At 44.5% G+C, this 72,089-nt stretch overlaps 1 protein-coding gene across 1 annotated transcript; it reads right to left on the bottom strand.

The window, feature by feature from the left end:
- Nucleotides 1-31,772: 31,772 nt before the first annotated feature.
- LOC124661175 (probable xyloglucan glycosyltransferase 1) lies at nucleotides 31,773-35,852 on the bottom strand. Its single transcript, XM_047199032.1, has 5 exons — nucleotides 35,124-35,852; nucleotides 34,194-34,502; nucleotides 33,806-34,096; nucleotides 33,573-33,686; nucleotides 31,773-32,792 (listed from the first exon to the last, which is right to left on the bottom strand). The coding sequence occupies exons 1-5, from the start codon at nucleotides 35,850-35,852 to the stop codon at nucleotides 32,163-32,165; spliced, it is 2,073 nt and encodes a 690-aa protein (XP_047054988.1). The 3' UTR covers nucleotides 31,773-32,162.
- Nucleotides 35,853-72,089: the final 36,237 nt, after the last annotated feature.

The raw sequence follows: 72,089 nt of genomic DNA, 5'->3' as shown, positions 1-72,089 counted from the left end.
AGGATCAAGAGAGGAGTATGATGCAACATGATCAAGGAGAGTGAAAGCTCTAAGCTTGGGGATGCCCCGGTGGTTCACCCCTGCATATATTAAGAAGACTCAAGCGTCTAAGCTTGGGGATGCCCAAGGCATCCCCTTCTTCATCGACAACACTATCAGGTTCCTCCCCTGAAACTATATTTTTATTCCATCACATCTTATGTGCTTTTTCTTGGAGCGTCGGTTTGTTTTTGTTTTTTGTTTTGTTTGAATAAAATGGATCCTAGCATTCACTTTATGGGAGAGAGACACGCTCCGCTGTAGCATATGGACAAGTATGTCCTTGGTTTCTACTCATAGTATTCATGGCGAAGTTTCTTCTTCGTTAAATTGTTATATGGTTGGAATTGGAAAATGATACATGTAGTAATTGCTATAAATGTCTTGGGTAATGTGATACTTGGCAATTGTTGTGCTCATGTTTAAGCTCTTGCATCATATGCTTTGCACCCATTAATGAAGAAATACATAGAGCATGCTAAAATTTGGTTTGCATATTTGGTTTCTCTAAGGTCTAGATAATTTCTAGTATTGAGTTTGAACAACAAGGAATACGGTGTAGAGTCTTATAATGTTTTCAATATGTCTTTTATGTGAGTTTTGCTGCACCGGTTCATCTTTGTGTTTGTTTCAAATAAGCCTTGCTAGCCTAAACCTTGTATCGAGAGGGAATACTTCTCATGCATCCAAAATACTTGAGCCAACCACTATGCCATTTGTGTCCACCATACCTACCTACTACATGGTATTTTCCGCCATTCCAAAGTAAATTGCTTGAGTGCTACCTTTAAAATTCCATCATTCACCTTTGCAATATATAGCTCATGGGACAAATAGCTTAAAAACTATTGTGGTATTGAATATGTAATTATGCACTTTATCTCTTATTAAGTTGCTTGTTGTGCGATAACCATGTTTACTGGGGACGCCATCAACTTTTCATTGTTGAATTTCATGTGAGTTGCTATGCATGTTCGTCTTGTCTGAAGTAAGGGCGATCTACACCGAGTTGAATGGTTTGAGCATGCAAATTGTTAGAGAAGAACATTGGGCCGCTAACTAAAGCCATGATCCATGGTGGAAGTTTCAGTTTTGGACAAATATCCTCAAATCTCTAATGAGAAAAGAATTAATTGTTGTTGAATGCTTAAGCATTAAAAGAGGAGTCCATTATCCGTTGTCTATGTTGTCCCGGTATGGATGTCTAAGTTGAGAATAATCAAAAGCGAGAAATCCAAATGCGAGCTTTCTCCTTAGACCTTTGTACAGGCGGCATAGAGGTACCCCTTTGTGATACTTGGTTAAAGCATATGTATTGCGGTGATAATCCAGGTAGTCCAAGCTAATTAGGACAAGGTGCGGGCACTATTGGTACACTATGCATGAAGCTTGCAACTTATAAGATATAATTTACATGATGCATATGCTTTATTACTACCGTTGACAAAATTGTTTCAAGTTTTCAAAATCAAAGCTCTAGCACAAATATAGCAATCGATGCTTTTCCTCTATGGAGGACCTTTCTTTTACTTTCAATATTGAGTCAGTTCACCTATTTCTCTCCACCTCAAGAAGCAAACACTTGTGTGAACTGTGCATTGATTCCTACATACTTGCTTATTGCACTTATTATATTACTCTATGTTGACAATATCCATGTGATATACATGTTATAAGTTGAAAGCAACCGCTGAAACTTAATCTTCTTTTGTGTTGCTTCAATGCCTTTACTTTGAATTATTGCTTTATGAGTTAACTCTTATGCAAGACTTATTGATGCTTGTCTTGAAGTGCTATTCATGAAAAGTCTTTGCTATATGATTCACTTGTTTACTCATGTCATATACATTGTTTTGATCGCTGCATTCACTACATATGCTTTACAAATAGTATGATCAAGATTATGATGGCATGTCACTCCAGAAATTATCCGTGTTATCGTTTTACCTCGCTCGGGACGAGCAGAACTAAGCTTGGGGATGCTGATACGTCTCCGACGTATCGATAATTTCTTATGTTCCATGCCACATTATTGATGTTATCTACATGTTTTATGCACACTTTATGTCATATTCGTGCATTTTCTCGGAACTAACCTATTAACAAGATGCCGAAGTGCCGATTCTTTGTTTTCTGCTGTTTTTGGTTTCAGAAATCCTAGTAAGGAAATATTCTCGGAATTGGACGAAATCAATGCCCAGGGGCCTATTTTTCCACGAAGCTTCCAGAAGACCGAAGACGAAACGAAGTGGGGCCACAGGGTGCCCAAACCCTAGGGCGGCGCGGCACCCCCTTGGCCGCGCCGCCCTGTCATCTGGGGCCCCTGTGCCCCCTCTTGACTTGTCCTTCCGCCTACTTAAAGCCTCCGTGACGAAACCCCCAGTACCGAGAGCCACGATACGGAAAACCTTCCAGAGACGCCGCCAACGCCGATCCCATCTCGGGGGATCCAGGAGATCGCCTCCGGCACCCTGCCGGAGAGGGGAATCATCTCTCGGAGGACTCTACGCCGCCATGGTCGCCTCCGGTGTGATGTGTGAGTAGTCTACCCCTGGACTATGGGTCCATAGCAGTAGCTAGATGGTTGTCTTCTCCCCATTGTGCTATCATTGTCGGATCTTGTGAGCTGCCTAACATGATCAAGATCATCTATCCGTAATTCTATATGTTGCGTTTGTTGGGATCCGATGAATAGAGAATACTTGTTATGTTGATTATCAAAGTTATATCTATGTGATGTTTATGATCTTGCATGCTCTCCGTTATTAGTAGATGCTCCGGCCAAGTTGATGCTAGTAACTCCAAGAGGGAGTATTTATGCTCGATAGTGGGTTCATGCCTCCAGTGAATGCGGAGTAGTGACAAGAACCACTAAGGTTATGGATGTGCTGTTGCCACTAGGGATAAAACATTAGTGCTATGTTCAAGGATGTAGTCACTAGTTACATTACGCGCAATACTTAATGCAATTGTCCGTTGTTAGCAACTTAATGCCGGAGGGGTTCGGATGATAACCTGAAGGTGGACTTTTTAGGCATAGATGCAGTTGGATGGCGGTCTATGTACTTTGTCGTAATGCCCAATTAAATCTCACTATACTCATCATGATATGTATGTGCATGGTCATGCTCTCTTTATTTGTCAATTGCCCAACTGTAATTTGTTCACCCAACATGCTGTTTGTCTTATGGGAGAGACACCTCTAGTGAACTGTGGACCCCGGTCCAATTCTCTATACTAAAATACAATCTACTGCAATACTTGTTCTACTGTTTTCTGCAAACAATCATCTTCCACACAATACGGTTAATCCTTTGTTACAGCAAGCCGGTGAGATTGACAACCTCACTGTTTCGTTGGGGCAAAGTACTTTGGTTGTGTTGTGCAGGTTCCACGTTGGCGCCGGAATCCCTGGTATTGCACCACACTACATCCCGCCGCCATCAACCTTCAACATGCTTCTTGACTCCTACTGGTTCGATAAACCTTGGTTTCTTACTGAGGGAAACTTGCTGCTGTACGCATCACACCTTCCACTTGGGGTTCCCATCCCTTTTTTCTTTTTAAATACCCCCTACCCAGGGAAAGAAGAGTAGGACAAAAGATATGGAGTGCAATCCAAAAAAATTGGAATTATTCCTTCCTCTAATACATATTCATACAGAATTCCTTATAAACTAATGCCTAAATCTTTTCATTTATTAATTTAATTACTATAACAAGTGTTTTATTCCAAGATTAAGTTATTACTGAACAAAGAAAAAAATTTCTTATATTATAAAGGATGAGCCGCCGCGCCGCGCCAGTATAGTAGCTATCTGACGGAAAATTAGGTGAAAAGACACAGATACACTTCTTAAATTATAATATGTATAATGAAACTGGATTAACACAATTGGTGTGCTAGTAAATACCCATGGGCTAGTAAATACGGTGGTCCATTTAGAATTATGTGGGCCTGGATTTATTTAAATTTAGTTTCCTGGAAAGAATTAAGAAGTGTCATTGTTTCTGGATGTAAAGGTTCACTAACATCAGACGGACTGATCAGCATGCCTATTAACAGTGAGCTGAAATCATCAATTGTTTCATGGCGCTGCCCACTATTCCCTTTATTTTGTTCACAAGACCAATTCCAAAGGAGATAGTCTTCAGTTTACTATCATCTGTCAACATGCAAATTTGTTGTAGCATTTCACGTACCAAACAACAGTGTGGCGGCTTCGGGCGAACCACTTCCACCAAAAGAGCACACGAACGCGGAGATGGTCTTCAGTTTACTGTTATCTGGCAACGGACAGATTTCCTGTAGCATCTCACTTTCCGAACAACAGTGTGGCAGCTTCGGGCAAACCTCTTCCACCAAAGGAGCACCCGATCGCAGAGATAGTCTTCAGTTTACTGTTATCTGGCAATACACAGATTTTCTGTAGCATCTAACTTTTCGAACAGTGGTGTAGCAGTTATTGGCAAACCTCTTGCAATTTCAGCCTGTAGCATATCAATATATCATACCCTTAGCCATCAGGCATCCATCAAAATGAAGGTACATGTTTCATTTTCTAAAGTTGTAAGATTAAAGATATGAAACTCGACAATGTATATACATTTTGTTTAGTTGCCATTGTGTTTCATGAAGCTAATCTATTACCCTGGATTATGAAACTATCTAGCAACATTTTTTTGCGATGCAACAGTGTTAATCCATCTATTACCCTGGATTAGGAAACTAACTCTTTTGCAGCTCTTACTTCCATTTCACCCATTTATCATTCTAGATTATCCTTTCTTCTTCCATAAATTCAGCGCTTTAAAAGTGAACATGCATATTAGTCACTGAAAACAGAGGTCTACTTTTAGGTTTAAGGAATTCATGGGAAATTAAGCTTAGATATGAAAAACATTATAGTACTACCTTTTACCAATTGGCATATTAGGATGACACTGATTAACTGCGGGGAAAATAAGTTATTACCAACAAAAGTAAATAATAATTAAAGTTCATCCTTTAGCATTAATAGTACTGTAATTAGCGAGGAGAGGGAACGCAAATTTAAAACCTTAGGTGATATACAATCTAAATACGGCAGCATACCGTTTGAAAATAATAATAGCAGCTAATACTTTCAACCGATGTTATGCCAAAAAAAAAAAAACCTAACACAGCAGACCAAGCACGATAGATCTCTCATAAATACACAAGCCAATTGAGCCAAATCATGGAAAAGAACAATTTATGAAATAAGATTACCTGGACTCTTCTAAATACATATGAACCCCTAGGGTAATGATCGAAATGGGGATGAACTTTTTTCCAACACCAAACTTCTTGCATTACCAATGAAAGGAATATTCATGATATATAAGATCCAACCATAAAAATCAGATTTTTAGTATAGCGTATATAGTGTAATATAATCCATCGCATTACTAAGACCATCAAATATCACGGAAGCATAATACCATTGTCTAGACACACAGGATTCTTCTTTTGGCTGCTTGTTAACTTCTAGATCAAGGGGGGACTAATTTAGGAACAATTATATAGTAAAACCTTTTTTTTCAGCACAATTGGGAGATTATTTTAGATAAAGTGAAAGAATATGTATTACTCAGATTTTCATAGAGGTGACATGTGTGTAGTTGGCTGGATGGTTATCTCGTATTTAAATTTAGTTGGAAAATAAAAGCAGAACGGAAAATTAACATACAGGCTGCATAGCTCTAGAAATCCATCACGGTCCTTGTCGGAACTCAGAAGAACATGTTTCTGGATACTGACCTGGCATGGGCGTCCTGGTCATTGCCGGGGCGATAAAACTTTTTAACTGCAAGACTTGCATCTTTAACACTCTATAATCTGCCTTTTAGAGAGAGTAATCAGTGTAAAACAGTTGGTTACACACTAAAGTTCGAAGATCTGATAATGTAACATGCAATGAGATTCGATTTCTTGTAGAAAATGTGGAGATAAATAAATGGAAACATGAAGGCAGGTGAAAGAAAGGAAAGGAATGATGTATAGAACACATATGAGAAGAAATCACCTCATTGATTCAGGTGTCCTCAGAGTTAGCTTGGTGAAAAAGTAAGATAATGACACTTTATATAATAACATGGACATCCCTGGATTAGCAGATATGTCAAGACCATAATCTGCTAATGGGGAGGAAGTGCCACATTTAGCATAAGATTCGACCTAAAATAACGAATTCACCTTTAATATATTTTTCATGATTATGTTGGTACAAAATTGAGGCCTTGGATCAAAATCATCATGCATACACGATAAAACTTTCACAAACTCTTGTACCTTGTTTGAATCAACCTGCACATCAACACATGCTGGACCAAATGCATTTTGCAGGAAAACAACAATTGGTAGCAGTAAAAAAGTAGCAGTAGGAAAATCATAAACAACTCGATACTCTTTGGAGAAGAACTGAAACCACGGGTGTAAATCTGTTTAAGAGAAACAAATTCAGTTAACAGAATGGGAAAAAACACAGCATGAGAAGCAAAATCAAGGAAGAACACTTTCAGTGGCACATTAACACTCAATGTGTCGACACCAAACTCGAGTGAAGTTGCTATATTCTTCGTATAAGATGATGTCCATGTCGTTATAATGGATCAACGGTGGAGAAACTGAACTAATCCAATAGACACCTTAATACGGTTCAGTTAGGTGTGTGGTCGCTCAGATTGTTCAGCTTGAGATAGTTGCTCTGTCTTGGAAGCTAAAATCACTGCCAGTAACTGGGTATTTGCTAGGCCCTTCTACTCGGGTGAAAATGCACACCACACCCAGTGCCTCATATTTTAGCAATATAACCACTATATATAAGTGTACCTCATGGTGTTTACGGCAAATCCAAGCAACCACACTGCCACTTTGACATCAGCGTTGTCATTGCACCATTAAACTGCAACTGAATTAAAAAAAAAAAGCAAGTCGTATGTTACCTTATCTTAAGAGGGAGGTGTACAAAGCACACAATCAGCTAGGAACTGTTACTTATCTACATGAATTTTCTATATGAGATGAATCACCGAACAACACTTCCAGTGAACATGGATATTAAATATGAAAGAAAGATAAGCAACTTCGCATGCAGAAACAAATCCATATGATCCAGTTACCCCTTGGCTAAAGTTCGCATCAGACTAATTCAGTTTGGGTAAAATCAACACATTTCAAGAAACTCTCGTATCGTAAAGACAGAAGTGATCAAGAAAAAAGAAGAGCATGGAGCCCAGCCCATAGATGCGCACCTCCAGTTTATGCTATCAGGTCATGCTGAACAGTAGGAATTAAGAAAAATTACAAAGCCACACCTTTTGCATCTTCTCCATGAAAACGGGCATATAAGTAGATGAACAATGCATGAAAGAACAATAAATTAAGCTAGAACATCAAAAGATAAATATGAAAAAAAATCCATCGTGTTCCATGCTAACCGAATTTTTCCATAGGGAATAAAGGAACACATGATGAACCAAATATGTAAATTCATGTACCCACTGACTTATTCTAGGAGGATCAAAATATATTTTATTTTGTTTTGGTATTTTCCTTCGCAGACAGCAAAGGCCAAATTCATCACCATTCCTTAAGATGTTTCCATTGCTGGATTCCTAATAGACAGGTATTGAGAGGACGCAAAAAAGGATATATATCTGAATCCCCTTATGTTAATAAAAAAGAACACTGTTTTTCCTAGTTCCAGGGCGTACAAGAAAGCAGGAGAAACTACACGCTTCAAAGCACATGAGAATTAAATATCAAATTGCATACACCCCCAGCATGCTTTACCTAGTTCCATTACTAAAAACTGGCAGTACACAACTCTCATGACAGAGAGCATATAGGAGAACAGGGAAACATAAAACTAAATGCTTGCAAGACCATGAGGATCATGTCTCAAATAACATGGCGACTAACAATAAGCTAATAATAAGATTATAATTTCACACCTTGTGAAGAGCCAGCCAGCTAGATCTTTGTACGAATGGGTTGGGTCCCAATCAATTGCTGTTGGTCTATCAACTTTCTTGGCACAAAAAGTTTTGCAGAAGAATTAGACAAATCACACGATTTCTGAAAACCAGAAGATGGAATAAGCTGCAAAATGGTAAGGCGCCTCGGCAGAATCTCTTACGGCCTTAGTGGTAGCGCAGCAAGAGGAAACAAGGTGACTCCGGCAGTGATTCGATTGGTCAGCGCACCGGCCAAGAGTCAGAGAGTCAAGAGGAGATAAGGTACATGGATTCACCTACGTACACGACGTTGTCCCTCACCAATCCTCACACGCCACCATGGGTCATTTCAGAGAGAGTCAAGAGGAGATAAGATAGGCTGGTGTCCCGTATCACTCAGTCGTCGCCATAGCACATCGTAAACTCCCGCCGCCTCTGCTTGAGCCCGCCCGTGCCCTTGAGCCGCCACCGTGTTCATATTTGTAAACCTGAATGTACATAAGCATAAAATGGCAGTGAAGTAACAACTATTTAGAAGTAGGCATCGAATAAATCATATTAGCACTCCTAATGTAAGCATAGACAGACATAACCTAAGAAATTACGATTTACCCACCGATATGAGAAGGCAGGATGCAGATGCTCACATGAATGATTTTTTTTCCAAAATGGGGAAAGCCCAGGCCTCTTCATTTCACATGCATGTACAATGTGGCAAGGGCGCCAGTCCTTCTACTTAGAATGCACTAATCTAGCTAGCCTCTCCACGGTTGATTTTAACCACATGAAAACAACACCCGAGATTCGATGAGAAGTACCAGAGCCATAAGGAGAACTATCCGGGAAAGTAAGAATAGACAGATCTGAATCTGTTAACTCACCATGTGAACACCATTCCAAGTGCCCTTTTTTAACACATCATTGAGCCATTGAAGATACCAGCTAGTCTTGTAGAGAAACCATGGATCTCTACATCGATTTTCCAAAAAAATGGTATGTTACTGTGGCAACAGGGGGGACAAACTAAGTGAGCTAGAGACCCATCAAGAGGCAAATCAATCCCATACCTACATGGAGCGGCATACATATTACACTAAATATCTACTTTGTACAATGGAACACACAAATCTACTAATTCCGCGCAAAATAGATTTAGCCGGGCATTATTTGGACAATTATCAATCTACATAACACAATTTTAAATATGGGTAACACAAATATGCCATTCTGATGTCATAGATGCAGATACCTTGATGTACTTTATGTAAGTGTCAGCTCGAAAATCAAAATACTCAAACTTCAAAGGGAAAGATCATAGTACATATTATTAGGAACGAACAAACATACTATGGATTCTGGGTTGAAATTTTTTTACATATAAATGTCTTATCCTATTAGAAAACCGGAAAACCATCTATCTGGATAATTTTTGAATTAAGTAGAAACTTTCATAGTAACTCACGCACTGTATATAGCCAGCCAAAAGAGACCCCCTGATCAGTGAGGACCATGTCGAGACTAACTACATCATCATTGCTGATTATTATTGCATCCTAAAGGAGGGATACTCTTGCCTATATCTCACACATAGTTTTACATGACATTGCAGTTTTCCCTTCAAATGAAAGAACAAAGATCATTCTGTCAAACTATCAATGAAAATAACTCTAGTTGATCAATGTAAGAAAATCAAGCTCTATTGTCACCGCCATGATTTTTGTTGTTCAAATTTACCTTCTCTTGATAATTTATCGGGCGAGTGGCTGCCTCAATTGGCAACGACATTCAGCCTCAGTCATTTCCATAGAAAACTATCAACTAATTCCATCACCTAATGTCGGCTGATATAGAAAAAAAAAATATGTAAAGCTTTCTATTCACGTTAATGGAAACTGACTGGATGGTGAATCCATGTACAAGGTACTGCTAAAGGAGATGCAAACCACCTAGACTGGCTCCCATCTTCTACCTACAGAACATAATCTTGTCGACACTCGAGAGAAACGCTAAAAGATAGACATGTACCTATTTTTTATGATGAGATCTTACAGATTAAATCCGATTCAGATGGTCATGTGATATGAATCCATTAGGCTGGAGAATAGTGTAGGGATTTCACGCTACAACGTTGATTGCTTGAGGAGGCAGGAGCGAAAGGAGATAAAGGCAGAATAATGAACTTAGAATACACCTGTGAGGCTCCGACTCCAACATGAATCTTCGTTTTCCTGCTTGAAAATAACAACAAAAGCACTTCAGACCAAGCAGTTAGACACTGTTTAGCTGATTTTCCAATGTAGAAGAAACTGATTAATTTGTTCTCTGATACCACTCCTGTATCACACAAATAGAAAACTATATTCCTTATCCCTCCCCGCCTTCATCGCCGGAATCTAGCCAAATTCATGGGCAGCGTAGGGCGGGTCTCGTGGGTGGTGTGGGGCGGCGCAGGGGCGGGCGGCGTGGGGCGGGGCGGCCCGGGGATGGCGGGGCGAGCTCGGGGCGGGTCGGCGCGAGCTGGGGGCGGGGCCGACGGGGGGCAGCATGGGGCGGGGCAGCTCGGGGCGGGTTGGCGCGAGCTCGGGGCTGGGCCGACGCGGGGCGAGGTGGCGCGCACTCGGGGCAGGGCCGACGCGGGGCAGCGTGGGGCGGGGCGGCGCGAGGGCAGCGTGGGGCGAGGCGGCGCAGCTGGGCGCGGCGAGCTCGGGGCGAGCCGATGGCGCGGCGGGAGGGGAGGAGCCGGAGCGCGACGCGGCGGGCGGGCGCGGCGGCGCAGGCGCAGCGGGCGCGGCGGAGCCGGGGCAGGGCGGGGCGAGCTCGGGGCAGAGCTGACGGCGCGGCGGGAGGGGCGGAGCCGGGGCGCGACGCGGTGGGCGGACGTAGAGCCGGGCGCGGCGGGCGTCCGGCCGTCAAGCTCCTCGTGGAAGCCATCGAATGCCTGTAAGTTTTGGGAGAGGAAGAGAACGATGGAAAGGACTCTTCCAGAAAGGCCATGTGGCACACGCAAAGAGATTAAAACTTAGTCAAAGCGGTGCCACCACGTCTAGAAATCCACACCCGGCAGATCGTGATGTCTATGTTCTTCCCAGCTATGGGCACACCAGGGAACCACCCAAACAGTCCACCAAGCAAAAAGGAAACAGATCAAATGGCAAACCAAATTGCTAGGCAGCAGTAAAACTGCACACAGGAAAAAAGGCAGTGGGAATCAACCACAAAGGAGCACACGTGTCCACTCCACGGTGATCCACAAAAAAAGTCAAAAATCTGAGAAAAATCGAAGTTGATCAGCTTTAGTATAGTAGTTATTGGGAAAGTCTCTTTATTAGAGCATCTCCACCGTCACCCCGATGAGGCCCCCAGGACGCATTTTTTCATCCGGATGGATGGAAACAACCTAGTCACGCCCCCGGCTCCTCGTTTTCGTTCGAATTAGGTCTTTCATCCATCAAGAGAGCCCAGGCCATCCCCGGCCCCCCGGGGTGCGCTCGGGGACTCCAGACGAGAGAAAAGCGGGGACGGGCCCACTCTGTCAGCGAGAGAACAGACGAACCCCACCACTTATGTTCACGCAAATCCCTCCACCACTCTTGTTGCTCTGTCGACACCGACAACACCCCTCGCCAATCCGCTGGCCAGTAGCCTTAACTCCGCTGTTCCTCCACCCAGCAGCCTATATTCCACCGCCCGTCGCGCCCTCTGCCTATTTCCCGTCGTCAGGCAGCTCCCTCGTGTCACTCCTCGTCGACACACCCGACATGTGTTCGTCCAATTGCCTTGCCGGAGATGGACTCCGACGAGGAGGAGGAGCAGATGTTCGCTGACCTTCTTGAAGAAGAAACGACAGCCGCCGCCCAAGACGAGGAGCACCTACTTATCCTAGCTTGCCTGTCCGGCTTGTACGCCGAGTCGGTCATTGTTCGCCGTGGTGGGTCAGTGATACGTCGCAAACGTATCTATAATTTTGATGTTCCATGCTTGTTTTACACTAATTACTATATATTTTAAGGGACTAACCTATTAATAGTTGCCAAAGTGCACAAGTTCTTGGTTTCAACTTTGTTGTGCAGGAAATAGGCAAATATGGAAGAAAATAGCTCATTATGGTGAAATCTGAAATTTCCTGGAATCTGTCTCTGCTGAACACTTTTCAAAGATCGCTTTTAAACATCATCAAAAAGACGTCCAATGGAAAAGTCGTAAACTACAAAGTTGTAGAGAATTTCAAACCGAATAATTTGCACATCTTATTCGTGCAGAACGGACAATGGATGCATCCGGGAAAGGAAAATTACTGCGGAGGTTCGTGCAGTCTCGGGACTCCGAAAGTTGGTGGCACACAAACTCTTTCCATACCTGGATATTTCGGCCCAGCCACGAGTTGTGAGGCTCATGAAGGACAGAGGGGGGTCCTAGGAAGGTTCTAGAGGTGCCTGATGACCCACAAGTATAGGGGATCGCAGCAGTCTTCGCGGGTAGTATAACCCAATTTATTGATTCGACACAAGGGGAGACAAAGAATACTTGGAGGCCTTAACAGCGGAGTTGTCAATTCAGCTGCACCTGGAAACAGACTTGCTCGCAAGAGTTTATCAGTAGTAACAGTTTTATAGCAGTAGCAGTAGTGAAATAACAGCAGCAGAGTAACAGAGACAGCAGTAGTGATTATAGTAAACAGCAGGATTAAAATATTGTAGGCACGGGGACGGATAACGGGCGTTGCATGGATGAGAGAAACTCATGTAACAATCATAGCAGGGCATTTGCAGATAATAATAAAACGGTGTCCAAGTACAAAGCAATCAATAGGCATGTGTTCCAATTATAGTCGTACGTGCTCGCAATGAGAAACTTGCACAATATCTTTTGTCCTACCAGCCGGTGGCAGCCGGGCCTCAAGGGAATCTACTGGATATTAAGGTACTCCTTTTAATAGAGTACCGGAGCAAAGCATTAACACTCCGTGAACACATGTGATCCTCACATCACTACCATCCCCTCCGGTTGTCCCGATTCTTGTCACTTCGGGGCCATTGGTTCCGGACAGCGACATGTGTATACAACTTGCAGGTAAGATCATAAAACAATGAATATCATGATGAAACAATAACATGTTCAGATCTGAGATCATGGCACTCGGGCCCTAGTGACAAGCATTAAGCATAGCAAGTTGCAACAATATCATCAAAGTACCAATTACGGACACTAGACACTATGCCCTAACAATCTTATGCTATTACATGACCAATCTCATCCAATCCCTACCATCCCCTTCGGCCTACAGCGGGGGAATTACTCACACATGGATGGGGGAAACATGGCTGGTTGATGGAGAGGCGTCGGTGATGATGATGGCGATGATCTCCTCCAATTCCCCGTCCCGGCGGAGTGCCAGAACGGAGACTTCTGGCTCCCGAGACGGAGTTTCGCGATGTGGCGGCGTTCTGGAGGCTTTCTGGCGACTTCGACTTCTCCCCGTGCGTTTTTAGGTCGAAGGCCATATATAGTCCGAAGGAGGGCGTCGGAGGCCGGCCGAGGGGGGCACACCACAGGGCCGCGCGGGCCCCCCCTGGGCCGCGCCGCCTTATGGTGTGGGGCCCTCGGGCCTCCACCTGACTTGTCCTTCTGGCTCCATCAGTTTTCTGGGAAAATAGGGCCTTCTGCATAAATTCCGAGGATTTTCCTGAAAGTTGGATTTCTGCACAAAAACGAGACACCAGAGCAGTTCTGCTGAAAACAGCGTTAGTCCGTGTTAGTTGCATCCAAAATACACAAATTAGAGGCAAAACAATAGCAAAAGTGTTCGGGAAAGTAGATACGTTTTGGACGTATCAACTCCCCCAAGCTTAGCTTATTGCTTGTCCTCAAGCAATTCAGTTAACAACTGAGCGATAAAAGAACTTTCACGAACACATTTGCTCATATGATGTATATATTCTCATGCTATGGCTAATACTTAAGCAGTTCATAATGAGATACATGCAAATAAGATCATCTAACAGCTATGTCAATCATGGAGAGGTACCAACAATTAATAATAAGCATCATGAATCATGTATATAAGCAGGATTGCAATGTTCATAAGAGAGTATGATAAAGTGGTATCTCGCTTGCCCATATTTGATCAACAAAACATAAATGTCCAGGCACCTCTGAAGTTCATAGAAAGACTAGAAGTAGTGATTGTCAAAGATAAAAGCATCAAAGTTATACCACAATCAATCATATTTTGAGACAAGCATATTATACTAAGAATGACAGTTGTGCTCTCAAGATAGTGCTCAAAGAAAGAATGGAGACACAACATAAAAGTAAAAGATTGACCCTTCGCAGAGGGAAGCATGGATTAACATGCGCTAGAGCTTTTCATTTTTAAAACAGGAGTAAAATTATTTTGAGAGGTGTTTGTTGTTGTCAACGAATGGTAATGGGTACACCAACTACCTCGCCAACCGGACTTCAAAGAGCGGCTCCCATGAATTATTTTTATGTTTATGCGGCACTCCTTCCAACCTTTCTTTCACAAACCATGGCTAACCGAATCCTCGGGTGCCTGCCAACAATCTCATACCATGAAGGAGTGCCTTTTTTATTTTAGTTTTATTATGATGACACTCCCCCCAACCTTTGCTTACACAAGCCATGGCTAACCGAATCCTTCGGGTGCCGTCCAACAATCACATACCATGGAGGAGTGTCTATTTAGATTAATTAATTCGGGACTGGGAATCCCATTGCCAGCTCTTTTTGCAAAATTATTGGATAAGCGGATGTGCCACTAGTCCATAATGAAAGTCCGTCAAAAGTAAATGACAAGGTTGAAAGTTAAACACCACATACTTCCTCATGAGCTATGAAACATAAACACAAATTGAGAAGCATTTTGAAGGTTTTAAAGGTAGCGCATGAGAATTTACTTGGAATGGTTTGAAATGCCATGCATAGGTATTTATGGTGGACACTTTGGAACAACTTAGTTTTCAGGTGTTTGGAAGCACGAGCAGCCTTCCCGCTCAGTACAAGTGAAGGCTAGCAATAGACTGGGGAGCGACAAATCAAGAGAGCAGTAACTGTCATAATCATGCTTGCGGCAAAATAAATTAACGGAGGCATAAAAGTGATACAAGAACTCTGAAGCAATATAAATCATCGAGGCTTAATTGACTTTTATTCAGTCATATGCATGCGTGAGCATGTGCCAAGTCGATATAAATGAATTATTCAGAGGAGGATACCACAATGCCATACATACTTATGAATAAAACAATGCAAGCAAACATCCATGACATGCTACTCATATTAATAAATTGGAGCTAAACATGAGAGATCATGAACTACTAGACTTTCTCAAATGACATATACCTCACATGAACCAACTAAGCATGCTCACATGGATGAGTATATGTACAAAAATGAAAACAAATAGAGTTCATACCAGCCTCTCACCACAATCCAATTGTCGTAGATCGTCATTATTGCCTTTCACTTGCGTAGCTTGGATAATATGAAATGAAAACCATGCTCCAGCCACCGAAGACCATTGAACTCAAGATGAACTTTACAAACCAAAGAAAAACAGCAAATATTTTTGGTGTTTTCGAATTGGAAACAAGAGCAAAGGAAACAAGCGAACAAAGCAAAATCTTTTTGGGTTTTCTTATAGCAAACTAGCAATAGCAAATAAAGCGAAACAAATGCAAGAAACCAAAGCAAACAAATTATGAAGAGAAACAACAGAAATATTTTTGGTCTTTTTGTATTTTGGGAAGGAAACAAAGCAAAAACAGGAAAATGGCAAACTAGAAAACTCACATAAACACAAAGCAGCAGAAATTCGTCAAACTTGACAGCAGTACAGTACCTGATTTTTAATAAATTCTTCCACTGCTCAAATCGAAAAGTGTTCAACTAATGAAAGTTAGATAACAACCTGGGGAACATGCACAAAAATTGGCTTCGCAAAATACTGTTCTGGCTATTTTTGGGAATTTTTTCAGTAACAGTCTAGAATCTGTTTTCAGGCAGCACTTCCCCAAATATCATCTCCCTCTCATTAGAAAACCACTCAAAACAACAAAACAAGTATATACAAGTATCCAGAAATCATAATATGCAAAGAATGAGTGATGCCGGTATACCTCCCCCCAAGCTTAGGCTTTTGGCCTAAGTGGAGTTCAACCCCAACGAGGGTCGCTGTTCCTCGCCGGTGGATAATGCATGGCGTAGTCATAGTAAGGTTCCTGTGCAGAAGAAAAGCGTGGAGGCTCCACATATCCAACATGTTGATGCGAGGAACTTGCTGCATCGGATGATGAGTCGAGGTGTTCCTCGGCCTCCTCCGTGTTGCCTCTTGCATGATGGCCTCCTCCCTCTATGTGTGCATTCAGTGCACCTTCTGTGACTGACCAATCTTCCCTGGAATCAAGGTTAAATAGAACAGGCGCAGGCAATCTTACTAGTTTCTCAGTTTTCTTAGTTATTCTCCAAACTTTCTTATAAAATGTCATCTTGTAGAGCAGGTTACCCAAATTAGATGAAGCAGAAACAAATTCATGTTTAATCATAGAGACTATGTCAAGTTTTTCTATGGAAAGTTGAATATCAAGATGGTGAGGTTCTACATTATGCAAAGCTAGCAAACGAGAGGCGATGAGACCTCCACAAATTCCACCTTTCTCACGGTTAGTAGCAAGTCTATAAGCTATCAATGCCCCCAAATTATAAGTCTTACTACCTTGCAGTGCAGCAGCTAGAAAAGCTAAATCTTGGATAGATAGTTTACCACCACTTTTTCTAGCAAGAACGCATTTAGTAATGAAATAAGCAAAGTAGCGGATAGCTGGGAGTTGAATGCTAGTAATTTTACCACCATCCTCTGAGAAACTCCTTCCATAACAAATCATCTCGAAGAGGCTTAAGAGCTCTCGCGGCGATCCCCGTATCTTCTTGCACGATCCCCATTGCGGTACTCTAATTGCTGTACAAAAATCATTGAATGGCAAGTTGATAGTTTTATTATAAATCTTATACTGAACCGTGGGGTTGGATCGCGACCAATTGAATTTAAAATCCTGCACAACAGACATAGTCAATTTTGCATATTGGCATGGTTCTCCATCAACAAAACCATTTAACCCTGCACGAGAAATTAGACTCTGAACATCTTCCAGTATTCCTGCGCTTCTCATGAAATCTGTGCACGGGTAGTAAGAGGGGTATACTCCCTCTTCGCGGTTCACTCTCATGACTTGTTGCACCTCCAACTCTTGTTGGTTTAGTTGATATCTATTCCACTCCATTTTCTGAATTTTTTCAACAAACAATATAAAATTTGATTTGGTGACATATAATCAAGGGGAACTACTATAGGAACTTGCTAGAGTGCTAATCATGCATCAAAACTAGTTTATACAACTTAGAACAAGCATGCAAGCTCACTAAACATGTTACCTACTGCAGCAAAATATTCAAGATATACTCAACCAAACAAAATTCTACTTGGATAATCGGAGGAGTCACATACCGGAGAGCAAATGTGCCAAATTTCAGACAGAAATCTGGGCTGAGCAAAGAGATCGAAAAATCCTGAGCTCTTGAGCAAAAACGCGAGTGAGAGAAAGCTGGTGCGAGTTTTTTCGGGAGAGAGAAGATTCTGGGAGAAAGAGATGCTAAAGTGGGGCAAGGAGGGGCCCACACCACAGGGTGGCGCGCCTCTCCTTGGCCGCGCCGGCTGGTGGTGTGGCACTCCGGGGTGCCCCACGGGTCATCCTCCGGTGCTCCCGAGTGCCTCTTCGAAAAATAGGACCAACGGTATAATTTTTGTGAATTTTTGAAAACTTTGAAAAATGCACATTTCTGGGTATTAAGTTTATTATTACTGGCCAGGAAAAATTTTGAAATCTCTAATTAACTAAGGAGCTTTGCAAATCAAAAGTGCTACAGCGAGTAAGACAAGTGGAGGGAGAAAGAGATGTTGTTTACCTCCTCTATGCATATAAAAGGTATTCGTTAACAAGGTTGATCAAGTCTTGCCACCGAATAATTTTTACATAGCATAAGAAGAAATAAACCTCAAATCAATCATGTTACCTTGAATTGTATTGATATGGATCCAATCATAAGATTTTGATAACCTTCTTTAGGCTCATATATAGGACAATCAATAGTTCCAACTTTGATAGTTGACTCCACATACTTTATCAATCCTCTTGGGGAAATAGACGGTATGCTCCTTATCATCAACATTGAAAGTAACCTTTCCTTTATTGCAATCAATAACAGCCCCCGCGGTGTTAAGAAAAGGTCTCCCAAGAATAATAGACATATTATCATCTTCAGGCATTTCCAACACAACAAAATCAGTTAATATCAAGCAGTTATTAGTAACTTGAACAGGAACATCTTCACATATACCAACAGGAATAGCAGTAGATTTATCAGCCATTTGCAAAGATATATCAGTAGGTATCAACTTATCTAAGTAAAGCCTCTTATAAAGAGAAAAAGTCATAACACTAACACCGGCTCCAAGTCACATAGAGTAGTTTTAACATAATTATTCTTAATAGAACAAGGAATAGTAGGTATACCTGGGTCGCCCAACTTCTTTGGCACTTTGCCGTTGAAAGAGTAATTAGCAAGCATAGTGGAAATTTCCTCATTGGGGATTTTCCTCTTGTTAGTAACAATATCTTTCATATACTTTGAATAAGGAGGCAATTTAATAGCATCAGTCAAAGGGATTTGCAAGAATAAAGGTTTCATCCAATCACAAAATTTATTATAGTGTTCTTCTTCCTTTGATTTTAGTTTCTTAGCAGGAAAAGGCATTTGCTTTTGCACCCAAGGTTCTCTTTCATTACCATGTTTCTTAGCAATAAAATCTTCTTTAGTATACTTTTTATTTTTATCATGTTTTTCAGGCTCATCTTCAACCTCTTCTTTATCAGAAGCATCATTCTTATCATTATCATTATCATTATCATTATCATGTTCATTACCACTTTCAGTTTCAGCATCGAAAATAGAAATACTATTAGGATCATTAACAGGTTCAGAGGATTCTACAACATTTTTATGTGTCTTCTTCTTTTTCTTCTTAGAAGGAGCACTAGGTTCAATTCGTTGAGAATCTTGTTCAATTCTTTTGGGATGCCCTTCGAGATATAGAGGATCCTGGGTAGAGACACCACCTCTAGTTGTTACTTCATAAGCATGTTTCTCTTTAGAATTATTATTTAGCAAGTCATTTTGCACTTTAGTGAGTTGATCAATTTGAGTTTGAATCATTTGAAAATGTTTAACAAGCATCTTAACATCATTGGAGGTTCTTTCCACAATATCATGCAAATTGCTAATAGCTTGAGAATTTTCCATTAGATGATTCTCTACTCTCATATTAAAATTTTCTTGCTTAACAATATAATTATCAAACTCATCTAAGCATTGCGCAGGAGGTTTTGAATACGGAATATCTTCTCTAGTAAAGCGTTGAAGGGAGTTTACCTCAATCATGGATGAAGGGGGAATTATCTCACATATATCTTCTATGGGAGGTAGATTCTTCACATCTTCGGATTTAATACCTTTCTCCTTGAGAGACTTCTTAGCTTCCCGCATATCTTCATCATTCAATTCAATTGAACCCCTCTTCTTCAATATTGGCGTTGGAGTTGGTTCAGGTGTATTCCAATCATCATGATTCCGGCTTATTCTAGCCAATAATTCTTCGACTTTCGTCCGGAGTTCTTTTCCTGAAAACACAACCAGCACAACTATCCAAATATGCTCTAGATTCAATGGTTAGTCCAATATAAAATATATTAAGTAGATCATTCTTTTCTAAATCATGTCCAGGTCGAGCTCTGATAAGAGAACAAAATCTTGCCCATGCCGCAGGCAATTTCTCTTCATCTCCCTGGTCAAACCTATAAATTCTCTGTAAAGCAGCATGTTGAGCACTAGCAGGAAAGTATTTTCGAAAGAAAACATCACGCAAATCAGCTGGACTTTTAATAGAACCAGGAGGCAAATTATTATACCAAGTTTTAGCATCATCCTTTAATGAGAAAGGAAAATTTTTAATGACAAAGTAAGTACGCATCTTGTCATCATCAGAAAACAAGCTACTCATAGAAGAAAGTTCATTCATGTGTTCTACATCACTTTCTTTTTCAGTACCACAAAAGGGTGCTTTCTCTACAATAGCTATATGAGATGGATCAAGAGAAAAATCATAATCTTTATCCTTAATGCATATAGGAGATGTGGCAAATTCAGGATCAGGAGATAGCTTATGTCTAACAGTATATTGTGTAAGAAACTTTTTAATGTTTCTTGCATCAGCAGTAGCATTGCATCTATTAATTAAATCATCATTAAGCTCCACATAATCTTCATCAGGATCATCACTAGAATAATCAAGTTCAGGTGAACTAACAGGTGTAGTGGCATTTTCATTAGGAGTTTCAGCATTTTCAATTTGTCTAGACCTAGCAATTGTAGCATCTAGAAAGGATCCCAACGAACCACTATCATCAAGCACAGCAGAAACATTATCAATATTATAAGAGTTTTCAGATTCAGCAGAAGTAACACCAAGCGAATCTTGTGGCGGTGAAACAAGTTGACTTATCACAGACGGTGAATCAAGAGTGGCAGAGGTACTCAGAGTTGTACCTTTTCTTGTAGTGGATGGTAATATGGCGACTTTAGGATCGCGAGTTTTACCCATGATGGAGAATTTGCAGCGAACAATATCAATCCAAGTGAACTTCCAAATAAAGCTATGCTCCCCGGCAACGGCGCCGTAAAACAGTCTTGATGACCCACAAGTATAGGGGATCGCAGCTAGTCTTCGCGGGTAGTATAACCCAATTTATTGATTCGACACAAGGGGAGACAAAGAATACATGGAGGCCTTAACGAGCGGAGTTGTCAATTCAGCCGCACTGAAACAGACTTGCTCGCAAGAGTTTATCGATAGTAACAGCTTTATAGCAGTAGCAGTAGTGAAATAACAGCAGCAGAGTAACAGAGACATCAGTAGTGATTATAGTAAACAGCAGGATTAAAATACTGTAGGCACGGGGACGGATAACGGGCGTTGTATGGATGAGAGAAACTCATGTAACAATCATAGCAGGGCATTTGCAGATAATAATAAAACGGTGTCCAAGTACAAAGCAATCAATAGGCATGTGTTCCAATTATAGTCGTACGTGCTCGCAATGAGAAACTTGCACAACATCTTTTGTCCTACCAGCCAGTGGCAGCCGGGCCTCAAGGGAATCTACTGGATATTAAGGTACTCCTTTTAATAGAGTACCGGAGCAAAGCATTAACACTCCGTGAACACATGTGATCCTCACATCACTACCATCCCTCCGGTTGTCCCGATTCTTGTCACTTCGGGGCCATTGATTCCGGACAACGACATGTGTATACAACTTGCAGGTAAGATCATAAAACAATGAATATCATGATGAAACAATAACATGTTCAGATCTGAGATCATGGCACTCGGGCCCTAGTGACAAGCATTAAGCATAGCAAGTTGCAACAATATCATCAAAGTACCAATTACGGACACTAGGCACTATGCCCTAACAATCTTATGCTATTACATGACCAATCTCATCCAATCCCTACCATCCCCTTCGGCCTACAGCGGGGGAATTACTCACACATGGATGGGGGAAACATGGCTGGTTGATGGAGAGGCATCGGTGATGATGATGGCGATGATCTCCTCCAATTCCCCATCCTGGCGGAGTGCCAAAACGGAGACTTCTGGCTCCCGAGATGGAGTTTCGCGATGTGGCGGCGTTCTGGAGGCTTTCTGGCGACTTCGACTTCTCCCCGTGCGTTTTTAGGTCGAAGGCCATATATAGTCCGAAGGAGGGCGTCGGAGGCCGGGCCGAGGGGGCCACACCACGGGGCCGCGCCGCCCTATGGTGTGGGGCCCTCGGGCCTCCACCTCGACTTGTCCTTCCGGCTCCGTCGCTTCTCGGGAAAATAGGGCCTTCTCGCATAAATTCCGAGGATTTTCCTCGAAAGTTGGATTTCTGCACAAAAACGAGACACCGTAGTAGTTCTCACGAAAACAAGCGTTAGTCCGTGTTAGTTGCATCCAAAATACACAAATTAGAGGCAAAACAATAGCAAAAGTGTTCGGGAAAGTAGATACGTTTTGGACGTATCAGTGCCCAAGAGCCCTTGGATCAAAGGGGCATCCATCCCATGGCCTAGATTGCATCTCCAACACTATATATTGATGGGAAACCCTATTTTTGGAGGCCCAAGCATTGTCACAAAAATCCTCCTCCTTGGCAGCAGCCAAGGAGGGGGAACACTCATCTACACCAGCACCAACTCAAGGAAGAAGAAGGCTAAGGGGCGGCGCTCCCCTCTCCGACGTCTTCACCGCCATCTCCATCACCAACTCCTCATTGTATTCAGTGGTCCATCCTCTCACAAACCTCTGTACCGTCCTATGTAAACATGGTGTTTGATGCTATAAGTTATAATCCTATGATCTATGTCATGTTGCCATAGTTTATTTGTTCATTGATTGATTGGTTGTTTCTCTTTGGTTCATTAGAGTTGTATGTTGATATGTTACCGTCCTTGGTGCCCATTATATTTGTGTGCGCATGGATCAAGCATCATAGGGTTGGTAGTACTTGTATACTAGAAGGGGGACGCGAACCGGATAGTTGCATGTATGGGAGTAAGAGGACCATTTACTTAAGGCTATGGTTGGGGAAACCTTAATGATTGCTAGTATTTACGGATGTTTGCTAGCAAGCCAATCATATAGTACTTGTAATCCCGGAGGGAGAGCATGTATATTTAGCCTCTCCTACATAGAAAGCTGCATCGAAGACATTGAACCCAAGATCCTCACTAATTGATCTTGGACAAAGCCACCACTATTACCATCGCCTTTCCACACTCATGGTACTGTTAATTTAGTTTGTTTTATTGCTGCAGCACTAACATTTATTCCGTCTATTTTATTGTTCTGCAAAGTCACCTCTCATACCCGTTATCGCTCTAGTTTTATTTCCTAGATATTGCAAACGCTTAGTGTGCGTAGAGTTGTATCAGTGGTTGATAGAACTTGAGAGAATATTTATCCTACCTTTAGCTCCTCGTTGGGTTCGACACTCTTACTGATCGAAAAGGCTACACGCGATCCCCTATACTTGTGAGTTATCAAGACCTTTTCTGGCGCCGTTGCCGGGAGCCATAGCGTAGGTGAATATTTTCGTGTGCACTTGTTTGCTTTATCTCTAAGTAGTTTTACATTCTGTACCTAGTTTTTCTCTATCTCTTGTATGGATAGGAAATGCAAATTACAAAAAAAATTAGTTGTACTTCTTATATAAAAAAATAAAAAAATGTTTTTAGAAAAGAAAAGTGATTGGAAAGATGAGTAATGGTGAAGTGGGGGTCGACCTTGAACACTTGTGTTCATGCATGCGAAACCAAAACACTTCTTTCCATGGAAGCTTTTCATTAAAAACTTGTAAATATTGTATATAGTGTATATAGTGTACATATCCCGCTGTAAATAGAATGTATAGATAACCCCTAGTTTGTTATGCAAGTTTGTCACTATGCTGCCTAGAAACAGATTTCCTGTGCTCCATTGTAGAAAATTTTAAAAATCACCAGAACTTGATCTTGATCTGAAATTTCTTGAGTGCATAGTAGTGCTTGCTATCTAACTTTCGTTAGTTCTGACTTTTCTGATTTGAGGTACGTAGACAGATCTAATAATTCAATCTTTACGGATTGATTCTGTTGAGACAGATTTCCTGTGCTGTGCTGCAAAAATTTGTGAAAAATCTCAGTAGTAATTTTTATGTTTTAAAACATTCTTTTGTATTTTGTGGTTACACTCTAAGAAGATTGATAACAAATTATCAACAGACATACATGGAACTAATTAAATGGTTGAAGGATGGCATTCTCAGCAAACCATTGGATAATCCATGTTGTAGTATTATGCTATGTGATCCCATGATGTGGTTACAATAAATTGCCATCCCTATATGATCTTTCATATCAATAACAAATAGAGGGACATGGATGTTCGTAATGGCTCACGGGCATGCACGAATAACTTTGAGCAAACCTTTTGTTAATATGTATGTTAATCACATTCCCTCTCGATACTAATGATAACCCAAGGTGAGACTTAGGTATCCCCGTGAATTAACTATTTGATCACTATACTTGTTATCCTCATTCCGGTTTCATTCACTTTACTCGTTCATGTATTATGATGTCCTCGTGATCGCCATCAAGAAGTGTATGCTCACACGATTATGTGGCATCACAATATCGAGAGGACCCAGAGTATATCTCTCCATCGCCAAGAGGATAATATATACTAGTCTTGAACTATCCAAGTATACATACATACTTTTGAATATACCTGAATATCATCCTTATATTTACCCATTCACGGGTTTGATGGCAATCAAAGCATACACTCTGGCGCGAGGACACTTCATATTCTCGTGGTTTGAGGATTCATACTCTTATAAGATAACAACATGATGATAATACTAATAATGTATGATGAAACCATCTCATAGTATATCACATAAGTGGGTCGGTTAGTACCCTTCTTTAGATAACAATGTACTCTTATTGTTTATGGAATCATTGTTACATATGCCCATGATAAAAAAAACATGATCACCATAGAACACATGAGCTAGTATTAGCGGTAGGACTAGGAATAATGTCTTGTTTATCGCTCTACATGTGTTTGTGAGCTTTCCTTTGAATCTCATAAAGAAATAAACCTTAACAATGAACATGGAGTTATGAATAAATAATCACATATTATTGCATCTAGGGCATCAACTCCTTCAAGCATTGGTTCACTGGAGGAGGAACATAAAATGTGATGGTTGGCGTTCCACCCCCCTTGTCGATGAGGATCTGTGGTGCCCATCGGGGCCAGATATTGTACCCGTTGCATCCTAGTGGGGCAAACTTGCGTCTGCGGAGCAGGTGCCAGGATCCAAAGTGGTATGCAAGTTAGTGAGCTCCTGGCGAAGCTCCTACTTGGCGTCTGAAAGAACGAGATGTCGCATAGAGGGGGTGAATAGGCGTTTTAAAAACTCTTGCGGATTTGGCTTGTAAGAATGCGGAATTAAACCAACGTTTATTTTACAAGAACAAACCCTAAATATGCTAGGCTGAACTAAGTGCAACAATAACAACTAGAGCTAAGCAAGATAGGCATAATATATATATGAACAACAAGTGATAGCAAGATATAATAAATACTTCAAGCTCGATGGCTATCACAAGGGAAAGTAAACTCGGATATAGAAATAACCGAGACACACGGAGACGAAGATGTATTCCCGTGTTCCCTTCCTTTGCAAGAAGGTACGTCACGTTTGAAGAGGTGGGGATCCCACGAAGGATTTCCCAACGCCACGAAGGATCACCATCTTCTCCGAGCCTATCCCACGAAGGAATAGCCCCTTTCCTTATGGTTAGCTTTTCCTCCACTCTGGAGTTGGCAAGCTCCACAACCACTTCACAAGCTCCACGAAGGAGAAACCGGAGCCCCTTCACAACCTTCCATGAAGGAGGTCACCGGGACACCAACCAAGCCAACTAGGAGGTCACCCTCCAAGAGTAACAATCTCACGGTCTCTCACTCGAACTAATCGTGGTGGGGAGCTCAACACTATGCAATGATGCAAAGAAAGAACACCAAATGTGTTCAAATCCTTCACACTCAAATCCCACCAAAGCAACAAATGCTAGGATGAGATTAGAGAGGAAGAACAATGAAGGAAATCAACAAATGACTCCAAGATCTAGATCCAAAGGGTTCCCCTCACTTAGAGGAGAAATGGATTGGTGGGGATTGTAGATCTAGATCTCCTCTCTTAGATCCCTCAAGAATGAGCAAAAATCATGGGGGAAATCAAGAGATAGGGCAAGTTCTTCAAAGTCAACAATGGAGGAGAGAGAGTGGAAGAACTTGCCCAGCCTAAGGTGGAAGAAGACATATCTATAGCCTAGGAAAAATAGAGCCGTTGGGGAGAAAATCGGGCATAAAAACAACCCAGCTGGCCAGCCGGTCCACCAGGCCGGCGCACAGGCCGCCAGCGCCGACTGACAGGTCAGACTGGGCAGGCAGGCCGCGCAGCAGCAAAAAGGGCCCAACCAACGGGAGGGGCGGTCCACCGGGCGTTGGGCCGGCCGGTCCGGTGGCCACCGGGCGAGGTGTCGGACATGGGCTGGGACACCCCCTGGAGTGGGAAGGTGTGCACCGGATGGGCCGGTGGCAGGCTCAGCGGGACCGGGCTGTGGACCGGAAACCGCATGACCCCTGAAAGCCCAAAACCTTTTCCTTTTTCTTTTTAAATAGAAAATGCTCCTGAACTCCGATTGACCCAAAACCAATTTTGTTGGAAATATTGATTGGGACTCCTCACAGAATATTTTTAGATGATTTAAGAGAGGGAGCCTCCCACCGTCAAGAAACGATAAAGACGTCCAAACTCGAAAACGCAATAGAAAATGCATGCGGATTCCGTTTTCGATGAACTTGGGCTTGTTGAAAAGCTAGCAACAAGCTCAAGAACCTCACACAGAGAAACACCAAGAAGCAATAGGGATATGCAAATTGTGCAAAGGATTGAGCTCCCTTAGACGATGTGATCAAGTTACCCAACCACCTCTTGATAGTATGGCTATTTATCCTATAACTCGGTCTCCCAACAACCACCTTGAGACCGGTAAAAGGAAAACCTAGCAAGGCCATACCTTTTCCTTGTGCAACCCGCTTGATCTTGATGATAATGCTTCAAGTTCCATCAAGCCGGAGTGCATCACTTGATCATTGTTGTTTCGTGAAGACTCATAATTTTATCCCCATACGCCATTATGGGATAGCCTTATTAAGCACATCTTCACATGTCCAATATCACTAAATGGATGGCAACCTTCAAGCATGAGATCCTCTTGAGATGCTCAACTTGAACTTGCCCAACTCAGCCTTGATGACGATCACCACTTGATGTTATCCTCTCATGGGCTATATGAGATCTCACTTTTGATGCATGACCATGGAAAGATACCTAACCCACATAGACAACACAAGATCACATATATGATGGATTAGTTCATAAAGCATAATTGACAAAGCTTACCATACCACATGACTTCACGTGGCACATTCTGCATGCTTCATGTGTTGACTAAACTTGAATCTATTCTTCACTCTTTGTATTGGTGAACCTCGTATCTGCTCATGCTCTATCATACTATCTTAAGGTGTATAAAGAACTTCTTCATTTGTTTGCATGCTCTAAATCTTAGTCAACCATAGCTCAACTCATGAGACTATCATGACACCGACTTAGAGCCATATCTTGAATTCTTCACTTGTGATCAACAACTCAAGATCATAATCATTCATTGTTTAACACATAAGCTAGAGCATGGCTAATATTGAGTTCCACACAAGAACTACATCTTCATTTCTTCTTCTTCATCATATCACATATATATCTTCAAATCGATGATCTTGATGCCAATACTCAAGGTATATCTTTATCTTCATGGTATCCATACTTGAATCCAACACATGGACTACAAGTAGTACCTATGAAATATTCCTTCATATAAACTCAATGAAAGCATTAGTCCATAGGGGTTGTCATTAATTACCAAAACCACACATAGGGGCAATGTACCCTTACAGTGTCATATGTGGACAACTCCATATCCTTGATGGCGGAGAGCACATATGTCTTAATGGCGTTCTGGCTGGCAAAGATGGGGTGGGATTTGAGATTTGTCATGGAATTGGCCATCTTCTTCTAAATCACCTCGTAGATGGCCTTGCTTTCATTAGTGAGGCTTTTCCATGATCTCACGGTGGCGCTTCCATGGGCGATATGGTGGGGGTGGGTGGAATCCATATCCAATGGCTCTGATCTTAGCTCTAATTTATTTATGGTTTGAATATTTGGCGCTCTCTTGTGAATTCCTGCGAGGAGGGATGAACTTCGGAGGACAGTCGGAGGAAGGAGAGGATTACTATATAGTTCTATTGCCACCATCTACCGTCGTCTATCCTATATATATAGTCGCCTCCAATGTAGTGTGGGTTTGGTGTGTAGGCTCACTCCGTCACTTGGATTGTATCATGTTGGGTCGTAGGCGTAATATTGGTGCTGGGCTTAATAATTGTGCTTATTGGGAGAATGTCTGGCTCCCATGGTGCCATGGGAGACGGTGGAGAAGAAGAGGCCGACGGTTAACTTTTTAAATAAACATAGCTAAATGCAAATACCCATGCCAAGTCAACGAACTTAGAACCCAGCGAGATCATTCCACCGCAAGGAACTTGACAAACTGAGCTCAGTTGGCGATGATTATTGTTTTTTTTTAGAAAGCGATGATTATTGTTGGTTGCTATATTTAGGGCGAATAAGCGGCCGACTCAGCTGGCTAGAATAGTCTAGTTTCATAGTGCTATTTGGCGGACACAATGCACAGTGTGTTCCATGCATGTTGCACGAGATGAATATAAATATGTCCCATAACATGTCTGGTGGCTTGGTTGCATGCCCTCCATCACGTGCTGTGTTTTGCTTACTCAGCGCTTGCCTGAGATCAAGTGGTCGTCGGTGAGAGCGAGCGATCGAGAGTGATGTCTAGCACAGTGTGCATAAACCACGGCCTGCATGATCGTAATCGATGTAGCTAGGCTGCAAGATGTATGCGCGCACGGCCGGCCAGCGGTTAAACCGTCGTTGTCTGGTAGACATGCGTCCGGTCGATACGCCGTACTAACGTGGTTCTCTGGAGAAAGCAAAGGACACCCTGATGTGTGACAAATTAATGGAGGCAGCCTCGATCGACCTGTCGTTGATCATGTGGAACACAAGTGTCTTCCATGTTTCATTATGAGCTATGATGCGTCAAGCACTCTAGCTAGCTAGACCCGGGCTAGACCCGTGAGTATTTCCTGGTCCAATTTTGGATTCATGTAGGAGTAGTATTACTCTGTTTCGAAATATAAATCTTTTTTTTTCTGCTCGGCTAACCACCGCAGTTTCGCGAGAAACAAACACTCCGGGAGGTTCTAGGTCTCTCGTGGCGAGACTATCGCTCCTCTTCCCCCTCCGATCAACGGCCTGGCATCACCAGGGGGAGGGGAGGTCTGGTTCTCATTCGTGTGTTTGTGTTTTTAGTCCTATATTTTCGAGGTTTATCTGTCAGCGACATGGTGGGGCAGATGTTGATGGTGCTTTTAGGAATAATGGTCTTCCAGTGTCTCTGTTCGTCGGAGGTGTTGCTGACGCTAGGGAGAGGCTTGTGGAGTCCAAGTTGTTGGAGTGGTTCCAATCTAGCACCACGTTGTGGCGTGGCAGTAGGGATGGGTTTTTCTTGGAATGCGGCGGTCTTGATTGTTGTGCGTTTGTGGAAAAAGGAGGGGATCCGGCTACCTGAATGGAAGGGTGGCGCTGGCACCGGATCCGGCGTTGAAGAGGCTATGGGGACTCCTCCGGCCGATGTATCTTATCTGGCTAGATCCAATCTTACGAGGTTGGTGGATATCATGGCTCGTTAAGACCTCCTGGTTAATGGTTTCTTCAAGGTCAAAGAGTGGAGACAAACTGCTGGTGCTCTTCTTCTGCGGAGATGGTGGAGGATGTGTATGCTTGGTAGTTAAGGTGATGGTAGTTTCATCCGTTTGTATCCTTCTTGTGTTTTGTTCCTTGTATATGACCAACTATGTATTGGTATGTTTATGAATACATGTAATGTATATCAATATGTTCACATTGTGGGAAGTGAGCCTAGCTCAACTGGTTGGGGGAGTGGATGTACAAACCCAGCACCTGAGTTCAAATCCTCATGGAAGCAAATTTAGGTTCCTATTTATACTTGAGGCCCAGACGAGGTTAGCTTCAATACAATTATCTAAGAGGACTGATGAATTCCGATGGAGCCTCACCAAGAACGGTGTTTTCTCGGTCAATTCTTTCTATAGGGCGCTTACCATTCCTAATCAACCGGTTATCAATAATAAGTACATTTGGAAGATGAAGATATCACTGAAAACGAAAGTTTTTTGCATGGTACCTTCGTCGCGGTGTGATTTTAACCAAAGACAACCTTGTTAAATGCAACTGACACGGTTGTAAGAAATGTGTTTTTTGTCATCAAGATGAGACAATAAAACATCTTTTTTTCAATTGTAGGTTTGCTAGATCTATATGGTCAATCATTCAGATGGGTTCTACCTTATACCTCGTAGCATTGCAAATATTTTTGGCAACTGGCTAAATAGGGTAGATACTAGGTATAAAACGCTTATCAGAGTGGGCGCAATTGCAGTCGTATGGACGCTATGGCTATGTAGAAATGACAAGGTTTTCAATGACAAGAATTCTTCTCTTATGCAGGTTATTTACCGATGTACGGCTTTGCTCCGTTCATGGTCGCCACTTCAGCGCTTGGAGGACCGAGACCTCTTTATGAAGGTGTCTACACGGTTGGAGAACACGGCCAAGGAGTTTCTTTCCCGATATGGATGGCTGCATATTAGGCGGATTGAAGCCAACATAGCATAGTCTTGTTTGGCTCTTTCGATCGATCTCTTTTATTTTCTCAGACTTGATACTTGAACGGCTGTGTGCATCTTAGTTATGCAGAGGCTGGGTGTAATGCTTAATTTTGAGTAATGAAGCGCCCTTTATCGAAAACAAAATATGTGCACATTGTAAAAAAAAAAACCTTTTAGAAGGGAAATGCTAGTTTTCAATAGCTGTTGTAATGTCGGATTTGCATCGTGATTCGTGCACTTGAGTTGTGAGTATCGTTGCAACTAAAAAAAAACAGTTGCAAATGAGATTTCAACTACGAAAAATACCTCCAAACTGTTAGACTTGATTTGTGATCCGTTCTAATGATGAGTTGTTGCATGGGTTGCAACTGAGATTCGATGATGTCATTCTACTGAGAACTAAGTTAGTTCTCAACTAGTCGCATCCTTTTTAGAAAGCTAAACTAGCTTTTTAAAAGGTTTACATTTTCAAACAGAGGTAGTACTTCACTAAATAATAATTCCTGTATTTCAAATTATAAGATGTTCTAGATATTACAATATGAATTACATATGACTGGAAATGAGTAAACAACACACGGAAATACGTTTGGATACATATAGTTTAGAAAAAGTTACAAGAACAGTTTATAATTCGGAATGGACTGATATATATAAATATAAATTCAATTTAACGTTGGTGAACTTTGAAGATGACAAGAAGCCGTTATGAGCATGCGGGAGGGAGACTTCTTTCGGCTCCTTTTCACTACCAGGGGACACGCACACGCTGTGCGCAGGTCCGAGCGTGTTGGCAAGCATGTTACCCACCTTTCGTTCACTTTGGCAGCATACAGTAACACAACTGTTCGACACATATATATATTTCTCATTACCGAACTGCTCCACCAAAGTAGCATGGTACCAGACTGCAAGTGTTGAAGACGACAGCATAACAGCATCAACAGTTCGTCGCAGAGGACAATCACACAAGGTATTTCCTATTCGCGGCCACATGGACTGTTCGCAAATCCAAGGGAACAAAGCCCTGAAACTTAGTCTAATTGTCCCTTTCAGGATGTGACAAAAGCTAAAGTAATATTCCTCTCATTCCGTTGATCATATTCACGAAATACAACAGGCAACGCAGAAACATTTCATGGTGTGCTGCAGAACAAGTATCACTATGCATTCGTAGTACCGGGCCAAAGTACATTACAGACGCGACAGCAGTATCACTCCATTTGAAGGTAAACTGTCAAGAAGAAAATAACCCAATCTAGTTAACCACTGAAAGATTCTTACAAAAGAATGAGACATCAAGGACTATACCTCACAGGCCGAGTCCCAGGCCAATATATCTACAACCCCAACCAACATTTCAGTGTCTCTGATCCGACTGTAACCCCCTTACAAGCGAGGACCATCAGCATGAGCTTCTCGCGTACGGTATGCTTCAAATCGTGTATGGTTTGGCATATTCGACGCGCTTCAAATGAAGAAAGAAAAATCCCATTATACTCCTTGTATCCTATCACTCGACTTGCTCGCCAATAAGATCGAGTCCGACCAGCAAGAACGAGACTCCTTGGAACAGAAGGAAGTAGAAATGTATGCCTTGAACCGACAGCAAGCTGCGGGCAGCCGCTGTCAAGAGAAGGAAGGAGAGTGCTAGTTCTTTCCTGTATAACCTATTGTGTTTCTTCTTTTGGGGATCCACTTTAGGGCGGGACTCCTCCTTTGCTAGGGAGTCAAGATTGGGCGCAGACCCTACTCTCTGGTGCTTAGATTGCTTCTCATTCTCGACAAGGGCGACAAGATCGCCCTCAGAAGAACGGCCTGATTTCTTGGTGACAACCCACTCATAGGCACTCCCGAGCTGGAACAAGCCAGAGATCATGGCGTTGAATTTGGTCACTGACATGGTGTTCTCGAACAAAAGGTAGGGTACAATGAATGGGAAGGACTTTGGGGCTGGGAGTATGTTAAGTAAGGACATGATTGCTGGAATGTAGCACACTACCCAAGCAGGTAGCTCAGCTTCAGGAGCAAACATTGTCATGGGAAGGATAACACAGAAAAGTGTGAAGGAATAGAAGGGCAAAATAAGTTTGCGGAGGAGAAAGAAAAGGAATATGAGGTTGAACTTCTTCCAAAAACCAATCTGCAACAGAGGTAAGTAATGTCATTATCATCCCTCATGCAATGATACGTAAATAAGTGGGGCTAAAATGTGAAACTTAAGCATGCTGATCAAGTGTTAAATAGAAAATGACAAACAAAAAGCATGCGTCTCAAAACTAAGTTGCGTTTTGTCACAATTCACACATGACCAGTTTATTTGCATTCTAATAGAGTTTATCGCAGATTTGACTGTATGCGAGATTTGACCAAATAAACTTAATTAAAATGTCAAAAGATATGTGCAGAAAAAATGTGAATGGCGAGCCTTGACAATAACGGAATTTAGGAAAGCAAACAAGTCAAAAAGTAAATATAATTATATGTTCAATATAGAACCACCACAACAAAGGTGGTTGTTATGGAAGAAAATGCCAAATAACATCCTTTTCCCGTTCTGCGGCATAATACAAACAAGTGTCCTATATTGTGAAGGACCAGGATGGAAGCAGGGACAGCTCAAGCCACAAAAGTAACAACCCGATAATTAGTTTGGTACTGCAACCTATGTTGATGCTACATGATTTTAATTGACTGAACTTCAACCAGAACAAAGTTTACATAACTGTATAATTTAGTGCTGAAAACCTGCAAACATATATCCTACTGGTGCTTTCTGGAAAATAATCATCCTGCCAGTGTGCCTTAATCAACTGTACTGAATGCAGCAAAAATATTCTCGATGGCAAAAAAAGGACAATCAAGTGTATTTACAAGAGAAATATAATTTAGATGGCATGCTTCATATAACAAGATGAAGTACCTTTGATTTGATGATGTCCATAAAGCAGAGTCTGAATAACTGCATCGGACCAGAATGCCATCGATGTTGTTGCTTTCTGTATGCTTCATATGACTCCGGCAATTCACACTGGCACTGAAAAGGAAATCGTGTACCACAGTTTGAATGATTCATTGCAATTTTAATATTAAATATAATTTTCATAAAAAACATACAGAAATTTCAAAAAAAAACATAAGAGTTTATTTTTGTACCTCAACATCGTTAAGATACAGAAACTTCCATCCCTTGAGATGTGCTCGGACAGCAATATCCATGTCTTCAACTGTTGTCCTCTCCATCCATCCTCCAGAGTCCTCGAGTGCCTTGATTCTCCACACTCCAGCGGTTCCGTTGAACCCAAAGAAATTGAGGAACGCCCCATTAACCTGCTGCTCCACCTCAAAGTGGAAGCACAGATTTATATATTGCAGCCTAGTTAATAAGTTCTCGTCCTTGTTTACAAAAGACCACCTTGCCTGAACTAGTCCAACATCCTCTTTGCCCTGGAAGTCCCACACACAGCTAGTCAGATGAAAGAACTTACACGGAGTCGCCCTTAGATAAGAACATAACGCGTATGTGTGAAAAAATTCAGCTAACCTTGAAATGGGGCACAGTTAGCTTTAGGAAGTCTTCTTGTGGTTGGAAATCAGCGTCAAAGATGACAACAAACTCGTAATCCTTCACGTAGCTGCAGTTCATGGCCGACTTGAGGTTTCCAGCCTTGTAGCCGTCACGGATCACCCGGTGTCTGTACAATATCTGGACACCCTCCCGTTGCCATTTCTCAACCTCCTCTTTGATGAGAGCTGAAGTCACGACATCGTCGGAATCATCCAGCACCTGCACCAAGAAGTTGGATCTTGGCCAGTCCAGGTTGCAGACAGCTCCTATGGATTGCTGATACACCTGCAAACATGCACATCAATCAAAGGAATGAGCTACATTTGATGCAGGTTACAAAATGAATTGCACAGTTTACTCCGGATTTCCCTGATGTAGGATCGTTTAAAACGAAGCTTTATATTGGCGTCTACTTGAAAGGAATGAGCCAATTGACAGCGACATCTAGAGTGTGTCATGGAACAGAAAAGAAGTTGCAAAACTAGCAAGACACAAGTGTTCTTTAGAAACACTCAAGCACCGCATCCCCAAAAATGAAACCATTTGGTCCAAATCCTCCAACCCCGAAACCGAATTTTCAGTCCACCAAACAATTCCACTTTGGAGTTTGGTGAAAAAGAGGAACCGTTTCATTCTATCTTGTAGTGAGCAGCACTCCAATCCCAAAGTGATAGAGGCCAGTATTAAGCGTGGGCGGCACTACACCCAAGATAACCCAATCTAAACTGCCCTACACTACACTAGTTCCTATCCACCCGTTGAGGTCCCCAAATTGCAGCTCAAATCCGAATCTTTGGATCTCTGCAACGGCCAATGCGGACTGGGGACTGGACGCCCAATCCCGAGCTGCATTACAAGCACAGGAAATTAGGAGGCAAGAAAGTGGGAATTTGCTTAGTAGCTCACCTCTTTCTCGTTGCACATTGGAATCTGCACGAGCACCATGGGGAACTCCTCGATGCCGGTCTCGACGTCGTCCGCATCCTTGCCGGGGGATGAGAGGGGCACGGGCTTGATCCCCCTGAGCTTGATCCAGAAGCAGCCGAGGCAGAGGACGAGTCGGTCGGCGCTCTGGATCATGAAGAGCACGACGCAGGCGTTGGTGAGGAACTGCAGCGCCGGGCCGAGGTAGGCGGCGCGGGCGCGCATCCAGGCCCCGTAGCCCGCGGCGAAGAGTCCCCCGACGTCGTCCAGCCCCACGAGGTGCCAGCCCCGGGCGTGCGCGGCGACGTCGGCGGCGAGGAGGAGGACCGAGAGGAGGAGGAACCCCCGGAGGAAGCCGTAGAACCTGGCCGCGGGGCTGTCCTCCCCGGGCGCCGCCGGCGGCCCGTCGGCGTCGGAGTCGGAGTCGGTCCGGCCCGCCGCCACGCGCCGCCGCGCGGCGGCGGCCACGGAGAGCGCGGCGGAGGCGGCGCCCGTGAGCTTGCCCGCCGCGCGGTGCGCCTTGAGGAGCAGCACCCAGGTGATCTGGCGCGCGTTCTTGCCGCGCCCGTCCTTGCCCCCCGCGGCCGGGGAGCCCGGCGACGGCGGCACCTCGGAGATGGCCCAGTCCGGGGTCTGCATCTTGACCACCACGGGCGTCCCGCCGCCGCTGACGCCGCCTACCCGCGCATCCTGCCCCCACCACGTCGCCATTGCGCTCCCCCCGAAAGAAATGCCGGGGCCCTTCTTGGCTGTGGCTCCGCTCACCTCCTCATCAGACGCGGCGCCTAGCTAGCTAGAGGATAGAGCTGGAAGGAAATGGCAGTGAGAGACAGACAGCAGTCCAGTCCAGTGAGGATCCCGCGAGGAAGACGAGACAGCGGCGGGGGGATCCAGCGCCGGTGAGCTCGGGACAAGCCCAGCCTTTATACAGCCTCCCACTATGATTACCTCCTCTGGCTCCTGCTTCCAGCTGGAGTAGAGGAGAGGAGCAGAGGACGGCCTTTACGCACGAGTTCGCGCGGCTGGATTAACGTAATCTGCCCCCTGAAACAAGGAAGGTGCTGCAGCAAGGCGACGTGATTAATTAACGCAGGAATGGCACTTTCATCGGGATCGGCAAATGGCGGACTTGTGTCGTCGGGTCGCGGTCGGACCGACTGATTGATTGAGCGATTAGCGCTGCCTGCGTGGGGGTAGTTAACGAAATCGCGGGGCAGCGAAGGAAGGCAACGGGACACGTGAGGTGCGGGCCTGGGCCCTGGGCCTTGTGGGATGGGTGGATGAGGGCATCTCCAACCCGGGGACGCAAAACGCAAAACGGACAGCCCGCGCGTCCGTTTGGGTAAAAATACGACCCAACGCGCGGACCCAAATGCAAAACGGACGGCCCACGCGGTCCGCCACGACCCAAAGCCGGCCAAAATTTGGGAGCGATTTGCGTGGTCACGGACGATGTCCGCGCGTCCGTCCGTGTCCGGTGTGTCCGTCCCGACCCCGGCAGCGGTGCCTCTCCCTCCCCCGCCCTACCCGTCTCTCTTCTCACGGCGTGAAGAGGCTGCCGGCGCCGTTGCGAAGTCGGCCGCGCCTGCTCAAAACGCGGTGCGCCGTCGGCGCGCCTCGGACGCGCCGCCGCTGGCCGCCTCCGTGGCCGCCTCCGGTCGGGCTAGTCGCTCGCGCGCGCAGCGCGCGCCGCGCGCCGCGCGCCTGCGCGCGCGCGCTGCCGCCGCGCGCGCGCACGCCGCCGCGCGCGCGCTCGGTCGCCGCCGCCCGTGCGCCGCCGGCGCGCATCGCCGCCCGCGCCGCGCGCCTAGCGCTCGCCGTCGCCGCGCCCGCTACGCGCGCAGCGCGCCGCTGCCGCCGCCGCGCGCTGCCGCCGATGCGCCGCCGCGCGCCGGTCGCCGCGCGCGCGCCATGCCGCGCCGCGCTGCGCTGCTGCCGCCGCCGCGCGCTGGCGCTGCGCGCCGCTGCGCGCGCGCTCGCCGCGCGCGTCGCGGTCGCCGTGCCGCCCATGGCCGCCGCGCGCCGCGGTCGCCGTGCCGCCCATGGCCGCGCGCGACGCGTTCGCCGCCGCGCCGCGCGCTGCTGCGCGCGTCTTCGCTGCACACTCGCCGCCGCCGGCTCCACGGCCACCTGCTCGCTCGCCGGGCCGGCGCCGACTCCGACGCGCTCGCCCTGCTCGCTCGTCCGGGCCTTCCACGCGCGAGGCGCTCGTCGCGGCCGAGGTCGCCGTGATGCGCGTGGCGAGGGACTCGTCGGCCAAGGTCGCCTCTGCCTGCCCCGCGTGCGTGTTGGCCAACTAGTACTAGTACTAGAGAAGATGAACAGTAATTTGGGTCTCACTGCGCGTTGGGGAATAAAAAAGGCCACGGACGTCCTCATCTGTCCGCGTCTCCGGAGGCCGACCCAAACAGCCAAAATCGGACGACCGGACGCGTCCGTTTAGGTCGTAGCGTTGGAGATGCCCTGATTCGTTGCGTGGAGCCGGGGACGGTGTCGGTGGCGACCCCTAGCTCCGGCTGGGCCACACGCAGTCCCGCCCATCAGTCACTCCATCATCGTCCACCGGCTCGCTTCAGTTGGTTCTGGTTACTGCTCTGCCCTGCCATGCCACGACCACGACGGACGGACGTTCGTTCGTTCTATCTGCAGTTGCTCCGTCGCCGTTCAGTCTTGCCCCTGCTACCGGAACCAGCAGCAGCACCTCCCCGTCCTGCATGTCCCCTCTCCACTCTTCACCCATCCTCCACCGCTGCCCAACTGAAAGAATAAACTTTTTACAGCAGCGGTGGCCGCTTCTTCTACGTCTCCGTCCGGCTCTGTCGGTCGTGCCGCATCTGTCTTCTCCGCTAAGTGGGCGCACATCAGCGCATGGATGAATCATCGTCGTCATCATCATTGCGGCTTCACGTGCCAGATACGAGGCGATGGGTCGTAGTTGTACGTGAAGAAGATCAAGATGCTTCCCCTACCGGCGCTCCTGCCGCTGTAGCAGCAGCCGGTGGGGCTGTAATTTGGGCGCGAGATAAGCGCCAATCAATGGCGGATCCTCCGAATTCACGGCAGCGTGACGCATTATTGGCAGCGGCATCAAAACGCAGCAGCGGCCGCCAGCGAAATTGCAGGCGAATTCAAAGCCCCAGAACCACCACCCCTGCCTTGTCTCGCGTACTTGTCTTGTATGCCGCTGGCTGGCTGGCTGCATCCTGCATGTACGCCCAGCATCAGTTACGCTCTATACTCTGTACTCCCCCTACGCTTAATTGGCTAGCACAGGACGATGTACGCCGGGAAGGCGCTGTCAGCTCAAAATGCGTTCATCAGAAACATGTTCTGGGGAGTTTCATCCTGACATGCCACGGTCAGATCTACTGCTGGCAACATTGGAAGAGGAGAGAACTGGCCACCTGATCATGTCCAAGCTGGGCTTGTGGTCTAGCGGTACTTTTGTTCCTTGCGGAGTTTTATTCTCGAGCTAGCTGTTTTTGCTGTAGTCTGCATGCTACATTTCAGATTTAAGAATGTCATTCTATCAGCTTCAGTCCTTCTGAATCTGTACTACTAGGAGAGGAATTTTTATTTAGATTTACTGAACTGTTCTTGGACAGAAACTTGAAAAATCGATTGGTCCAAAGTCCAAATAAGGCAAATGAGACAGAAAGCTGAAGTACGTCGTCTGTCTGAGCAACAGAGAACGTCCACGGCTAACTTTTCATACTAATAATAATAGAGAAAATGGATTTAATCATACTTCCTCAGTCTCGAAATAGACATCGCAGATTTATCTAAATTTGGATGTATCTCGACACTATTTTAGACAAATCTGGGGCATCCATCTTTTTGTCCAAACACAAACAAAAATAATAGCATGATCAAGAGATGCAATCGAAACAAAACAAGATCAAGTGAAGGATCTGCGCGTCCAGTACCTTGTTTCAGCAAATTATTAGAGAGAGAAAAAGGGAGATGTATATAAACTGAAGTAGTAGCAAGATTAGATCTGGGTAGCATGATTGACCACTTGCTTGATTGGAGATTGTGTGATGACACCTGATTAAACGTACGTACGAGAAGTTAGGGCATCTTCAACGCGGTGATCCATTTGGTCCACGCCCTTTAATTTGTGCACATGTGGAAAGACGACATGGCCTAACGTGACGACGCAAATAACCGCCTATCCACCTTTGTGTCTGAGATATCTGGGCCTAGTTTGCGTCCGCATGGACATAAACAAACCTCCCTGCTTGCGACCTTGCGGGTCTTGGGGGATAGTTGTACGGAGGAGGAGGTGCTTGGGACCATCAAATTTGTGTCTAGTGATAAAGCTCTCGGCCCGGATGGCTTCACGGGGGCTTTCTACAAAGCTTGTTGACCAACTATCAAACTCCATGTCATGAGAGTGATCTATCTTTTCTCTCCAACCTTCATGCGCAAAATTTTCATTGGCTAAACTCCGCGAACATTGAACTTTTGCCTAAGAAAGATGGTGCGGAGGCGCTCATGGACTTCCGACCAATTAGCCTCATTCATGGTGTGGCGAAGATTATTGCGAAGATGATGTCGTTGAGGCTATCCCCTTTCATGGACACACTCATATCCAAGTCTCAAAACGCTTTTATCAAGACAAGGAGCGTCCATGACAACTTTTTGAGTGTTCGCAACTTCACTCGTAGGCTGCACCGTACCAAAACACCCACCATCCTTCTCAAGCTTGACATCAAGAAGGCGTTTGACTTGGTGAGGTGGGACTATTTCCTCGACCTTATGCAACACTGCGGCTTTCCCGCGAGGTATCGAAATTGGGTTATGACTCTTCTCATCACCTCCTCCTCCCGGGTGCTTCTCAACGCGTGTCGGGGGCCCCCATTGCGCATGGGAGGGGGCTGCTGATAGCTCGAAATTTAGCACTATGTTACTGAGGTTTTTAAGTATACTATTACTCATATTTTCACTCATTTCATGCTCCAGCTAGATATACCTATGCCTATTTTGCATACTTCCGAGTTCTCGTTAGTATTAGTAGGATTTTATTATGTTTCCCTTGTCTTTGATATGTGTTTAGGTGTTATTGGAGATCATGTAAAAAAGGAGCAAAAGGGACCAAGAGGGCACAATGTGGAAGAGTTATTGGCACCAGACTTAGCCATATGAGGTGTGGGAAAAGTGATATTTTCCAACATCATATATGTAAGATCTAAGGCCATGGTGTTGTATCCCTCGTCCATACGAGTTTAACGAACCGAAGAACACCCAAATCAGAGTTGTATGAAGAAATGGCGTCCAGAATACGAAACCATCTGCAAGTTTAACGGGCATCGGTACGGGAGGGTCTGCCCGTACCGGGCTCTGCTTGTGACGTTAAAGCACATGTCCGTTGGGAACCCCAAGAGGAAGGTATGGTGAGTACAGCAGCGAGTTTTCCCTCAGTAAGAAACCAAGGTTATCGAACCAGTAGGAGATGAAGATCACGTGAAGATTGTTGGTGAAGGAGTGTAGTGCGGCGCAACACCAGGGATTCCGGTGCCAACGTGGAACCTGCACAACACAATCAAACTACTTTGCCCCAACTTAACAGTGAGGTTGTCAATCTCACCGAGCTTGCTTCGAAAACAAAGGATTAAACGTATGGTGTGGAAAATGATGTTTGCTTGCGGAAAACAAAAGAGAACAATGATTGCGGTAGGTTGTATTTCGGATGTAAAAGAATGGACCGGGGTCCACAGTTCACTAGTGGTGTCTCTCCAATAAGATAAATAACATGTTGGGTAAACAAATTACGGTTGGGCAATTGACAAATAGAGAGGGCATAACAATGCACATACATATCATGATGACTACTATGAGATTTACTTAGGGCATTACGACAAAGAACATAGACCGCCATCCAGCATGCATCTATGCCTAAAAAGTCCACCTTCGGGTTAGCATCCGCACCCTTCCGAGTATTAAGTTGCAAGCAACGAGACAATTGCATTAAGTAATGTGCGTAATGTAAATAATACAAATATCCTTAGACAAAGCATTGATGTTTTATCCCTAGTGGCAACAGCACATCCACAACCTTAGGGGTTGCTTGTCACTCCCAGATTCAATGGAGACATGAACCCACTATCTAGCATAAATACTCCCTCTTGGAGTTACAAGTATCAACTTGGCCAGAGCCTCTACTAGCAACGGAGAGCATGCAAGATCATAAACAAGACATATATGATAGATCAATAATCAACTTGACATAGTATTCCATATTCATCGGATCCCAACAAACACAACATGTAGCATAATAAATAGATGATCTTGATCATGGTAGGCAGCTCACAAGATCTAAACATGATGGCACAATAGGAGAAGACAACCATCTAGCTATTGTTATGGACCCGTAGTCCAAGGATGAACTACTCACGCATCAGTCCGGAGGCGGGCATGGTGATGTAGAGCCCTCCGGTGATGATTCCCCTCTCCGGCAGGGTGCCGGAGGAGATCTTCTGAACCCCCCGAGTTAGGGTTGACGGCGGCGGCATCTCTGGAACTGTTCTGGTATTTTGGCTCTCGGTACTAGGATTTTCGGGGACGAAGGAATAAATAGGCGAAGGGGCAGCGTCGGGGGAGCCAGGGGGCTCCTGTGGGGACCCCGGGGGTCGTAGGCTAGACAAACCCAGATCACCATCTGGCATAAGCCTAACCTAGATCTCTAGGGCCTACAGGGTAAGAATCTGTAACACAACAGTGACTCTACGACTCAAAGAGTAATACAAGCTCATAAGCGAGCGAAGAACCAAAGTATTACAAGCGAGAGGTCAACGACACGACAAATTCATCAATCAACGGAAGCAAAGTTATGTTATTCTAAATAGCAAGATAGCAAAAGGCCTAAGAGGCCGGGAGCATAACGGCGACGTCCCAGCCCATAGATTCCGGGCTGCCACCTGGGAATCCCAAGCTACTCGTCGATGTCGACCTAGAAACCTTCATTTGTTGGAGCGACTTCGTCTGAAACAAAGCATGCAAAGATGAGTACAGGGACTCAGCAAGACTTAGTACAACCTTTTAGCAAAGCTGGTATGCGAGGCTTTATGTGGAGCTTATTTTGCAGAAAGCCCGTTTTCCTTTGTAAAACAAGAGGGATCATAAGCTCGTCTATTCAGATCATTTTAAAAGGGATAAGAGAGCGATATCTCTAGCTCTACTGATCATCATATTGAATCCACCGAATCTTCATCATCAGCTGAACCTATCAACTAGGATCACCCTCTCGATACCCTGAGAAGGGATCCTTATCACACATTGATTCCAAGTTTTACGATTAGGTTAAAGTTGTCTATGATCAACACGTCCTTCCCCAAGTCGTCCATAACCGTGGACACGGCTTTTCGAAAAGATTTACCCTGCAGGGGTGTACAACTTTACCCACACGCGCCGACCGACTCTTAGCGCCGTCATGTACACGCTTCCTTGGCGTGCCGGCGGAGGGTGGTCGACCAAAACCTTTCCCTTGCTTCGCCTATTCCATGAGTCAATCTAACTGGGGAGCTCCGTCATCGTAGGTAGCCATTCTCCGAGGCGGTCCCGGTCATTGTGTGCAGGGGATCCAGTTCAATGCCTCCAGCATCCTTCACCCTAGCCACGTCCCTGTATGATGCACCTTTGAAAACCTTTTCCACGCCTTCGCCATGCAGAATGCCAAATGGAACTCGCAAACTAATTGACTCATGGGTAAGCTAGGCAAGTTCGGGCCAAGGGGTTCCCATGGGCCCCGTGTGGCTGTACGCTCAGTCTTGGTTCCGAAGGCGAGAACTCAGGTCCTAGTATCGGCGAGAACGAATCAAATCACCACATCCCCATGTGGCGGCCCATCCAAGCCTTTAAACATGTTTATTAACATCAACACCAATCTTACCACGTCATCCTGTCAAACTAGGTTCATTCGCAGCTCTGATTCATCAACCGGATGGATCAGAATTCGTCAACTAAGCATGGCTAAGCATATTCGATATAACGGCTCTAGCGATGCACACGAGCTCAAACCTAGTCTTCTTCGGGAGCGATGGATCGGAGTATTTAGGCTACAAGGATGGTAAATGCAACACACATAGGATAACTATATCTGCCAGATAAAACATATTGGAAACGAATGCAATATGTAGGAACCAGAAGTAAAAGCATTTCGAAATCATAATATGAACCAGGCTAGGGCTTGCCTTTGTCCCTGACAAACCAATGTGGATCTTCGATGATCCCATGCTTGACTTGTTCGTCGATGGACAAGTATTGATATGCGTCGTTGTTGATCATCATCATCTCGGACACTTGCTCTATCGATCGCGAAGAAGCAAACACCGGAAAGGTAGAACAACAATCAACACATGGCATCGATGCAATGCGCATACAAGAATGATGACATGACATGTTAATTAGGTACTGAAGTTAACCCTAATACATCATCATTTTAACTGGGGTTCGACGGGACTAGGTTTAGTAGTTCCGGAACCTCGGAGGGGTTGATTAAGTTCTTCTAAAACAACTAGGGTTCAAAGTTGTTTATCAATGCATGATTTTGTAACCAAATTTTAGATCTTATTTTTCTGAAAATTTTGATATATTATACATATTTTTCTGATTTAAAATGAATAAGTTATGAATTTTACAAGTTTTATTCATTTTAAATCATTTCTGAAAATACTGTAAAATGTTAAAAGTCTGACAGCTCGGACCCACTGTCAGGGTTTTATTCTTTTTCTAAATATTTACGGAAATTATTAAAAACCTGACAACGGGACCCACCTGTCAATATATTTCTATTAACAGAAAAATAAAAGAAACTAAAAAGAGAAAAGGGGGCGGGTCCCACCGGGGTTGACTCCGGTGGTCAACAACCGGCGGTGAGCCACCGGTTGCCATTGCGCGGCGGTGCTAGAGGGCTCGCGGAGACGCGCTCTTAGGCGCGTTCGACCCACAACGACGCGGGCGACCACCTGGTGGTGGCGCCGCGACCTATTGGTCGCCGGAGCAACGCCGGTGACGACGTGCGGCGGCGGCCGGGGCAGGCGTGCATGGCGGGAGCGGAACAGAGGGCTAGAGAGAGGGGCGAGGGCACCGGGGCAATGAGGGACTCACCGCGGAGCGGATGGTGGCGACGGCGAGCCTCGGGGTGGCCGGAATCAACGCCGACGACATGGTTGCCGGCGGCCGGACGCGAAGAGGAACGGGGAGTCCCCGTCGATTGGGGGCATCCCCGACCGATTCCTTCGTCCAGGAGCGTCGTGGCCGCGAGGCGGAGCTCGAGGGAGGGTCGCCGGAGCTTGGGGAGGCGAGGAACGGCGGGGGCGCGCGGCTACTATCGGCCAGGGTTTCGGCCTACTGCGCGCTTGAGAGAAAACGGAGGAGGGAGGAGAAGTGGCGGGCTAGGGTTGGCCTCGGCGGCGGCGTAGGGGTACTTGTAGGCGCCGGCGGGCGGCGGCGCGAATCTTGGCGCCAGCGATCGACCAGGCCGCCCCACCGAGCTGCTTCACAGAACGGAGGTAGGGGATGACTTTAGCACATTTGCGAAAAAACCCCTGGGGTGGAGTTGGGCTGGAGTGGGCTGCTGCTGGGCTGCGCAGAGAGGGAAGAGAGGGGAGAGAGTTGTGCTGCTGGCCTAGAATAGAGAGAGTTTCTCTTCTCTCTCTTTTTCAAAATCTATTTTTGTTTTGATTTTCAAATCCTTGTGCATTTTGAAATCTGTTTGAAGATTCAAACTTTCTGCACCTTGACAAAATGCAAAGAGGCCAAAACTTTAGTTTGAACTTTTGAAATAATACTTTGAGCATTTGAAGTTATAGAGAGATTCAAACAACACTTAGGGTTTTCAAATCATTTCTTTTGTGCATATTTTCTAAGGAAAATAACATGATGCAAATGATGCACAAACAAACCCTAATCTAGGTTTTGTTAAAACAGGGGTGTTACAGCTCCCTCCCCACGTCACGGCGCGGCTGTGGGCCCCCCCCCCGCGTCGCCATATGGGGAGGGCCCCCTGCTGGCCTTCCTCGACTCCTCTTCGGTCTTCTGGAACACTCCATGGAAAATAGGGCCGTGGGCCTTTGTTTCGTCCAATTCCGAGAATATTTGTAAAACAACTTTTCTGAAATCAAAAACAACAAAAAACAGGAACTGGCACTGTGGCATCTTGTTAATAGGTTAGTCCCAGAAAATGCATAAAAACATTATAAAGTGTGAATAAACATGTAGGTATTGTCATAAAACTAGCATGGAACATAAGAAATTATAGATACGTTGGAGACGTATCAAGCATCCCCAAGCTTAGTTCCTACTCTCCCTCGAGTAGGTAAACGATAAAAAGAATAATTTATGAAGTGAAATGCTACCAACATAATCTTGATCAATACTATTGTAAAACATATGAGATGAATGAAGTGACTCAAAGCAATGGTCTATAGTTTGCTAACAAAAAGATAATGACTAAATAACTGAATCATATAGCAAAAACTTTTCATGAATAGTACTTTCAAGAAAAGCATCAAAAAGTCTTGCATAAGAGTTAACTCATAAAGCAATAGATTCTTAATACAAGGTTTTGAAGCAACACAAAGGAAGATTTAAGTTTCAGCAATTGCTTTCAACTTCAACATGCATATCTCATGGATAATTGTCAACACAAAGTAATATAATAAGTGCAATAAGTAAGCATGTAAGAATCAATGCACACAGTTGACACAAGTGTTTACTTCTAAGATAGAAAGAAGTAGGTAAACTGACTCAACATAAAGTAAAAGAAAGGCCCTTCGCAGAGGAAGCAGGGATTAAATCATGTGCTAGAGCTTTTCAAGTTTTGAAATCATAAAGAGAGCATAAAAATAAAGTTTTGAGAGGTGTTTGTTGTTGTCAACGAATGGTAGTGGGCACTCTAACCCCCTTATCAAACAGACTATCAAAGAGCGGCTCCCATGAAGGACGTTATCTCTACCAGCAAGGTAGATCATCCCTCTTCTCTTTTGTTTACACATGTATTTTAGTTTTATTTATAGATGACACTCCTCCCAACCTTTTGCTTTCACAAGCCATGGCTAACCGAATCCTCGGGTGCCTTCCAACATTTCACATACCATGGAGGAGTGTCTATTGCAAAATTAAGTTGCTTACTCGATAAATCGGGGCAAAACATGTGAAGAGAATTATTAACGAAAGTTAATTAATTGGGGCTGGGCACCCCGTTGCCAGCTCTTTTTGCAAAATTATTGGATAAGCGTATGTATATGCCACTAGTCCATTGGTGAAAGTCTGCCCAACAAGATTGAAAGGTAAAACACCACATACTTCCTCATGAGCTATGAAACATTGACACAGATAAGGAGTAATAAAGTTTTGAATTGTTTAAAGGTAGCACATGAAGTATTTACTTGGAATGGCAGAAAAATACCACATAGTAGGTAGTTATGGTGGACACAAATGGAATAGGTTTTGGCTCAAGGTTTTGGATGCACGAGAAGCATTTCCTCTCAGTACAAGGCTTTGGCTAGCAAGGTTGTTTGAAGCAAACACAAGTATAAACCGGTACAGCAAAACTTACATAAGAACATATTGCAAGCATTATAAGACTCTACATTGTCTTTCTTGTTGCTCAAACACTTTACCAGAAAATATCTAGACCTTAGAGAGACCAATCATGCAAACCAAATTTCAACAAGCTCTACGGTAGTTCTCCACTAATAGGTTTAAACTACATGATGCAAGAGCTTAAACATGATCTACTTGAGAGCTCAAAACAATTGCCAAGTATCAAATTATTCAAGACAATATACCAATTACCACATGAAGCATTTTCTGTTTCCAACCAAATAACAATAAGTGTTGCGGCTTTCGACTTTCGCCACAAACATGAAAAATAAAACGAAGAACACAAGTGTTCAAATGAAAAAGCGGAGCGTGTCTCTCTCCCACACAAGCATGTTAGGATCCGATTTATTAAGAAAACTTAAAATAACAAACGAGAATAAAAGCACACGGACGCTCCAAGTAAAGCACATAAGATGTGACGGAATTAAAATATAGTTTCACTAGAGGTGACATGATAAGTTTGATGAAGAAGGGGATGCCTTGGGCATCCCCAAGCTTAGACGCTTGAGTCTTCTTGAAATATGCAGGGATGAACCACGGGGGCATCCCCAAGCTTAGACTTTTCACTCTTCTTGATCATATTATATCATCCTCCTCTCTTGATCCTTGAAAACTTCCTTCACACCAAACTCAAAGCAATCTTATTAGAGGGTTAGTGCATAATCAAAAATTCACATGTTCAGCAAGGACACAATCATTCCCAACACTTCTGGACATTACCCAAGGCTACTGAAATTTAATGGAGCAAAAAAATCCACTCAAACACAGTAAAAGAGGCAATGCGAAATAAAAGGCAGAATCTATCAAAAACAGAATAGTCCGTAAAGACGAATTTTTTTGAGGCACTTAACATCCTCAGATGGAAAAGCTCCAGTTGAACGAAAGTTGCGTACATATCTGAGGATTACTCATGAATTTTTTCAGAATTTTTAAATTTTTCTACAGAGATAAAAGCTCAAATTCGTGACAGCTAAAAATCTGTTTCTGCGCAGAAATCCAAATCTAGTATCAACTTTCTATCAAAGACTTTACTTGGCACAACAATGCAAGAAAATAAAGATACAAAGGTATTGCTACAGTAGTAACAAGCACCTTGACTCAAATATAAAACAAAAATTGCAGAAATAAAATAATGGGTTGTCTCCCATAAGCGTTTTTATTTAACGCCTTTCAGCTACGCGCAGAAAGTGAAAATCAAGTAACATCAAGAGAAAAAGCATCAACAGAGGAGTTGGGAGTTTTCTCAATGATGCATTGTATCTTATCTATGTAAGTTTCAGAAGCTCCTCTTTCATTACTTTTAGGCTCAATATCCTCCTCAAATAAATTTTCAGGAACAATCCAATCAAAATTCTTTTCTAGTGCCTCATGCATTCCTATGAGCTTATAAGGTATTGGTACTTTAGTCTCCTCCTCACAATTGGCTTTATTAGTGTACTTTAGCCTATCTTTTTCCATCCTTTCAAGGGTATTTGCAACATTGATATAAAAGCCAAGCATCTTATGTTGAATAAAGACTTTCCTAGCTTCACTAGCTACATCACCAAATTCTTTAAGAAGGGTTTCTAAAACAAAATCTTTCTTCTCTTCTTCTTCCATATCACGGAGTGTAAGAAACATATGTTGCATTATAGGATTAAGATTAACAAATCTAGCTTCCAACATGTGCACTAAAGAGGCAGTAGCAATTTCATAATTAGGAGCAAGTTCCACCAAGGATCTATCTTCAAAATCTTTAACCTTACTAACATGATTGAAAAATTCTTCTATATTATATCTTCCAATGATAGACCCACTCCCTACCGGTATATCTTTCAAAGTGAACTTAGGGAGAAGCATGATGAAATAAACAAGGGTAAACCGATAAATAAAGTAAATGCGAGTAACTAATTTTTTTGTGTTTTTGATATAAAGAAAGCAAACAAGACAGAAAATAAAATAAAGCAAGACAATAAACAAAGTAAAGAGATTGGGTGTGATAGACTCCCCTTGCAGCGTGTCTTGATCTCCCCGGCAATGGTGCCAGAAAAGTAGCTGCTTGTGACGGTAAAGCACACGTCCGTTGGGAACCCCAAGAGGAAGGTATGATGAGTACAGAAGCGAGTTTTCCCTCAGTAAGAAACCAAGGTTATCGAACCAGTAAGAGATGAAGATCACGTGAAGGTTGTTGGTGAAGGAGTGTAGTGCGGCGCAACACCAGGGATTCCGGTGCCAACGTGGAACCTGCACAACACAATCAAACTACTTTGCCCCAACTTAACGATCGAGTTGTCAATCTCACCGGCTTGCTTGAAAACAAAGGATTAAACGTATGGTGTGGAAAATGATGTTTGTTTGCGAGAAAACAAAAGAGAACAATGATTGCGGTAGGTTGTATTTCAGATGTAAAAGAATGGACCGGGGTCCACGAGTTCACTAGTGGTGTCTCTCCAATAAGATAAATAACATGTTGGGTAAACAAATTACAGTTGGGCAATTGACAAATAGAGAGGGCATAACAATGCACATACATATCATGATGACTACTATGAGATTTACTTAGGGCATTACGACAAAGAACATAGACCGCCATCTAGCATGCATCTATGCCTAAAAAGTCCACCTTCGGGTTAGCATCCGCACCCCTTCCAGGTATTAAGTTGCAAGCAACAGACAATTGCATTAAGTACTTGTTTGTAATGTAAACAATACAAATATCCTTAGACAAAGCATTGATGTTTTATCCCTAGTGGCAACACCACATCCACAACCTTAGGGGTTCTTTGTCAGTCCCAGATTCAATGGAGACATGAACCCACTATCTAGCATAAATACTCCCTCTTGGATTTACAAGTATCAACTTGGCCAGAGCCTCTACTAGCAACGGAGAGCATGCAAGATCATAAACAACACATATATGATAGATCAATAATCAACTTGACATAGTATTCCATATTCATCGGATCCCAACAAACACAACATGTAGCATTACAAATAGATGATCTTGATCATGACAGGTAGCTCACAAGATCTAAACATGATGGCACAATAGGAGAAGACAACCATCTAGCTATTGCTATGGATCCGTAGTCCAAGGATGAACTACTCACGCATCAGTCCGGAGGCGGGCATGGTGATGTAGAGCCCTCCGGTGATGATTCCCCTCTCCGGCAGGGTGCCAGAGGAGATCTTCTGAACCCCCGAGTTAGGGTTGACGGTGGCGGCGTCTCTGGAACTGTTCTGGTATTTTGGCTCTTGGTACTAGGGTTTTCGGGGACGAAGAAATAAATAGGCGAAGGGGCAGCGTCGGGTGAGCCAGGGGCTCCCTCCCCACGTCACGGCGCGGCTGTGCCCCCCCCCCCGCGCCGCCATATGGGGAGGGCCCCCATGCTGGCCTTCCTCGACTCCTCTTCGGTCTTCTGGAACACTCCGTGGAAAATAGGGCCGTGGGTTTTTGTTTCGTCCAATTCCGAGAATATTTGTAAAACAACTTTTCTGAAATCAAAAACAGCGAGAAAACGAGGACGCAGCACTGTGGCATCTTGTTAATAGGTTAGTCCCAGAAAATGCATAAAAACATTATAAAGTGTGAATAAAACATGTAGGTATTGTCATAAAACTAGCATGGAACATAAGAAATTATAGATACGTTGGAGACGTATCAGGCTCCGTTAGGTCTGTTTCATCAAACGGAACAATGTTTGTGAAGGTTCGTTGTGCATATTAGGCCCTAGGCCCCGTCGGTTCATGAAACCGACCTCCATCTCCTATATAAAGAGGGGAGGAGGCGAGGAGAGGCACCACTTCATCGTCCACGCCCTAGGGGCGGAGCCCTGCTACTCCGCCGCCGCAGCCGCTATCTCCACAAGCCGCCGCCTCCATCACCATCTACACCAACACAAAAGAGGGGGGATAGGATCTTGAAGGGCAACGCATCGATCTCCATCATCATCATCAACATCTACATCTTCGACCCCCCTTGTCTACTTGGTTGTAATCCGAACCCTACTAGGATTTATACTTGTATGCAATTGTATCTTCACATTCATATTGCTCGATGTTGATCCCCTCCATGTATGAGTAGTTCCTTTGTTTTTGAGGAGATTTGGAGAAACCCTAGTAATATTGTTATATGAATCAAGATGATTTATACCTTTGCACTATGATTGTATGTTAGTTCTCTCTTGTGATGTTGCATGATGTCGACCATGCAATATTTTCCTAAGGGTCAGATGAGGGAACTACCTTCGGAAGTTCGGTAGTGCATACGGCTGGAGGTGACATCTCGTGGTGGTGCACTATTGTATGGAAGAAGGGGATAAATAGGGACTCACAACGCTTAAAATAACCATGGAGGTAACCCCTTAATTGTGATGGATCAATAGGTGGTTTTGCCGAAGGTCATTACAGTGGTTATTCAGGGATATGTTATGTGATACATATTCCAACTTCGAGCCTTTCCCACATACAACGAGAACAAAGATATGGATTATCTAATTTGTGTCTTTAGTTAATACTAGTGGTGGAACCTACACTCCTTGAGAACCCCTCAACCATATCACAAGACATTCTCATTACTCTCTTGTTTTAGTTTACATTCGTTATTTACTTTGCTCTTAGTTACTTAGAACTCTCAAATATTTTCCATTTTAGCACCTTATGGTATAGGCTATTTACAAACCACGGTTTGGGTGTGAACATGGTTGCGCCTAATGATACGTCTCCAACATACCTATAATTTCTGATGTTCCATGCTTGTTTTATGACAATACCTACATGTTTTGCTCGCACTTTATAATGTTTTTATGCGTTTTCCGGAACTAACCTATTAACAAGATGCCACAGTGCCAGTTCTTGTTTTCTGTTGTTTTTTGTTCCAGAAAGGCTGTTCGGGCAATATTCTCGGAATTCGGCGAAACGAAGACCCAACATCTTATTTTTCCCGGAAGACCCCAGAACACCGAAGGAGAGTCGGAGGCGGGCCGGAGGGCCACCACACAATAAGGCGGCGCGGCCCCAGGCCTGGCCGCGCCAGCCTATTGTGAGGAGCCCCCAGGCGCCCTCCTGCGCCGCCTCTTCGCCTATAAGACCCCTTTCGACCTAAAAACACGATACCAATTGACAAAACTCCAGAAAGACTCCAGGGGTGCAGCCGCCATCGCGAAACTCCAATTCGGGGGACAGAATCTCTGTTCCGGCACGCCGCCGGGACGGGGAAGTGCCCCCGGAAGCCATCTCCATCGACGCCACCGCCTCCATCATGCTCCAGTGAGTAGTTCCCCCATGGACTACGGGTTCTAGGCTGTAGCTAGTTGGTACTCTCTCCCCATGTACTTCAATACAATGATCTCATGAGCTGCCTTACATGATTGAGATTCATCGATGTAATCGGTGTTGTGTTTGTTGGGATCCGATGGATTGTTACATTATGATTAGTCTATCTATAAAGTTTGTGAAGTTATTGTTGCTTGCAATCTTGTTGTTTTTAATGCTTGTCACTAGGGCCCGAGTGGCATGATCTTAGATTTAAGCTCTATACTTATTGCTTAGATTGTATCTACAAGTTGTTTGCACATGTCTATGTCCGGAACCCGAGGCCCCGAGTGACGGCAAGCTGGGATAGCTGGAGGGGAAGGCTTAGATATGAGGATCACATGTTTTCACGGAGTGTTAATGCTTTGCTCCGGTGCTCTATTGAAAGGAGTACCTTAATTTCCGATAGATTCCCTAGAGGCCCGTGCTGCCACTGAGTTGGTAGGACAAAAGATGTTATGCAAGTTTCTCATTGCGAGCACGTATGACTATATATGGAAAACATGCCTACATGATTAATAATCTTGATGTTACATGTCTTAATGCTATTTCAATCCTATCAATTGCCCAACTGTAATTTGTTCACCCAACACTTGTTATTGGAGAGTTACCACTAGTGTAGATAGCTGGGAACCCCGGTCCATCTCTCATCATCATATACTCGGTCCTATATGTCATTGGAAGTAGTATCAACTATTTTACGGTGCCATTGCTCTAATATTACTGCTAGTGCTGTCGTGTTACTTGTTACTACTTGCTCTCATATTCTTGCTTGCTTTCACATCACCCTCGTTACTAGTGCTTTTCCAGGTACGATCTGAATTGACAACTCGGTTGTTAAGGCTTATAAGTATTCTTTACCTCCCCTTGTGTCGAATCAATAAATTGAGTTTTACTTCCCTCGAAGACTGTTGCGATCCCCTATACTTGTGGGTTATCAAGACTATTTTACAGGCGCCGTTGCGGGAGGCATAGCTCTACTCATAAGTTCACCTGGGGAGTACACTCTACCTCTCTCTCTGTTTTATTTTATTTTGTTTTGCCTAGTTTACTTTTGTCTAGTTTATTTGTGCTTAGTTTATTTCTGTCTAGTATTACTTTGCTTAGTTTACTTTTGTCTAGTTTCTTTTTGTTTTGTTTTATTTTTCCTATATACCCGAAAATCCATAAAAATTTGAAAAACCGAAAAATAAAAAACTGTTATTATGGGAGAACCCACAACCTATTTGGAGCTTATCGAATTATACAATAATTATAGAGAATCAAGAACGGGTAAAGTTATGAGTGTTGTGGTAGAAAAATTGAATACAATTGCTAAAATATTGCTTAAACGCCATGATATAAACTGTTGCTCTAAACAGGATACCAAACATCTTAAATTTCAATGTGGCTTTAGTGAGGAAGTTTGAATTAAGAACTATAATTGGAATAGCTATAATCATTTTGGGTTCGAAGAAGTAGAACAATTTGTTTTGTTTATGGGAGCTTCTGAGATAGAATCCTTCATGTCTAAAAATTATGAAACTTGTGTTGTTTGTAAGGACCTTAAAGATTATGTCTCTTCTATCCTTAATTTTTGCATAGAAAGTTACGGTGATAATCCTTATATCATTGATTATAAAGAGAGACTCATTAATGCACAAGAATGCACTCACAATTTGCAGGAACTCTGTGGAAGAAGAAATTGATGAACACTGAAAGCTCATTGGATGAAAAAGAGGAGGAAATTGATGAACCTGAAAGCTCATTGGATGAAAAAGAAGAGGAGAGTGATGAACAAAAGGAGGAAGAATGGATTAGCTACCCATGCCAACCTTCTAATGAGAGTAACTCTTTATCTCTTACATTATTTGATTGTCCTCCATGCTTACCAAAGGAGGATGAATGTTATGTTCCTGTGGATTATCTTGAAATATTCCATATGAGTAAAACTTGTGAGAATAATTATGCTACTGTTATTTATGATAATCCATGCTATTTTGATAAATCTTATGATAATGCTTTGTTTGTGCCTGATGGTGAGATGCATGGTACTAAAGAGTTTTGCTTAGCAAATGTTTATGATAAATCTCTAGATGATGGTCCTATGTTACTTGATAATATTAATTGTACTACTAATGAAAATGGGATTGGAGAGTTCTTGACTTTATCTAGGAGTCTCATATCTTTTGAGATTGATCAATCATCTTGTCATAGTATTGATAAAAGTGGGTTTGAAAGTTTCGATCCTATTATTTTTGAGCTTGATAAAAATTATGTGTTTATGGATCATGAAAAGTATGCTGCATGTGATAGTTATATTGTTGAGTTTATCCATGAAGCTACTGAAAATTATTATGAGAGAGGAAAATATGGTTGTAGAAATTTGCATGGTACTAAAACACCTCTCTATATGCTTGAAAATTTTGAAGTTACTCTTGTTTTATCTTCTTATGCTTGTCACTTTGTTCTTCATGAATTTATTTGTGTACAAGATTCCTATGCATAGGAAGTGGGTTAGACTTAAATGTGTTTTGAATTTGCTTCTTGATGCTCTCTTTTGCTTCAACTCTTATTTCTTGCGAGTGCATCATTAAAATTGCTTGAACCCATCTTAATGGCTATAAAGAAAGCACTTCTTGGGAGATAACCCATGTGTTTATTTTGCTACTGTTTTGTTGTGTCTTGGAAGTTGTTACTACTGTAGCAACCTCTCCTTATCTTTATTTTATTGCATTGTTGTGCCAAGTGAAGTCTCTAATAGAAGGTTGATACTAGATTTGGATTTCTGCGCAGAAACAGATTTCTATCTGTCATGAATTTGGGCAGGGATATCTGTAGGTAACTCAGAAAAATCTGACAATTTACGTGAGTGATCCTCAGATATGTACGCAACTTTCATTAGTTTTGAGTTTTCTGATTTGAGCAACGGAAGTACCTCTTAAAAATTCGTGTTTCTTGGTCTGTTCTGTTTTGACAGATTTTGTCTCTGTTTTTTTGCATTGTCTCTTGTGGACTTTAAGTGAGGCTTTCTAGACGTGGAGAGCTGTAGCTAATGTTTTATTGAGTTCTTGCAATGTGTCACTACAGGACTAAAGTGGATTAAAGTTTTTTTTTGAGTACTAACCCCTCTAATGAAGTTTATGAGAAGTTTGGTGTGAAGGAAGTTTTCAAGGGTCAAGAGAGGAGGATGATATATGATTAAGAAGAGTGAAAAGTCTAAGCTTGGGGATGCCCCCGTGGTTCATCCTCGCATATTTCAAGAAGACCCAAGCGTCTAAGCTTGGGGATGCCCAAGGCATCCCCTTCTTCATCAACTTATCGGGTTTCTTCTATTGAAACTATATTTTTATTCGGTCACATCTTATGTGCTTTACTTGGAGCGTCTGTGTGTTTTTATTTTTGTTTATGTTTGAATAAATTCGGATCCTAGCAATCCTTGTTTGGGAGAGAGACACGCTCCGCTTTTTCATATGAACATTAGTGTTCTTAGCTTTATTTTAATGTTCATGGCGGAGTAGAAAACCGCTGCACTTATTGGTATTTGGTTGGAAACAGAAAATGCTTCATATTGTCTTGAATAATTTGATATTTGGCAATTGTTTTGAGTTCTCAAGTAGATCATGTTTAAGCTCTTGCATCATGTAGTTTAAACCTATTAGTGGAGAACTACCGTAGAGCTTGTTGAAATTGGTTTGCATGATTGGTCTCTCTAAGGTCTAGATATTTTCTGGTAAAAGTGTTTGAGCAACAAGGAAGACAAGTGTAGAGTTTTATAATGCTTGCAATATGTTCTTATGTAAGTTTTGTCTGTACCGGTTCATACTTGTGTTTGCTTCAAACAACCTTGCTAGCCAAAGCCTTGTACTGAGAGGAAATGCTTCTCGTGCATCCAAAACCTTGAGCCAAAACCTATGCCATTTGTGTCCACCATATCTACCTACTATGTGGTATTTCCTGCCATTCCAAGCAAATACTTCATGTGCTACCTTTAAACGAGTTCAAAAGCTATTATCTCTTATTTGTGTCAATGTTTTATAGCTCATGAGGAAGTATGTGGTGTTTTATCTTTCGATCTTGTCATTTACTTTTGACAGACTTTCACAATGGACTAGTGGCTTCATCCGCTTATCCAATAATTTTGCAAAAACAGCTGTCAACGGGGTGCCCAACCCTAATTAATTAACTTTCATTAACAATTCTCTTCACACGTTTTGCCCTGATCTATCAGTAAGCAACTTAATTTTGCAAATAGACACTCCTCCATGGTATGTGAATGTTGGAAGGCACCCGAGGATTCGGTTAGCCATGGCTTGTGTAAGCAAAAGGTTGGGAGGAGTGTCAACCATAAATAAAACTAAAATACATGTGTAAACAAAAGAGAAGAGGGATGATCTACCTTGCTAGTAGAGATAACGTCCTTCATGGGAGCCGCTCTTGAGAGTCTGGTTGATGAGGTAGTTAGAGTGCCCACTACCATTCGTTGAAAACAACAAACACCTCTCAAAACTTTACTTTTATACTCTCTATATGATTTCAAAACTTAAAAAGCTCTAGCACATGATTTAATCCTCTGCTTCCCTCTGCGAAGGGCCTTTCTTTTACTTTATGTTGAGTCAGTTTACCTACTTCCTTCCATCTTAGAAGCAAACACTTGTGTCAACTGTGCATTTATTCTTACATACTTGCTTATTTGCATTCATCATATTACTTTGTGTTGACAATTATCCATGATATATGTATGTTGAAAGTTGAAAGCATTTGCTGAAACTTAAATCTTCCTCTGTGTTGCTTCAATGCCTTTACTTTGAATTTATTACTTTATGAGTTAACACTTATGCAAGACTTTTTGATGCTTGTCTTGAAAGTACTATTCATGAACAGTTTTGGTATATGTTATCTATTTGTTAGCAACTATAGATCATTGCCTTGAGTCACTGCATTCATCTCATATGCTTTATAATAGTATGATCAAGATTATGTAAGTAGCATGTCACTACAGAAATTACTCTTTTTATCGTTTACCTACTCGAGGGCGAGCAGGAACTAAGCTTGGGGATGCTTGATACGTCTCCAACGTACCTATAATTTCTGATGTTCCATGCTAGTTTTATGACAATACCTACATGTTTTGCTCACACTTTATAATATTTTTATGCGTTTTCCGGAACTAACCTATTAATAAGATGCCACAGTGCCGGTTCCTGTTTTTTGTTGTTTTTGGTTCCAAAACGGCTGTTCGGGCAATATTCTCGGAATTCGACGAAACGAAGACCCAACATCTTATTTTTCCCGGAAGACCCCAGAACACCGAAGGAGAGTCGTTGGCGGGCCAGAGGGCCACCACACAATAAGGCGGCGCGGCTCCAGGCCTGGCCGCGCCAGCCTATTGTGAGGAGCCCCCAAGCGCCCTCCTGCGCCGCCTCTTCGCCTATAAGATCCCTTTCGACCTAAAAACGCGATACCAATTGACGAAACTCCAGAAAGAGTCCAGGGGCGCCGCCGCCATCGCGAAACTCCAATTCGGGGGACAGAATCTTTGTTCCGGCACGCCGCCGGGACGGGGAAGTGCCCCCGGAAGCCATCTCCATCGACGCCACCGCCTCCATCATGCTCCGTGAGTAGTTCCCCCATGGCCTACGGGTTCTAGTTGTAGCTAGTTGGTACTCTCTCCCCCATGTACTTCAATACAATGATCTCATGAGCTGCCTTACATGATTGAGATTCATCTGATGTAATCGGTGTTGTGTTTGTTGGGATCCGATGGATTGTTACATTATGATTAGTCTATCTATAAAGTTTGTGAAGTTATTGTTGATGCAATCTTGTTGTGTTTAATGCTTGTCACTAGGGCCCGAGTGGCATGATCTTAGATTTAAGCTCTATACTTATTGCTTAGATTGTATCTACAAGTTGTTTGCACATGTCTATGTCCGGAACCCGAGGCCCCGAGTGACAAGCAAGCTGGGATAACTGGAGGGGAAGGCTTAGATATGAGGATCACATGTTTTCACGGAGTGTTAATGCTTTGCTCCGGTGCTCTATTAAAAGGAGTACCTTAATTTCCGAGTAGATTCCCTAGAGGCCCGGCTGCCACCGGCTGGTAGGACAAAAGATGTTATGCAAGTTTCTCATTGCGAGCACGTATGACTATATATGGAAAACATGCCTACATGATTAATAATCTTGATGTTCTGTCTTAATGCTATTTCAATCTTATCAATTGCCCAACTGTAATTTGTTCACCGAACACTTGTTATTGGAGAGTTACCACTAGTGTAGATAGCTGGGAACCCCGGTCCATCTCTCATCATCATATACTCGGTCCTATATGTCATTGGAAGTAGTATCAACTATTTTACTGGTGCCATTGCTCTCATATTACCGCTACAGACTGCTGTGTTACTCGTTACTACTCTGCTCTCATATTACTGCTGCTTTCACATCACCCCCTGTTACTAGTGCTTTTCCGAGTGCGACTGAATTGACAACTCAGTTGTTAAGGCTTATAAGTATTCTTTACCTCCCCTTGTGTCGAATCAATAAATTGGGTTTTACTTCCCTCGAAGACTGTTGCGATCCCCTATACTTGTGGGTTATCACCTAACAACGCAGTTGCGGAGTTGTGTTTATTGCCATTCACAAAGTTCCTTTGGGAACGAACTTTTTAATAAATAGTTGCCGCTACAAGTACTCTAACAACCCTGTTGTTGAGCACAGGAACCCAGCTATCAGCTGCGTCAAGGGGACCCGTTATCTCCTCTTCTTTTCGACCTTGCCATTAACCCATTGCAGGGGTTTCTTGACTTGGCTTCGACCAATGGAGACCAACATCGATTTCATGGATGTGGTCCTTCAATACGCACTTCCCTCTACGTCGATGACGCGGCGATCTTTATTGCTCCTTTTAAGGAGGGACTTTCTGACCTTGGCGCATATACTTGAAGGCTTTGGGAAGTTACGGGGCTAGTTACAAACGTGCACACGAGCATTGCCGTGCCTATTCGTTGCTCCACCCTTGATCTTGATGACATCATGCAAGGCTTGCCTATTAGGCGCACCAACTTCCCAATCAAATACCTCGGCTTGCATCTTTTGACTAGATGCCTCAAGGGCATTAATCGCAGCCACTTGTTGACAAAGTTGATTCCAAACTCGTTCCATGGCAAGGCAAGACTATCGGTGCCTCCGGTAGAGGCACTCTCGTCAAATCGGCGATCACTTCCCAAACCATCTTCCACATCACGTCGTTTGTCGTGCCTCGGTGTGTTTTGCAAATCGTCAACAAGTTTGAGAGGTCTTTTTTTTGGGCGGGGACGAACAAAGTGTCAGGTGTCCAATGGAAAGTTAATTGGAAAATTTTTTGTAGGCCGAAGGAGAGGGCTGGTCTTGGCATCATTGACTTGGATAAGTTTGCGAGAGCCTTGAGGCTTAGGTGTCCATGGCTTATTTGGAAAGATCCCTCTAAAGCTTTCATCGGTGCGGACCACCCTTGCGATGACGTGAATATGAACTTCTTCTATGCAGCAACCACAATAACGATTGGAGATGGGCGCATCGCGAGTTTTTGGAACGCTCCTTGGCTTGACGGAGTGAAGCCGAAGGACATTGCACCTTCCATTTTCGCCATCTCTAGGCGGAAGAACTTCACCTTCAATAAAGGGCTCCACCTTGACTTTTGGGTTGATAAGATCAAAACCTCTAAGGTCATCACGACTAACAACATATCCGAGTTCGTGGATTTATGGTCAAGGGTTCATGAGGTCCGCCTTACCGAGGGCACGCCAGGATGACATCAAATGGAAGTTCACCAACTCGGGGGTCTAAACGGCGGCGGAATACAAGGCCCGATTTGAGGGCATGACCTTCTCTCATATGCCCAAGGCGGTGTGGAACAATTGGGCCCCTCCCAAGTGCAAGCTTTTTGTGTGTTTTGTGTTGCAAGATCGTGTTTGGACGGCCGTCCGGCTCCAAAATCGCGGGTGGCCCAATTGCATGGTTTGCCAATTATGCAAGAGGGAACCCGAGTCCGTGGCACACCTCATCTTCAAGTGCCATTACTAAGTGAGGATTTGGAACTCTTTAATCTCTTGGCTTGGTATCATCTCGGACGACACCTCCACTTGGTCTAACTTTGAGACGGTCGAAGATTGGTGGCTTCGCTTCGGGTTCACCAATGACAATAGACAGAAGTCCTTCGCGTCTCTCATCATACTTACCTCTTGGGAGATTTGGAACGAGCGCAATGCGAGGAAATTCCGTAATGTTTCCACCATGACGATGGTTGTTGTAGCTAAAACTAAAGGAAATGCGGCTCTATGGAGCGCGGCTGGTGCTACGCACTTGGGTTCCATCATGCCACGAGAATGATCCTTTTGTATCCCGAGTTTTCACTCGACTTTTAACAAACTAAAACTCTTTCTTATTCAATGAATGGGGCGAAGCTTTTGTCCCCCTTTCAGAAAAAACCCTCCCTACGAACTCTGGCATGTCGAGACAAGGGTGGATACCTCACAATTTTTATAAAGGAAACATATTAATACTTCTACAACAACATAATACTCATAGCAAGTCTAGACATTAAGGATGCACAAGAAAAAGGAAAACAAAGACCCCATCAGAGCAATCAAAATCTCGCAACAACAAGAATAACCCCAATAGGGGAGACAAGTATATTCTGAAAAAGGTTCTCCAAAACAATGCCTCTAGGAAGGTGTACATAAATGTTATCGTCACTCGGTCTGACCAACATGGATAGATCCTAGGCTTTCACCCTGAAGGAAATGACTATGGAGCTGCCATTGCTAGTCACAACAAACGAGGGTCAGACCTAGCGGTTTCACCCCTAAAACTGTGACGCGGAGCTCAAAGAACACTGGCAAGAACAAAGCATGTCAATGTCGTTGGTCCTCTTGCCGAGAACACTGCTCCAAAACGCCAATCGCCCGACACACAAACTTCTTCTGAACTATTGCGGGAACTCCCTAGATTCTTCACCCGCTACGATCATGCGAGATGGAATCTCCAGAATCTCCCCGGCCTTCTTCATCGACACTTTGATAATCGCATCAATATATGTGCTAAGTCGTATCCAAGGTGGACGGAGGTCGCCATTAGCCATACATTGATCTTCACATCACCAATGGTAGAACATCGGGTTGCACTCCCGTCGCGAAGGCAGAGCCAGCGACGAGCCCAACGCTCTAGCCACCATGGATGTCGATCCGACTCATGTAGATCCACGAACGCATGTATCAGTGATACGGGCATGAGGGCCTATGTGGAGCCCAATTTCAGGACTCCACCAGCCTAGTTATCTTATTTTATGTAATGGTCATATGTGGGCCAATTAGGGTTTCTATTGATTTGAGTCAGTTTGGTTTGGGCCTGTCCAAACCAAGGTAGAGAGGCCCACTAGGGGCTGGTGATACGTCCCAAACGTATCTATAATTTCTTATGTTCCATGTGTTGACGTCAGAAACCCCCTGGCGGGCAGAGACGGTCAACACGGTAGAGCCGGGAACAACTAGGGCTGCGGCTGGCCCCAGTCCCTCAGAGCGACGGCCCGCAAAGCCTCCTGGTCGCACGCGCCGATGTTTATCACAAGGGCGTGCCACCCGACCTATACCTGGTCGGGAAGGTGTGGATGATGCCTCGCTTAGTTTCCTGCAGGGCACACACGTAAACATTAAATATGAGCCTCGATCGGCTCTCGGGTTATCTCGTGAATCGGCTCAAAGAGCCGATCCACCCATGATTCGAACGAGGTGTCCGAATATATGGTGGTCCTGCTTGATCAAGGTAAAGCTAATGAGATCTACGACGATCTAGGGTTTTCACCGCATAATCGGATCGTCCTACTCCGAGGTTGGGCCTCGCGGCCACGCACGGTGATCGTAAGCCGATCCTAAACAAGGCCTAAAAACCAACACGAGGTTGATCCTCGTAACATCCCGCTTAGGGCCAACGAACGACACCCTACGTGCCGCTGGATCCTCCCCCTTTGTAAGGCCTAACTATTGCGAGATATTAAACTAATCCTTGTAGAACAAGGAGCAATCGTAACGGATCAGATCTACTAAACTATGATCAAGCGGGGTGCCGCCCCTACACCTAAGATAGGCGTAAGGGCGGCTAGACATGCAAGGGTTGCACTACGAAAGCATGTAATATGAAGAACCATGCTAACCCTAACATGTCTAAGATAACTACGTTGCTCGCCATCAAAAAGGCTTCAGTACGAGCAACGCATGAACAACGTGGGCAGGCTTGTGCTGCCTAGATCGCAAGATGCGATCTAGGCAGCATGATGCTTACCGGTAGAAACCCTCGAGACGAAGGGGTTGGCGATGCGCCGAGATTTGTTTGTGGTTGAACGTTGGTTGTTGTTTATTCCATAAACCCTAGATACATATTTATAGTCCAGGGGACTTTCTAATGTGGTCGTGCACCAAATCGTGCACGAGACAAACTCTAACTTTCAATCTAGATACCATCTACTATAATTAAAGATACACGGGCAAACAAGCCCAACTCCTTCGTGCAAGGCCGCTTCAGAGATCTTTCACGTGTAATCTTCCAAGCCCATCCTGATCGCGGCCCACCTTCTGACTTGGCCAAAATCTGGTGATAACACATGCCCCCCCTGGTTTTGGAAATGACATTTCCAAAATCATTATGCTCTTCTTTCGTCGGGTCATGTCGTGGCAGAGCAGAACTGCCGCAGAATCTTCCATCATTACGCCTCGTCTCCTGGGCTTCTCTGTATGAATTGTCGATCTTGGTATCACGCCCTCGAGAACCGTCATGGCATTAAATCTCCACTACACTCTCTTTATTTATCTGTGCCAAACGGTTCACCACTCCATCCCCTTGCTCTGCTCTGTTCACCAAACCAAAAAACCCTTCTCCCCTGCAGCCATGTCTTCTTCTTCCTCCTCCGCCTCAGGCCTCTCTCTCCAACCGTTGCCGAAGAACAAGGAAGAGGACGATCCCCGCTCCGGGGCGCACCCCATCTCCTCTGACAAGGAGAAGAAGGGAGGAGAAGCGGAGGGGACCAAGGCCTCCCCTTCCGCCAGGCTTCCGCCGAAGAAGCGCTCCCGCATGTGGGCGGACAGCGAGGACAACGATGACGACGAGGAAGAAGAAGATGAGGAGGAGGAAGATGATTCCTCCTCCTCCATTGGGTACCCTCCAACGAAGCGCTTCTGCAGCTGGGCGGATAGCGAGGATGATGATGATGACGAGGAGGAGGAGGAGGAAGCTCCAGCCAACGGCTAGGGCAGCAGCGGCGAGGGACTTCCCGGGAGCAGCGCCGACGATCTCGACGACGGCGACGATGAGGACAGCGACGACTAGTAGAGTAGGACTAGCAGTAGCAGTGCACTAGGCACTAGATCCCTCTTTTGAGAGCCATCGGCTCTTCTTGTAAAGCTGCTCCTTTGAATTAATGAGAACTGTTCTTCCAATTTCTCCTTTCACTAATCCAATTTCCATCCTCCCGCTTGCCACACCAAGACCGATAGTAACGAATCGGGCTATTATTGTTTTTCTCGACCGTGGCGTTTTGCAGTCCCGCAGCCGATGACTATTCATCGGCTAATTTGAGAAACCAGTCTCTTCCTTTTCTTGCAGGCACCAGCACGGTCCAAACCTCGTACCGGACGACGGCTTTTCCTTCCCAGTTCTTCCCCGAGAAGATCATGATGCGGTGACGGTCGAGGTAACTCCAATCGGCTCTCAAAAACAGGGCACCTACCAGGCCTGTTGCCCCCCGAGTCTCAGCCAAGGCAAAACAGAGACGAGGATACGCAAATTAGCTGTATGGACCTGGGCTTGATCATGTCTGAGGGAGCCTTTTATGCAGAACCAACCGATTTGAGCATAAATCGGCTTCCCAGGGCAGAGAGCCTTCAAGGGGAGCTGCCCCCCGAGCTTCTTCAGTTCTTCCTGCACCTTGCCGGCTAGATCGGCTCCTTTCCTTTGGTGGACCTCATGCAATCCATCCTTGACCTGATCTGCGCGTCCAGGCTGCTCTTGGCATTGTTCTTGAAGAGAGGATCTGAGCCTTTAAACTACTCCATTGAGGAGCTCCTCCATTAAAAATCTCCCTTTGTGCTCCATTGACCCTCTGATCGTAACAGTTACTCCTCTTGAGTCGATGGCCATGCATCGGCTGAAATTTTTTTTTTATATGGCCGATTTACGCATCGGCCCCCACCCTTCAACACCCATCATCAAAGATGAGATGGGATAATCCTACTGCATATCCTCGTGTTCTATCCACCTGGGTGCCCCCGAGCCGATTCTGTCAAGAGAATTGATGGTATCGGCTCTCGTTGGACAACATGTCGAACCCGAGGCGGAATGGTGGGTGAGGATAATTTTGGCCGATTGCTTGGAATCGGCCTCCACGTTGCTTGCTCGGTGAAGGTTTTGTAAGTTCCTTCATAAATTTTTGGGGCCGATCACAAGGATCAGCCTCGCCATGTTTGCTCCTTGACGTGCTCTTGCTACTCGTTCGGGCCGGTCGACGGAACCAGCCCAATCTCTCGACTTTATCATGTTGGTGCGCTTGCTGTCGTCCACCTTGGATGTATCGTGTAACCGTGGATCACCGAGCTTCGTCGGAAGAACGAGCACCATGTTTGTGCCGGCCGATGTTTCATCATCGGCTTTCCTTTGCTTGGGGCGCCACTCCATTTTCCGTGGACGACCCTCTTCATCCAGGGTTCGCTGAACCTTTGCAGCCAGATCAGGCCTTGCCTTCCTCAATGTATGCAAGTATAACCTCTCGGCTTCTTCTAGGCCGCGCAATCGTTGAACCCTGCGTTTCTGGGAACGGCTGAGTCCATCAGGGCACCACCTTGGCCGGTGATACTCGTCTTCTTCTTCTCCCTCGTCTTCGAATCTTCGAGATTTCTCAACCGAGGGGACTCGGCTCGTTTGCTCGTGGCGGGAGAGGTCCTAAGCGCTCGAACACGGACACGTTGGCTGCCTCCTTCTTCTTTCGGTTGCATTCGGGCAATTGCCGATTGTTGGCAATCGGCTCATTCCTGAATCCCAGCGAGTGTACGAAGAAGGGACAGGTCCCGGTCTCTGTCCTCGTCGTCTTGCTCCCTTGCCTTTTCCTTGGCACAACGCTCGCGCTCCTCCTCATCGCGATTATGCCGACGATGTCTTCTGGCTTCTCTAGCCAGACGATCTCTTTCATCATCATCGCTGGACCGTCGGCGTTGGTCATACTGACTCACATACTTGTTGAGGAGGTGATCAGAGAGAGGTCGCAGATATCTTATGTTCTTCACTTCTCCCTCTGTTACGTAGCGCTTGCCGTCTTGGCGGAGCCGATCGCGTGGAGCGGCTTCCTCTGTTTCTTTGCTATGAGAGCAGCTGCCCTCATCTCCATCCTTGCCAGCGTGGTGTCCAAGATCTACCATGTTGATATTGCACAGGAAACCCGGCTGGCACCCTCCATGGCAAGCATACCCCACCATGTTTACGGCGGGGAAGGGGTGTGTGTCGACCTTCATGGCGTATTGGTTGAAAATCAACCATCCGTTTTCTATCGCCATTTGGATCTGCTGCCGCCACACCCTGCAGTCGTTGGTTGTGTGGGAGAACGTGTTATGCCATTTGCAGTATGGCCTTCCGTTCAGCTCTTGCACCGTGGGGAACTTGTGGCCTTCGGATACCTTTATATGCTTCTCCGCGAGTAAGAGGTCAAAAATCTGCTCCGTCTTAGTCACGTCGAAGTCGAACCCTTTTGGAGGGCCTTGTGGCTTCACCCATTTGCAGGTCACGGGGCCCGTCGCTCGAGTCCATTCAGCCACTTGCTACCTCCCTGATCTCCCATGGCACCTTCATCTTCGTCTGCCTCAACCACAGTCACCACCTGCTTGAATTTGTCCTGGTAAACATCTGGGTGGCGCTGTTCGTATGCTGACAGCTTCTGCACCATGTGCGCTAACGAAGGGTAGTCTGCTTGGGAGGCCACGTCCTTGATTGATGATGAGAGACCCACCACCGCCAACTCGACTGCTTCTTTTTCACTTATATGAGCCGAAAAGCATCGGTTCCTAATGGTCCTGAAGCGCTGGACGTATTCTGCCACTGTATCCCCGCGCTTCTGTCGTACTTGCGCTAGATCGGCAATACCCACATCGGAAGCTTCTGAGTGATACTGCTCATGGAACTTCTCTTCCAACTGCTTCCAAGTTTGGATGGAGTTTGGTGGTAGCGACGTGTACCACCCGAAAGCCGATCCTGTGAGGGACTGTGAGAAGAACCTCACGCGCAACTCATCCGACGCTGAGATCGTGCCCAGCTTGTGCCAAATATCGGCTCACATGCTCGATGGAGCTGGACCCATCTGATCCACTAAACTTTGTGAAGTCCGGGAGCCGATATTTGGGTGGCAGCGGGATCGGTTCGTAGCTGTTGGGGTACGGCTTGGTGTAGCCGAACGCCTTCCTTTTCGGCATCATACCGAACTGATCTTTCGAATTGCACAAATCTGATCCGGCTGTGATGGCTGAAGGTGTCGAACCACGAAGATTCGCCGGGGTGGCATACTTAACCAGCCATGCTTGTTTTTCCGGCTCCGAGCCAAGCTGCGGGAGCTGGGCTTTGGAGGTTCGTCGGGGTGGCGTACTTAGCCAGCCACGGCCGCTTCTCGGATCGGCTCCGACGTCCCTCCTGCCGTTCCGAGAGGCCGCCGTTATTGCGGCCTGGTTCGAGAGTGCCCAGGCGTTGCAGTCAGGTACGTATGCGCACGCGTATCCGTGCGGGATCTCCTTGGGTGCCTCAGGTAGGAATTGGTAGTCACTAGGATCACCACCAATCTTGTAGACGACATATGCCGATGAGTTCGGCAGTTCCGGTGCTGCCCATGCGAACGGCTGGGGCTGGAGCGGCATCTCTCCTTTGAAAGTCCCCAGAGCCGGCCCCGACGGGGAGTACCGGTGACTCATGATTTCCTTGACGACGCGCGAGCGACACGCTCCAAGGTGTTCACCGGGCTCTCGAGTGGCGGTGCGGCGAATGAGCCACCATGTAGTTGATTTCCTGCCGCGGCGACACTGGTGCGTTCTTCCGACGGGGCGGACAGGTCCACTCCATCGAGCGCGCCTTCAGGTGTGAAACCCTTCCACCGACGCCATGGGAGCGGGTTCGGTGGAAGGAGCCGATGAGTTCGGCTTCGAGGGTTGCCTTGATCTCGTCATGTTTCTTCTTGAGCTCATCAGGCAGATCCTCGTACGTGACCGGAGTGTCTTCCGCCATCTCGGATGTAGATGGCGGTGTCGTGGATGTCGTCGACCGTCCCACCGGGCGTGCCAGAATGTGTTGACGTCGAAACCCCACGGCGGGCGGAGACGGTCAACACGGTAGAGCCGGGAACAACTAGGGCTGCGGCTGGCCCCGGTCCCTCAGAGCGACGGCCCGCAAAGCCTCCTGGTCGCACGCGCCGATGTTTATCACAAGGGCGTGCCACCTGACCTATACCTGGTCAGGAAGGTGTGGATGATGCCTCGCTTAGTTTCTGCCGGGGCACACACGTAAACATTAAATACGAGCCTCGATCGGCTCTCGGGTTATCCTGTGAATCGGCTCAAAGAGCCGATCCACCCATGATTCGGACGAGGTGTCCGAATATATGGTGGTCCTGCTTGATCAAGGTAAAGCTAATGAGATCTACGACGATCTAGGGTTTTCACCGCATAATCGGATCGTCCTACTCCGAGTTGGGCCTCGCGGCCACGCACGGTGATCGTAAGCCGATCCTAAACAAGGCCTAAAAACCAACACGAGGTTGATCCTCGGAACATCCTGCTTAGGGCCAACGAACGACACCCTACGTGCCGCTGGATCCTCCCCCTTTGTAAGGCCTAACTATTGCGGATATTAAACTAATCCTTGTAGAACAAGGAGCAATCGTAACGGATCAGATCTACTAAACTATGATCAAGCGGGGTGCCGCCCTACACCTAAGATAGGCGTAAGGGCGGCTAGACATGCAAGGGTTGCACTACGAAAGCATGTAATATGAAGAACCATGCTAACCCTAACATGTCTAAGATAACTACGTTGCTCGCCATCAAAAAGGCTTCGGTACGAGCAACGCATGAACAACGTGGGCAGGCTTGTGCTTGCCTAGATCGCAAGATGCGATCTAGGCAGCATGATGCTACCGGTAGAAACCCTCGAGACGAAGGGGTTGGCGATGCGCCGAGATTTGTTTGTGGTTGAACGTTGGTTGTTGTTTATTCCATAAACCCTAGATACATATTTATAGTCCAGGGGACTTTCTAATGTGGTCGTGCACCAAATCGTGCACGAGACAAACTCTAACTTTCAATCTAGATACCATCTACTATAATTAAAGATACACGGGCAAACAAGCCCAACTCCTTCGTGCAAGGCCGCTTCAGAGATCTTTCACGTGTAATCTTCCAAGCCCATCCTGATCGCGGCCCACCTCCTGACTTGGCCAAAATCTGGTGATAACACCATGCTACTTTTATGATGATACTCACATGTTTTATACACATTATATGTCGTTATTATGCATTTTCCGGCACTAACCTATTGACGAGATGCCGAAGAGCCGATTCTTTGTTTTCTGCTGTTTTTGGTTTCAGAAATCCTAGTAAGGAAATATTCTCGGAATTGGACGAAATCAACGCCAAGGGTCCTATTTTTCCACGAACCTTCCAGAAGACCGAAGAGGAAACAAAGTGGGGCCACGAGGCGACGACACGCTAGGGCGGCGCGGCCCAGGTGCTGGCCGCGCGGCCCTGTTGTGTGGCCACCTCGTGTGCCCCCCTGACCTGCCCTTCCGCCTACTTAAAGCCTCCGTCGCGAAACCCCCAGTACCGAGAGCCACGATACGGAAAACCTTCCAGAGACGCCGCCGCCGCCAATCCCATCTCGGGGGATTCGGGAGATCGCCTCCGGCACCCTGCCGGAGAGGGGAATCATCTCCCGGAGGACTCTTCATCGCCATGATCGCCTCCGGATTGATGTGTGAGTAGTTCACCCCTGGACCATGGGTCCATAGCGAGTAGCTAGATGGTCGTCTTCTCCTAATTGTGCTATCATGCTCGATCTTGTGAGCTGCCTATCATGATCAAGATCGTTTCTTTGTAATCATACATGTTGTGTTTGTTGGGATCCGATGAATATTGAATACTATGTCAAGTTGATTATCAATCTATCATATATGTTGTTTATTTTCTTGCATGCTCTCCGTTGCTAGTAGAGGCTCTGGCCAAGTTGATACATGTGACTCCAAGAGGGAGTATTTATGCTCGATAGTGGGTTCATGCCTCCATTAAATCTAGGACAGTGACAGAAAGTTCTAAGGTTGTGGATGTGCTGTTGCCACTAGGGATAAAACATTGATGCTATGTCCGAGGATGTAGTTATTGATTACATTACGCACCATACTTAATGCAATTGTACTGTTGCTTGCAACTTAATACCGGAAGGGGTTCGGATGATAACCTGAAAGTGGACTTTTTAGGCATAGATGCATGCTGGATGGCGGTCTATGTACTTTGTCGTAATGCCCTGATTAAATCGCATAGTACTCATCATGATATTTGTATGTGCATTGTTATGCCTCCTTTATTTGTCAATTGCCCAACTGTAATTTGTTCACCCAACATGCTATTTATCTTATGGGAGAGACACCGCTAGTGAACTGTGGACCCCGGTCTATTCTTTACATCTGAAATACAATCTATCGCAATACTTGTTCTTTACTTGTTCTTCGCAAACAATCATCTTCCACACAATACGGTTAATCCTTTGTTCACGACAAGCCGGTGAGATTGACAACCTCACTCGTTACGTTGGGGCAAAGTACTTTGGTTGTGTTGTGCGGGTTCCACGTTGGCGCCGGAATCTCCGGTGTTGCGCCGCATTACATTCCGCCACCATCAACCTTCAACGTGCTTCTTGGCTCCTCCTGGTTCGATAAACCTTGGTTTCTTTCTGAGGGAAAACTTGCTACTGTCTGCATCACACCTTCCACTTGGGGTTCCCAACGGACGTGTGTCAACTGCACGCATCAAGCTAAATTTCTGGCGCCGTTGCCGGGGAGATCAAGACACGCTGCAAGGGGAGTCTCCACTTCCAATCTCTTTACTTTGTTTTTGTCTTGCTTTATTTTATTTACTACTTTGTTTGCTGCATTTAAACAAAACACAAAAAAATTAGTTGCTAGCTTTACTTTATTTACTGTCTTGCTCTCTATATCAAAAACACACAAAAAAATAGTTACTTGCATTTACTTTATCTAGTTTGCTTTATTTACTACTGCTAAAATGAGTAATCCTGAAGTTGAAGTTCGTTCGTTTAAACAACAAGGTGGAGAAAGTTTTAAAGGTGCTTGGTATAGAATTAGTGATGCTCATCATAGGTGCACTAAGAAACACTCCACTATTATCCTACTTAGGAACTTTTATGTTGGTATATCTAGTTGGAATAGGTATGTTCTTGATACTCTTTCGGGGGGTAATTTCCTAGGTACTCCTGCTTTAGAAGCTAGTTGCATCATTGAGAGTCTAGTTGGAATACCACCTGTTAATGAAACTAAAATTGAAATCTCTCTTGAGGATGTTATGAAAAAATTGGAAACCATAGAGAAAAAATTTCCAAGTGTTGAAACTAAATTGGAAATGTTACTTGATAAAACTGATGAACTTGATAAATCCTTAGGAGGAATTGATGAAAGAATTAGTGTCCTAGGAACTTGTGTTGTCCATGATAATCAAATCAATAGGATTGGCGAACTTGAAAAAGCTATGGGAACCTTGGGTTCAACTTTTTCTTCTCTTAAGTATAAGGAGAAAGCTTATGTGGGTAAAGAGCAAAAATTCATGTATGTCTCTAAGATGCCTAAACCAAAGAATTATTATAGGCCTAAAATTGATAAAACTCCCAACACCCCTGGTAAGAATGTCGATGCTTCATCTCTTGATAATACTTGATTCACACTTTCTGCGCCTAGCTGAAATGCGTTAAAGAAAAGCGCTTATGGGAGACAACCCATGATTTTACTACAGTACTTTATTTTATATTTGAGTCTTGGAAGTTGTTTACTACTGTAGCAACCTCTCCTTATCTTTATTTTATTTCATTGTTGTGCCAAGTAAAGTCTTTGATAGCAAAGTCAATACTAGATTTGGATTACTGCGCAGAAACAGATTTCTTGCTGTCACGAATCTGGGCAGAATTCTCTGTAGGTAACTCAGAAAAATCTGCCAATTTACGTGCGTGATCCTCAGATATGTACGCAACTTTCAGTCAATTTGAGCATTTTCATCTGAGCAAGTTAAGTGCCCCTGTAAAATTCGTCTTTACGGACTGTTCTGTTTTGACAGATTCTGCCTTTTATTTCGCATTGCATGTTTTGCTATGTTTGATGGATTTCTTTGTTCCATTAACTTTCAGTAGCTTTGTGCAATGTCCAGAAGTGTTAAGAATGATTGTGTCGCCTCTGAACATGTGAATTTTTTATTATGCAGTAACCCTCTAATGAGTTTGTTTCGAGTTTGGTGTGGAGGAAGTTTTCAAGGGTCAAGTGAGGAGGATGATATACTATGATCAAGAAGAGTGAAAAGTCTAAGCTTGGGGATGCCCCCGTGGTTCATCCCTGCATATTTTAAGAAGACCCAAGCGTCTAAGCTTGGGGATGCCCAAGGCATCCCCTTCTTCATCGACAACATTATCGAGTTCCTCTAATGAAACTATATTTTTATTCAGTCACATCTTATGTGCTTTGCTTGGAGCGTTTGTTTGCTTTAGTTTTTGTTTTGTTTGAATAAAGTCGGATCCCACAATCCTTTATATTGGAGATATTACGCTCCGCTGTTTCGTATGAACACATATGTTCTTAGCTTTATCTTTAATGTTCACTGCGAAGGTTGAACTACCTCATTCATTGATATATGGTTGGAAACGGAAAATGCTGCATGTGGTAATTGGTATAATGTCTTGAATAATGTGATACTTGGCAATTGTTGTGCTCATATAGATCTTGTTTAAGCTCTTGCATCATGTACC

Source organism: Lolium rigidum, chromosome 6 (assembly GCF_022539505.1).
Source record: "Lolium rigidum isolate FL_2022 chromosome 6, APGP_CSIRO_Lrig_0.1, whole genome shotgun sequence".
NCBI classification, from domain to species: Eukaryota; Viridiplantae; Streptophyta; class Magnoliopsida; order Poales; family Poaceae; genus Lolium; species Lolium rigidum.
Note: the sequence above shows the minus strand (reverse complement) of the source record. Positions and strands in the feature narration are given on the sequence as shown.

Coding starts and splice junctions, on each gene's coding strand:
- LOC124661175 (XM_047199032.1), bottom strand. CDS start 35,852: ATGGCGACGTGGTGGGGGCAGGATGCGCGGGTAGGCGGCGTCAGCGGC. Junction 34,503..35,123: donor CAATGTGCAACGAGAAAGAG/GTGAGCTACTAA, acceptor GCATGTTTGCAG/GTGTATCAGCAATCCATAGG. Junction 34,097..34,193: donor TAACTGTGCCCCATTTCAAG/GTTAGCTGAATT, acceptor TGGGACTTCCAG/GGCAAAGAGGATGTTGGACT.